Source organism: Engystomops pustulosus, chromosome 3 (assembly GCF_040894005.1).
Source record: "Engystomops pustulosus chromosome 3, aEngPut4.maternal, whole genome shotgun sequence".
NCBI lineage: Eukaryota > Metazoa > Chordata > Amphibia > Anura > Leptodactylidae > Engystomops > Engystomops pustulosus.
Window position 1 is genome coordinate 155,068,620 of NC_092413.1, and position 72,089 is coordinate 155,140,708.

General features: G+C 40.5%; 3 protein-coding genes across 4 annotated transcripts; 1 reads left to right on the plus strand and 2 right to left on the minus strand.

Moving 5' to 3' along the window:
- Positions 1 to 13,427: 13,427 nt before the first annotated feature.
- On the minus strand, positions 13,428 to 24,328 carry PPP1R2 (protein phosphatase 1 regulatory inhibitor subunit 2). Its single transcript, XM_072142653.1, has 6 exons — positions 24,075 to 24,328; positions 22,263 to 22,370; positions 19,379 to 19,465; positions 18,169 to 18,260; positions 17,558 to 17,710; positions 13,428 to 14,320 (listed from the first exon to the last, which is right to left on the minus strand). The coding sequence occupies exons 1-6, from the start codon at positions 24,191 to 24,193 to the stop codon at positions 14,280 to 14,282; spliced, it is 600 nt and encodes a 199-aa protein (XP_071998754.1). The 5' UTR covers positions 24,194 to 24,328; the 3' UTR covers positions 13,428 to 14,279.
- A 1,255-nt stretch (positions 24,329 to 25,583) lies between these two features.
- On the plus strand, positions 25,584 to 52,514 carry BDH1 (3-hydroxybutyrate dehydrogenase 1). 2 transcript variants are annotated; one of them, XM_072142656.1, is made up of 7 exons: positions 25,584 to 25,683; positions 43,107 to 43,210; positions 44,671 to 44,740; positions 44,948 to 45,055; positions 46,331 to 46,472; positions 47,734 to 47,886; positions 49,486 to 52,514. In XM_072142656.1, exons 2-7 carry the CDS (start codon positions 43,137 to 43,139, stop codon positions 49,953 to 49,955), a joined length of 1,017 nt encoding a protein of 338 aa, XP_071998757.1. In that variant the 5' UTR covers positions 25,584 to 25,683; positions 43,107 to 43,136; the 3' UTR covers positions 49,956 to 52,514. The 2 variants fall into 2 exon arrangements, with proteins under 2 accessions (XP_071998757.1, XP_071998756.1); XM_072142655.1 differs by lacking the exon at positions 25,584 to 25,683 and adding an exon at positions 39,575 to 39,715.
- LOC140122148 (D-beta-hydroxybutyrate dehydrogenase, mitochondrial-like) lies at positions 28,442 to 39,613 on the minus strand. Its single transcript, XM_072142654.1, has 5 exons — positions 39,324 to 39,613; positions 36,410 to 36,520; positions 34,167 to 34,308; positions 31,216 to 31,368; positions 28,442 to 29,892 (listed from the first exon to the last, which is right to left on the minus strand). The coding sequence occupies exons 1-5, from the start codon at positions 39,537 to 39,539 to the stop codon at positions 29,426 to 29,428; spliced, it is 1,089 nt and encodes a 362-aa protein (XP_071998755.1). The 5' UTR covers positions 39,540 to 39,613; the 3' UTR covers positions 28,442 to 29,425.
- Positions 52,515 to 72,089: the final 19,575 nt, after the last annotated feature.

Genomic DNA, 72,089 nt, shown 5'->3' on the forward strand with positions numbered 1-72,089 from the left:
ATAGAATTTAGCTTAACTGTGGGAACCATATATATGTGTATATATGTATATATTTTTTGCACCCCAGATTTAGTCTTCCAAAAAAGGTAAAACATAATTTATATAAATTAAAATATCCCTTTTGGTCGCACAATAGCACACACAGCTCTGCTACATCAATTCATTCATAGTATCATAGTTTATATGGTGGAAAAAAGTCACATGTCCATCAAGTTCAACCAAGGAAGGGAAGGGATTGGTTGAGGAAGGGATTTAGGGGAAACAATCCTAGATAACATAACTGTCAATGTTATTTAGGTGTAAAAAGGCATCTAGACCCTTCTTCATTCCCACACACAACTCTGCTATACACACACGAACAGTAATAGGAACACACTGGTCAGTGCTATACACACTGGGTCTGCTATGCACACACACAGTGACTGGACACTGCTATACACAATATGATTATTGCCGATCAATATTTGACTAAATGTGGTACTTCTTAGGGTGACCGAATACAGAGCCATATACCAGGCTCCGGTTTAATTTGGGGGCATGGTTTCAATCATCCCCATTACCCCACTACCTGTATCCATTTGTTTGTTTAAACTGCTATACACAAACATAAGGAACACACTGGGCACTACTATATACCGAAACACACACACAGTTTTGTTATACATACACACACACACACACAAGGAACACACTGGGCACTACTATTCACAGAAACACAGCCGCACCTCTTCTTCTTACTCTGTCCCATCCTGGCAGCATGAGGAGCTTGAGTGATGTAGGAAGAATGTGATCAGTTATATGCTTCTAACATCACTCCAGGTCCTGGAGTGATAACCTTGTCGGGACTCACGGGAGAGGGAGAGAGTAGTGCGGAGGTTCTCCTCTCTAGGAGATCGGGTGAAGAGCTATGTCAGCGCCTCACCCCATCTCCATTACAGCAGCCAAGAGGGTCTGGCAGTGCTGGATCCTCCTGACCTTCGGACTATAAGACGCAGGCAGTTTTTAGCAAGATTTTTTCTTTATATAAAGTGTGTCTCATATTCCAAAAAATATGGTATATATTGCGAAATAATATTTTCACGATAAAAAATAAGATAGAAAAGAACAGTTTTTTAAGGGCTACATCTATCTATACTTTCATTGTAACCCATTATATATTTCTCATACTGTTTAAAGTAAACGGGGGTGGCACTAAAATAGCACCGCAATAGAGTGACCATAAATCCCCACTGAACTAAACTGAAAAAGAATTGTTGATGCCCTGTTCACACAACGATACAATAATTATGTGTAAGAGTGTGCAGAAACAGCATGTATAGGAACAATACATTATACATATGGCACCTTATATTTGCATACATTCCAGTTATGTTTAATTTTAACTGCAAAAGCATGTACACTTCTCCTCATGCACTGCCTATATTTCATTAAAGTAGAGTCTGGAGGCTAAATATGTGTCTCAAAGGCCGCAAACATTAATGTTACCATTAAATACGTTTATTTCTAAATTTCAGTGATGTCCTTTTTTCATCTGTACATCTGTGCTAGGCACACACCAGAGAAAGACAACATTAGTTCACCACCTGTAGTTGTCTCCTCAAACTTTTCTACCACTACAAAAACTCATTTGGGGGAATTTATTTCTGAGCCAACAAGACCCCCTTCAAGCTCATTTGACGCAAGGGGGAAATAATCATAGTTCCTGGCAGTGCAGAGAAATTACAATTATTTCAGGTCTTGTACACCAGAAAACTGATGAATCAATTTAAGTAAATTGGTAAAAATTACGGTTCAGCCCAGGACAGTGAAAAATGTCCATATTTTTAATGGACAGCACCCTGCTTTTTCAGATTGTGGAGGCAGAGGGGATTATTGTGAAAATTTTCTGATGGGTTAATCCTCAAAGCTGTTTCACCAAACACAGGGATGCTAGATGTGAGCTTATGTAGCCTCCATAGACACATCCTAGAATACAGAACTCTATGGGAGGGAGTAGCTTGATTTTTTTTTTTTTTACAAACCAAGCAAAATTAGTTAATGAAGTATATTAGAAAAATGTTCACCACATAACCACACATACAATATAAAATATCTCAAATGACAGTTACACTTTGAGGAAGCAGGGGTGAGGAGGAGACAAGTGTAACAGCCTGATATTCCAGATCACAGAAAAGTTAGGGTAGCATCTCTGGCTCATTAGAATAAAATTTGATTTTAGAAGGAAGGAGGCCATGGTTAAGAAATATAAGAAGATTACCACAGACACGGTGCAAAAACAAACAACAAGGAGAAGGTGTTCAACTAAATGAAGAGAAACGTTTTTTTTTTTAAAACACCGACACACATACAGCCATCCCGATCGAGATATGCAGTACATATCCACGGCAGTGGTTGCAGTGTTTAGCCAAAGGTCCCAAACTAGCATGAAACGTTATGGTTTACCCCTGGAGGCATATGTTAACTTATAAAGTGCAAGTGTCCCTGGTTTATCATGCTTAATTTTGATGATAGATTTCCTTTAGAGGGAACCTGTCCTCAGCAATTGACCTAATAACCCACTTCCAGAATATTGTCAAGCAGTGTAACACCTTCTAGTTATTGTTTCTGTCATGTCTAAGTGTGGTGGCATCATCCAAAAAATCAACCTTGAAGTGAGATGTAAATTGGTTGTGTAAAGTTAAGGAGGAGGAGAGTTGCTTGATAACATACTGGTAGTGATTTATTAGGTTAATTTCTGCTGACAGATTCCCTTTAAGCCCCTTTTGATCTTTGTAACATTTTTTACAGTAAAAAAAATATATGAACAAATAAGTGTTCAGTCAGGCTTGGTGCACAAGATGTGTACTTTGCTATTCTTATATTTAATTATAATGGAAAAACTATTGAAGTTGGTGGAATAATTTTTACTGAGAGGGTTAATAGCCATAGCATATGGACTATAATTTATAATGGAAATGTTAATCGTCAAGCTTAGGCCACTGCCCAGTCAGCCCAAACCACAGCTAGTTTCTTCTAATCTTATAAACATTGCTTCATCTGATGTGAAATATAATGGCTGTTTCTGATAAACTCAGATGTTGTGTAACAAAGCTTAACAAAGGAAAATATGGGATATACTAACTAGGAGGTATAAAAAGAGTCATGAAATTAAGGCCCCATGAACAGGAAGGTGTGTGTGAGGCCTAAACCAAAGAGATCAATAAATGTGATAAGTAATAAAGTTTTCTATACAGGCAGTCCCCGGGTTACGTACAAGATAGATTCTGTAGGTTTGTTCTTAAATTGAATTTGTAAGTCGGAACTGTATATGTAAAAATTTTAGCTCCAGACAAAATTTTTTTAGTCTCTCTGTGACAGTTTGATTGTGATAAGAATCAGGATTAACAATAAAGCTTAATTACAGACACCTTTTATAACTCCTACAGCTGATCATTGTAGCCTATGGCTAAAGTACAGTAAATTACCAGAGGTCCATTTGTAACTAGGGGTTGTCTGTAAGTAGGGGACCGGCTGTATTTATTTGCACTGACAGCAGCCTGGCTGGCACATGTACATGATTTCACAATGTGTTTCTTCAGCAATTTCTTTTAGAAGATTTCTTTAAGTGTTACATAAAGCAGCCTTAACAGTTTTGACTGTCAGGAGAATATTCCTCAGATAAGGAAGCACATGTTTGTAAGGCTCTGCTGCCACCAACTGTTAGATTGAGGTCAATTTTCAGAAGATTTCAAGATAAGTTCTGCTATCACATCAATTACAGATTTTGTATTAAACCGGATGTATATTTGAGGATAAATAGCAGAAATCGGCACTCACAAGGGACTCTAAAGGTCTTAACCCCGCAAATAACTTTAATGAAATAAAAGATGCATTACATTCAACACAAGGTAAAACAATCGGGTCAATGCTGGTTTCGACGCTTAGCATCTTACTCATAATCCTAAGACGCCAAGCATCGAAACGCGTTGATCTGATTTTTTCACCTCGTGTCGCATTGCATGCTCCACTAAAGTTATTGCGTGGATAAGACCTTTGGAGATCCTAGTGAGTGCTGATTTATGCTATTTTTCATAGACTTGCCCGATGGCTGTGGCTTGTATAAGTTGTGCACCAGAGGAACCTCGAGTGATCTGCAATTTTAGGGGATCCATGTGTGTTAATGAGCTGCCTTCCATTGTCTTCGGGTGGTTGTTTTGGGAAAGTTTATTTAAGCATCTGTTACTGCTCCTGCTGTCAGACTGATCTTGGACATTGCTGCTCAGCAACCCCTCAAATTGTGTCCAGCTCCCCCTGATACGGTGGCCCCCTCATACTGTGCCCCTGCAGTTCCCCTTTGTTGCTGCCTAATTAAAAAAGAAAAACAAGTAGATATCTCTCTGCCTTCCCTTCCTGCTGTCATGTCATTGCGCCTTCTGGCCTCTGCACACAGCAGTAGGAGAGGCTCAGTGATAGTGATACTCACAGATCTCTGTACTCAACTCCATTGGCATCCAGAAGAAGTGCTGATATCCCGGGACCATGTCACTGAATCCAAGATGTTTGGGAGGTACGGACAGTCCATATACTCACCACACAATAACAAGTGGTTGTGCTTAGCATTTCAGCTTAGTCTCATTATCTTGACCCGATAACTAACAATTATAACATTATTATAGCATCTCTTTATAGGTCAAGCTGGTCTATGGTTATATATGTACTTATGGCCCTACTTATGCAATATAATATTGCATTCACAATAGGGTTGCACCGATATCAGAATTTTGAGTGCGATACGATACCCAGAAACGTATTGCAATACTCGATACCGATACTATACTTTTAAGAAAAGAAAAAGATATATTATCTGAATGGTTAGGGTGTGGCGACATGGGGCATTTACATTACGGCTCAGGCCTGATCGCATTTGCATTTCCATTGAAACCAATGCGATCAGTAATGGTCACCAGTGAGGTTGCGAGGAGGTTATCCTGGACATGATAATATAAAATACTATACTAAATAGTATAATTTAGGGCACTTGTAGACAGGTGCTTTTGATGCGCTATCACTTTTTTGTGGATGGCAAACGGACCCACTGTTTCCTATGGGTCCGTTTACATGTCCATTTTTTTCACGGATGTGCAAGCACTGAGAAATAAATTGCAGCATACATTATTGTGTCTCGCATGCGGACCACGTACATCCATGTACATCCATAGAAGGCAATGGATCCACAAAAAAAAAAAAAAAAGAAGATAGCACTTGCATGACCTCCGTATGTTGCTAGACAACCAACTGGACACAGCAAAAAGTAGAATAGAAACCCATCAGCTTTATTTGCACAAGTGAAATTAACGGATGGCGTACGGATACAATATGGACTAATCACAGACATCACGTCTGCATTTTTTGCAGATGAGCAGCGGAAACGCCTTAATGAGCCCTTATTTTTTGTCTTATACATTTTTATTCATTTAACTGTATTATATGCTTAAAATATTATAAATCGCCATAATAATAATAATTACCATAATAATAATAATCTCAGAGAAGATCTCCCTCTATATACCAGTGTAGGGAGCCTGTGTAACATTGTAACAGTGAAGCAATTAATTATTTAAATTCCTCCCATAGACAACCTCCAAGCCCATAGCCTTGTGCAGTGATGGAAAACCTTTTAGAGACCGAGTGCCCAAACTACAACAAAGACCCACTTATTTATTGCAAAGTGCCAACACAGAAACTTAATTTGTGATTTATACTCCCTTCTTTGTCACAGTTTTCATTGATACCTGCCCCTGAGGACCCCAATAATGCAGAAAATAGTCCCAGGTAGAGCTGTCACTTTAAAATAGCTCTGTGCACAGCAAGTCCTGGGCTGTATGGGACTGCAGGAAGATACCTGGAGTCATCTCTGGTGATGGCCTGAGTGCCCACAGAAAGGGCTCCGAATGCCACCTCTGGCACCAGTGCCATAGGTTAGCCATCACTGGCCTAGTGGATGGAGACTCTGTCCTGCATCTCCATGGCAGGTGGAGTGTGGAGGTTGTGGTTTCAAATCCCCGGTCGGTCAAAAATGTAATTTAGAGTCTTGTGTCTGGGGAAGCCCTGGGAGATGTAGACACCATATATGAACAGTTCTGATATCTCCCTGATGACGCGTTCCTTGCTCTGCCACTAACCCCACACATCTTTCAAAAGGATTCCCTGCCCGATGTCTGCCCTGCAGACAGATACAAGGAGTCTGTAGAGTCTGTGGAAGTCATTGAGTGCTGTAAGTAACAGAAACCTGGTATTGAACCGTTCTGTATCGTACAAATACCAAGATTTTGATGCATCGTGCAACCCCAATTCATAACAAAGTATTTAAAGTATATGCAGTGTCAAAAAATACATACCTGCAGAATTTGTGCTGTTACACCCAGTTGTGTTTTATGATTGGAAGACTCTGTTGCTCAATTGAAACCCACCGGATAAACCTAATAAATGCAGAGCTTCCACTTTATAAGGTAACAAATGCCTCCAATGTTTCATGCTAATTTGGAACCTTTGGGTAAACGCTGGAACCACTACCTATGATATGTAATGCATCTCAATCTGGATGGCTGTGCATTTGTGTTTTAAGACCAGAGCTTCTCTTCAAACACCTTCTCGTTGTTTGTTTTTGTTTTCTACCACAAATCAATGACTTTTGATTTCATGAAACCACATGCCTTGTGGACTGGCAGACTTGTGCACGTCTACTATTTGTTTCTGGATTGCCACCTGCTTCTTGCTTGGTCTCCCATCATGGATGCGTGAAGTTTATATCCCAGGATTCTAATAAGTTACAGTTGTTTTGCTCTCCGTGTGACTTATATGAAATTTTCTTTTTGTTTGAAAAAAATAAAAAAAAAACTGCTGTATTTACCATAATGTGTTGTGATTTAGTATAACATAACTGTAGGCTTTGTGTTGCACTTTGTGTGTACCTTAAGCATTGCACTAGCCTCAGGTTAGCTTTACACAGAACCTTGCAACAACTGTGTTACTAGAACAATGTATAGACTTGTTTTCTCAGGTACAATGCATCCTTATTCCCGTTGCCAGCAATGAGGCTTTGTCTTTTAAATCAAAAGATAGTTTTACAACATAGTCTATATCAGCATAATTCATGAAACATTTCTCTTATCAATAGTTTCCTGCAGGCAGGGTCGGCTCCAGATTTTAGTAGGCCCCTAGGCGACAGAGACACAGTTGGCCCCTATGCAGTGAACTCAAGTGGTGGCATTAAAAATTCAGAAACTAACAGTCTCCTGTTCCCTAAACTATTCCCTAGTTTATCATAACAAACAGCCCCCTTATAGTTATTTTATATAAAGCCTCTCTCCTCTCCTATGGATTCATTAGATACAGCCCCCTTTCCCCTCTATGGATTCCTTTTGTACAGACTTATGTGGGGACCCCCAGGTGCCCTGGGCCACAGGACTTGCCTGGGTATGCCCCCAGTGCTGGCACCGGCCCTGCCTGCAGTATTTCAAAGAAGAAACCAGAAATGGATTATAAACATGTAAGGGCCGCATATAATTTACTTATAGTTTTCCCCTCTGTTGTGCCTCTAGTATTTACTGGCAAATAGATGAAAAGAAAAAAAAAAAATTAAATGCGGTTTGAAAACCATCTCAAGGTAGCATTGATAAGTTCTTCATTATTATATTGGGCAGCTAAGATGAAAGTACTTTAAAAGGAAATCTACCATAAAAATCCATTATGATAAACCAAAGGACACTTTTTCATAAATGTTTAGCCATGGCCTTCTTCCAGCTAAAATCAACTTTTAAAATGAAGCTCGTGAGCCAGAAGGGCTCTGAGCGACCTGAAACAAACAGACCACAGCCTCAAAGATTACCATTAGTAACACACTATGCTGTCAAGGTCCCCCTGCTCACCCCAGAACGTCCAGGGCTGATTAAAGTTCACGAGTGACCATCTGGATAATCCAGAGGAGGGATGGGAGAAGGTCATGTGATTAGATAAAACCAAATTAGAACTTTTTAGTATCAATTTAGTTTGGAGGAAGAAGGAGTACACCCTCCCAACTGTGAATAATGGGGAGTGGAAGCATAGTACTTTGAGGGTATTTTTCTGCAAATGGGACAGGATGCTCGGTATTAAAGGTAGGATGATTGGGGCCATATAGAGAAAGATTTTGGTAAACAACCTCCTTCCCTCAGTAAGAGCATGGAAGATCGGTTGTGGCTGGGTCTTCCACTGCGACATTGACCTGAAGCAAACAGCAAGGGAAACGAAGGGGCAGCTCCAGAAAAGGCATTTTCCAGGAGTGGCTAAATCCAAAATCTTTGTAGAGAACAAAAGGTATGAAGAACATCTATATGGCAGAGTTGGCCAAAACCACGCGCACAGAGCCGTCACTGCTGGCCAAACTGGATCAAGTAGCGGAGTTGCGTGGGAGCATCGGAAAGGAGAGTACATGGTTTATTATTTTCAGACCGGCCCAACACCAGCCCCAGAGCAGGGAGAACATATAAACCTTGATGCGCCAAATGGTGCCAGAAATTATCCAGATTTTGATGCATTTTGTGCCAAGGTGTAGATACAAACACGTAAACTTTAGAACATTTGAGGACATACAAGCTGAATTCCAATTGCCACATGCGTGGTTCTATCAGTATTTGCAAATTCGACATGCTTTTGAGGTACAGTCCAGGATAGAACAAATAGAGGTGGGCTCCAATGGGGCATTGAATAGAATATTGAAGTCAGGTTCTACTAAGGGCCTGATCTCATATTCTTATACAGTGCTATTAAATGACTCTATTAAGGATATTCCATTAAAATGTCGGGAACATTGGAATAGAGAGGTGGGCCCCATTGAAGAGGAGCAGTGGACTGAGGCTTTGGAATTGGTGCCAACCCTTTCGCCCAGTGAAGCACGTAGGATGTCTCACTTATTTCTTTTACATCGAACATATAGGTCACCTCAACTACTATTTCGGATAGGAGTTAGGCCTAATTCAGAATGCCCGAGATGTGGAACTGAAGAAGCAGATATACTCCACATGATGTGGGGATGTAGGGAACTGGAGTCTTTTTGGAAATCTATATTAGAATTGACGCGTAAAGTTTTCTCTGTAACTATTGAAGAAAGTCCACTAGCGTGTCTATTGGGAGTTCTGAAGATAGACAACCTGACAGAACCTAATAATATTGCAATACAAAGATCCTTATATCAAGCTAGAAAAGTCATAGCTGCCCATTGAATTAGGCCTAGGCCACTGGACAAGAAAGAGTTTATAGACCGTTTGAATGCAGTAATACTATTGGAATATAGCACGTATGTGAAGAGGAATGGGGTCTCTAAATTCGAAAAGATTTGGGGCAAGTGGCTGGACACACCTGGTTTACCATCAAGCTCCCTAATAAGGCTAAGAACTAGCTTAGAATATCAACTATCACTAGTAAAATAAGTAAAGATAGGTTTAGCTCTTCTTTAACATGTGAATAATTATATGAGACCTGAAGGGTCTTGAAGAGCTGGCTCGCAGGGGTGGGTGGGGGGAGTTGGGAAGGGAGGGAGGGAGTATGCTACTAATAATAAGCATATATGATAAAACATACATTCTGTAAGAGAAAATGGATACAAATGTAATTATCTTGTAACGCTTTAATGAGCATAATTTGAGTTTGTATTATTGTACAAAGCCAGAGCTTATTGTAAAGATATGTACGTACTCCCCTCCAAGTTGTACTTGTTGGGTGTGTTGTTTTTTAAAAAATGTTCAATAAAAATATCTGATTAAAAAAAAAAAAAAAAAAAAAAAGATACAAACACGTAAGCAAAAGCAAATCTGCCTCTTGGTTTTCATGTATTTATTTTACTCAAACAACCGAATGCCTTAACTGCATAGGCAAAGGGTGAATAGAACACAAGTCCTACTTTATTTTAATGGAAAGTAACCTTTCAACCAGAAGTTATTAACCTACTTCCATTCTACCAAAAGTTATCAAAATAGTAAATATTTGCTTTACACAATAAATGAACTGGCAATAAGCCCTTTCTTATCTTTTATTGACACAAATATACAGGATCCAGTCTCTGGCTGTTTTAGTAGGTTATACTTCTTAGCTATGCAGCCTTACCCCAGTTGGGCTTCTCTACTAAGAGAGTCAACAGACTTTACAGAGGCAGTTATAGGGTCTAGGCCTCATGTTTAGGAACTAATCCAACAAAAACTCAGCGCTGACTTTAGCAAACAGATTCTAGCTATAACCATCACTGTGCTGGTTGGATACGATAAAGTACAAAAGTGAAGAAAGAAAAACTGGAGAAATGTGGAAAAATGAAAAAAAGGGTAATTAGGTGAGTGGGGAAAAAGTCTAACAAAACACATTTGTGAACAAAAAAAAAAAAAAACCTTCTGTATAAGGGATTAAAAAGAAAAAAAACTACCACAGTGAAGGGTTTATTCTCTTGCTTGTTACTAAGATACATGATGTAAATTGCAGTGAAGGTAATCTTCTTAGCAGTTGCTGTATGTGCAAGTTATGCACGACTTTCATGTCCTTGGCTGTGTGCGAGCATCAGAGAAATGAAAAGAGAATCATAGGAATGAAAATGACTTCCTGTTCACACAGAAGGCACTGAGGGGGGGGGGGGGCGATTTATCAAGCAGATAATTCACAAATACAGCAAATACAGCAACCCTTTGCATCATGTACCTTCCGAATAGGTCAGCAAATAAATACTTCTGTTGAAGTAGATACTGTGTGCTAAAACATAATTCATATTTTTATATTGGACAGTGAAGGAAGCTCTCATCTTTATAGGGGGTTTTCCCACTATAAATCTCTATTCCCCTACCCATGAGGGTGCTCCATATGAATATACATGCCCGATCAGCACTCTATTTAAGGGGCTACCGGAGACATCTGTCCGAGAAGGCCCGTAGAAGTGAACAGAGCACTTATCTAGAGCATTATAAATGTATATAGAGCATTTATAGACCCGTTTTTATAAATACTGAGTTCCCCAGAAGTTTATAGCTATAAGCATAGGCATGATTGTCCACTTTCAGAGAATAATTGATAGTTTGTGTAAGGTCAATGTATACAATTTTCCAATATACTTTCTATATCAATTTCTCACTGTTTTCTAGATCTCTGCTTGCTGTCCTGCTGCAGAAAGCTTCTATACTTTCTTCCAGTGGATAGAAATCTGTCCATGGTCTAGTGATGGACACTCAGGCGCATGAGCCGCTATTATCACTTAGAGCAGTGATGGGGAACCTTTTAGGCAATGGGTGCCCAAACTACAAAAAAAAAGAAAAAAAAACAAAAAGAAAAAAAAGCACAAGAAAATTCAAGTACAGGCAGTCCCCGGGTTACATACAAGATAGGGTCTGTAGGTTTGTTCTTAAAGGAAACCTACCACTTGAAGTGGCAGGTTTCAGAAAAAAACACCGAGCACCAGCTCAGGGTGAGCTGGTGCCGGAGCTTATTTTTGTTAGGCTACATTCACACGGACGTATGAAAACGGCCGTATCCGTACCGTACCGTTTTTTTACGGATTACATACGGCCACATTCATTTCAATGGACAATACGTCTGACCATTTATATTGCCGTTGTTAAATCCGTTCCGTACCGTATACTAGCCGTATAAAAATATAGAGCATGTCCTATTTTCTCCCGTATTTCAGTTCCGCATGCCCTAGAAGTCTATGGGGACATATAAAATACGGGTTACATACGTGCTGCATACGGATGAAAAACGTCACGTATATACGGCCCGTAAATACGGGACTGGAGAAATCATACGCCCGTGTGAATGTAGCCTTAGTGTTTTAAACCGCTGTATTGCAGTTTAAAACACTTTTTAAAAACTTTATAGCCGGCACAGGGAGGTACGCGATCGGCGCTTACCATGCGGGCGGCTCTCCTTCACTTCCTATGTAGCCGCGCGCACGGTCACACGCATGGTAAGCGCCGGCTATAAAGTTTAAAAAGTGTATTTCCATCTGAAACCTGCCACTTCAAGTGGTAGGTTTCCTTTAAGTTGAATTTGTATGTAAGTCGGAACTGTATACTTTAGAATTGTAGCCCCAGCCAGAATTTTTTTGGTCTCTGTCACAATTGTATTTAAAAATGTTGGGTTGTCATAAAAACCAGGATTAACACTAAAGCTTCTTTGCAGACATCAATTATAACTGTTGTTATAGCTGTTTATTGTAGCCTAGGCCTAAAGTACAGTAAATTACCAAAATCCAGAGGTCCGTTTGTAACTAGGGGTCGTCTGTAAGTCGGGTGTTCTTAAATAGGGGACCACCTGTAGTAATCTATTGCTACCTGTTCTACCACAACTTTCAATCATATCAGCCGGTTGAGGACAAACAGTTGAAAGAAGAAAGGCAAATCTGGATTAATGTTGTAGCATCTCGCTATGGTCCACCTGTACAGGAAGAAACGTGGGGTCTAGAGGAGCTCTGAAGATAATCTGCCCCTTTCCAGATGTTCTACCTCTTCCTGTAATCCCAAGCAATCAAGAATAGCACCGAATGCAGGATGATTAATTGAGTTCTATGTCGATGCCTTGAGTGCCCAAAAAGAGGGCTCCGAGTGCCACCTCTGGCCCCCCTGGAATAGGTTCGCCACCACTGACTTAGAGTAATCATAGCTGTGTGATAATAATGGCTCATGCACCTGCGTGTCCATCACAAGATCATGGGCAGATTTCTATCTACTGGAAGTAAACAATCTTTCTATAGCAGGACAGCAAGCAGAGATCTAGAAAACTGAAGAATTGATACAGAACGTATATAGTGGAAAATTGTATGTATCTTTTTCTTACATAAACCATATCAAGTATTTGCTCAAAGTGAATAACCCCTTTAACACTCTGTTTATTGGCTTTGGTGCTGTCTGGATGCTGCGAGTTGGAAATCCAATGTTGTGTCATAATTAGGTCACATGACAGCAAAGACATTGTGTACTTAGCCGTAAACATTTACAGCAACTCCGAGCTTATACCTCCCCTTCTCTCTGTATTGCAGCATTTCACAAGAACAGGATTCCAGAAGCAAAAACATTAAAGAGCTATTTGGCAGGATGTCTACATGAGACAGATGACGGCCTTGGCATGGTTTCCTCCTCTGTTTGGTATTGTAAGTATTACCATACATCCAATTTAGTGGAAAACTGCAGAACTTTTCTCCAATACTTATGTGTGGTTTCCTTTAGGAAACATAATGTAACAAATCCAAAGCGGTCTTGTAGCTTCCCCTACATGTATCCAAAGTAGCAAATCTATAAACACACCTAAAAAAAACATTTTAACTCTTTAACCTCCAGGCACTCAATGTGTAGCTAGGTCATCAGTAGTCACAGATGCAGTTCTACATACTATTACGTACACTAGCAACATTTTTGGCAAATGGCTTTCACATGGCTCCATTCCACATATCTGAATAATATTTATTTTAGGATATGTTGTATATAGTTTAACATGAAATGCCCACATTTCTCAAATCATCAGTGTATTTTGTATTCTCCTGTCTCAATTAACTTGTTGTTTGTACATTCGTTGAAATGCTGTGCAGTAACAGGATAAAGTACAGATCTCTGATGGACATACTAGAACAGCTTTGGACATAACAGATAATAACCTATTGGTTGCGCTTGTTGTATAAAACACATTTATAAGGGTAGGGCTCCTCATCCTGAAACATCGAGACTTGGTCACCGTTTCAGAAGTCTATTCACCTAAAGAAAAACTATTTTCTGGAAAAACGAATACTTTTGATTACTTTATGGATCAGTAAAATACAATCTCCACACAAAAGAATATACAGGATTGTTTCCAGCAAGTGCTGTATGGCTGCTAACACGCATCCATTAGAATATCCAAACATCTTTCCTGTTTGAATAGAATGAAAATGGAGGCTTTATTCCGTGCCTCTATGCTGCCTCCTTTACTAATGGGCCACAATAGAAGAACAGTTTCAAAACCTTAAACCAAGGCACCCACATGCAAAAAGCCAAACATGGATCTATCAAATGACAAACAAGTGGCATGTTATTGGCTGTGAGTGTAAACCAACACTTGCACTCTTCTGCCAGCCTGGAAAACAGACGAGCTGTAAATCATTAATCAGAGCTGGCGTATTAATTAAGGGCCCTCACAACATTACATGGGCAACAGAAAAGCATTCTCCTGCCCTTTAGTCCATAGGTCCACAGATCAGTGCTCGTGTAGTGGCGTGGCAATAAATAGACCTTCAGCAAGCGTTGCAACTGGCATTTCCACTATAGTACATGGTTATTACTCTGCAGCTGATCAGGAGGGGCTGGAAAAGAAAAAAATTATTATATTTATAATTATTTGTTTTTTTTTTATTATTTAAATCAGGTAATGTATAAAGCATATAGTGTTAACAGTATCAATATACAGTGGTAAAGAAAACTGTACAGTATAATTTCTCAACAGCATAATCTTTCCCCATAATTTTTTTTGTACAATATTGCCCCATTCAGTATTGATGAGACTTCTTAGATTCTTAGCTTGTACAACTCCCACCATGACACCAAAGGACGAGAATACAACCTCCTCAGGTTCAAACTGTACTCGCAAATTATGTCATAGTTGTAGGTACTGGTAGAACATAGATTTGGGCATCCCGAATTCCTCCTCCAAATGGGTACTTAAAATATAAGCTAGTAATAAGTTACTTAAAATTTTGCTCCCCTTTGCAGAAAAATGCTGTGGACATGCACTGTAATGAAGAATTAAAATGCTACTGGCCCTTTAATCAGTCATTGATTTTCTCTGCATGGAGCAGACACAGGACAAGCAATGGCTGTCCACATAACATGTGCTGCACCTGCCTGGGCAGGTCATGCGATCACCACAATGTTAGGCTGTAGTTGGTTGGTTGCAGTGCATTTACTATGGTCAGTGTGGTGAGAAGTCATCTCAGTGCGGCAATGTGCAGTGATGGTAGTTACACACATCATTACTATGGTAACAGAGCAAGAATCTCTGTTACATCATCACTGGGAGTAGAGCATAAGAGGTAAGAGGAGTTATTGAGAACTACAGGATCATGGGACTTGTATTTTCCAGTGGCCACCGTCTTGGTGATAACTCTGATTTTATGCTTCAAAAATGTTATGGCCTCTCTGAACTATGCAAACTATTTATGCAGAGACAAGACAGTCTTATGCTGCACCATATTAATTAAAGTGTCTAAAGCTGCATGATAAATCTAGGGTAGTTTACGATTGTTTTGTGCACCTATTGGAGGACTTCGTTTATGCCAAAAACACAGGCCCAAAATTCTGGCAGAATGACTTTTACCTGCAAATCCACTGCCCCCATTTTTCTAATTACGAAAGAATTGGCCGTATACAGATTGATAAATTTGCCCCATTAAGTTGAGCAAATTTGATGCCCGCCATTACTTAGTTGTGCAAAATTCCATCAGAAAGACATATAGTAATATGAACATTTCTCAGCCACAAGCATCAATTATCAAATTTGCTCAAGATCAGAAAAGAATAATGATGGGAAGAGGCACAGAAAATAAATGTCCCCTAGTATCATGCAGTTATTTACATTTTTTAAATACAAAAGTCAAAACTGGATTTAAAAAATAAAAATAAAAAATCTGTCATGAGTTTTGAACTTCCAAAAATACAGACTGTGTTGGATAACATCCTGGGAAACAATTTAATCACATGGATCTCCAGAGCTATTATCCAACATTGAGTGAAGTTTTGTACAGTCAAAACTAATGACAGATGCCCTTTAACCGGTTAAGGACCGGGCCCTTTCCTGTTTTTTCATGTCCATTTTTCACTCCCCACCTTAAAAAATCTATAACTTTTTTATTTTTACACGTAAAGAGTTGTGTGACGGCTTGTTTTTTGCGTAACAAATAGCACTTCATAGTGATGGTATTAAATATCCCATGCCATGTACTCGGAAGCAGGAAAAAAATTCCAAATGCAGTGAAAATGGTGAAAAAACACATTTGCGCCATTTTCTTGTGGGCTTGGATATCACGTTTTTCACTGAGCGCCCCAATGACATGTCTACTTTATTCTTTCGGTTGGTACGATTACGGGGATAACAAATTTGTATAGGTATTATAATGTTTTCATACATTTACAAAAATTAAAACCTCCTGTACAAAAATTTTTTTTTTGATTTTGCCAAATTCTGGCGCTAATAACTTTTTTATACTTTGTTGTACGGAGCTGTGGGTTGTGTCATTTTTTGCAAAATTTGATAATATTTTCAATGATATCATTTTTAGGACTGTACGACCTTTTAATCACTTTTTATAGATTTTTTTTTTTTATATTTTTCAAAATGGCAAAAAAGTGCCATTTTTTACTTTGAGCGCTATTTTCCGTTATGGGGTTAAACGCATTGAAAAACCGCTAATATATTTTGATAGATCGGGCATTTTCGGACGCGTCGATACCTACTGCGTTTATGATTTTTACTGTTTATTTATATTTATGTCAGTTCTAGGGAAAGGGGGGTGATTTGAAATTTTAGGTTTTTTTATTATAATTTTTTTTTAAAACTTTTTTTTATTTTTACTATATTTCAGACTCCCTAGGGTACTTTAACCCTAGGTCAGTGATGGCTAACCTATGGCACTGGTGCCAGAGGTGGCACTCAGAGCCCTTTTTGTGGGCACTCAGGCCATCACCAGAGATGACTGCAGGTATCTTCCTGCAGTCCCAGACAGCCCAGGACTTACTGTGCCCAGAGGTATTTTAAAGTGACAGCGCTACCTGGGACTATTTTCTGCTTTATTGGTGTCCTCAGGTGCTGGTATCAATAAAAGCTGTGACAGAGAAGGGAGTATAAATCACAAATTAAATTTCTGTGTTGGCACTTTGCGATAAATAAGCAGGTCTTTGTTGTAGTTTGGGCACTCGGCCTCTAAAAGGTTCGCCATCACTGCCCTAGGTTATCTGATCGATCCCATCATATACTGCCATACTACAGTATGGCAGTATATGGGGATTTTCCTCCTCATTCATTACAATGTGCTATCAGCACATTGTAATGAAGCGGTTAAAACGAAATAGCCTCGGGTCTTCGGAAGACCCGAGGCTACCATGGAGACGGTTCGCCGCTCCCCGATGATGTCATGGGGAGCAGCGATCCCAGGCAAGATGGTGGCGCCCATGCGCCGCTATCTTTTTGAGGCTGCCGGCAGCTTTGCTGTGATAACACCGATCGCGGGTGTTACCGGTAAGTCTTTGCTGCAATATGCTATGGAGAGGGCTCAGCCCGTGAGCCCTTTACACGGCGGGCCGTCGCAAACTAGTTAAAGAAACTTTATAACATGCTTTACTCACAGTAATAAATTTTGTATTTTTAACCCAAAACCAGTTTTGAATTCCCTATACCGATGGTAATGGTGAGCAGAACATTGCCATTACCTTATACTGACTGGTATCAAAGCCCATCAGTGGACAATCCAGCCCACCTTCAATAGGCAGAATCAGGATTCCATCAGCAAAATAGTTTTCAGGGTAACTAGTTTGTACATTAGAATTACCATCTGTGTCTGTTATATCTTGCATTTCTTCATCTTCTTCATCCTCGTCATCCTCCCCTGCCAGCTCTTTTGCTATTAACTGCCTGGCCAGTTTGATATTCATGCCCTCATTATAATGGTGCTTCCGTCTCATTTCAAACTCCTTCTTCTTTTCTAAAAGAGAAACAGAATAGTAAATCGAGCGGTCCCAAATAGTTTAGTTTGAATGTACAGACAAACATCCAATCAAAGAGGAAGATACCCAACACATGTAGGGTTTAGCGACAAAACTATCACTTCTTAATCTTTGTTGCTGCTGTAAATATTAAAACCAGAAACAGTTTAAGAAAGAAGCAAATTGAAAGTGATCTGGAATGATGCAGCATTGAAATGGCTCTCAAGGAATAATATCTTATTGACATGAGCAGTAAAGTTAATGAAGCATTCTGCTGCCACCCAGCAGGTATTATGCAGGTGTCTTATTCTAATATAGGGAATGAGTACACAATATTTGCTTGGCAAGATAACATTGTTGTTTAGGCAACCGTTTAGGATAGTGTGCCTATGGAATCCTATGCACCAGTATCAGGATCACTCGTGTAAAGACACTAGAAGCAATATCTCAGTAATACCCCTCTCCTCCGGCGTCAGCTCCTCCTCCTCTTCTTCACTGCTTTCTTCTTGAGCTAAGAATTTAGGATCTTGTCCTTCTGCTGCTTCCAACCTACAAAAAGACTATTTATTAACATACTTCCAAATGTAAAATCATAAAAATTGTAAGATCATAAAAAGAAAATGTGTCACACGAACAATCATTCACTATCTGTATAATTTACAACAAGAAATGTTGCACTTAGCATCTCCAAGTTATTCTAAAAGGTTACATTTATACTGTAAATAAGGTCAACAATAGTAGCTGTGTGTGTGTGTGTGTGTCAGTATTACATGAATAATAGGTGGTATTCCCAACTCCACTACGTTTTATTTTAACTCACTTGCAATCATGTGACACAATATGGATAGGATGACTGATAACAATGACCATCACTAATGGTGCTGTATTCACAAATTAATCTGTCTAGAGAGTGTAACAAGTAGAGTTTGAGCATCCAACCCCCAGGACATTACATATGTACTTGATGGTGGAAACACAAGCAGTAACAGTCTATGGCCAGGATACTATATACAGTATATACTCAAGTATAAGCAGCTTTTTTCAGCACAAAAAATGTGCTGAAAAGCCTCACCTCGGCTTATACACAAGTCTATTTAAAAAAAAAAATAAATAAACTTACATACTTACCTTGCGACGTCCCCGATGCTCTTCTTTGTTTTCTCTGCTGTAACAGCGGGCAGAAAAGTGTCCATGCGCTCTGCCCACTGGCGCACACTATAATGCGGCAGTGTTGCCGCAGATGATGTCATACTGTGCATGGACAAGTCTCTGCCCGCTGTTACAGCAAAGTGAAGAAAGAAAAGGAGCTGCAGGGACGGGAGCATCGGGAGCACCGCAAGGCGAGTATGCATGTTTATCTTATTTTTTATACAATGGGCTGCATGGGCCAAGTGATAACTAGGGCGGCGGGCTGCATGGGCCAAGTGATAACTAGGGCGGCGGGCTGCATGGGCCAAGTGATAACTAGGAGGTTTGCTGCATTGGGGCATTTCATGTATTGAAGGAGGTTGTGACCAATGCATTTCCCACCCTAGGCTTATTCTCGAGTCAAAAAGTTTTCCCAGTTATGTGGCAAAATAAGAGACCTGGGCTTATTCTCAGGACAACTTATGCTCGATTATTACAGTAATTTTGAAGAGATTGAACATCAAGCCAGTAATTCTTACTTTTGAGCCAAGACATCGGCTGTTAAAGCCTCATTGCATTCAGAATCACTCATGGCTCCTTCATCATCGTCATCATCTCCAACCATTCTGTAAAAAAAAAAAAAATATAAAAAATGGTTACATGTGCAATGCATTCACTCGTCAGTGTATGATAACACATGTGGACCTACTGGTTATAGTAAAACCCTTATGGGTCATGTAAAAATCATTGAAAAACATTTGAGGTTTTTTTTTTCCTTTTTAAAACATAACATTTATTTAGTACACTTAAAACCTTTCTTGTTTCGCATCCCTCATATGAGGGATAGTAACAGTTGAATAAATGGTCTGCCAGTGAAGTATGGGAAATAGTCAAATATATGTAATAATATAGTAGAGAGATCCTTGTCTCTCGCTTCCCACCACCTTCTCCTTCCCACCATCTGGATAGGCGGTACTAAGGGGGGGGGGGGGGGGGGGGTTTCACAATACTTTAAATAGCGTGATGGCGCCATGCAATAGTGCACACACCATAGTATTGCAGGACTAGCCACTGCGTCCTCCTGCCGTATAGTTAGTCCCACTGCCTTACTGATTCTTAAACCCCATTACTGCCACATTAGTTTTAATACTAGTGGACTAGAAGAGCCTATAAGGTAAACCATATTGTCGCCCAGAGGAATGGTACATAAAACGCATAGAGACTTCAGTTTTATAGCTAGGGTGAATTAGCCTAAGGAAAGCGTGGTACCGCCCTTGTCAGGGCGGCAGTCAAAACGTGGTCACTAGGGTACATTACAAGATAATGGATAGAGAAATGCATCATTCATCATTGAATGATACTGGTGATACCCCATCCTTTATCTCTCTACTATAATATTACGTATATCTGACTGTTTCCCATACTCCGTTGCTTTGCTACATGCAGGGGATGATTTGAGGAACGTGATTCAGGTCTGGCAGTCCGTTTAATCAACTGTTACGGACACGGTCATATGAGGGATGCAGAATAAAAAAATGGTTTTAAGTGTACTAAATAATGTTTTATTACTAATGTCCTGCTGAATTGTGCAAAAATATTTGATGATCAGTTGGTGGCTAGTTTGACACTGCATTACTGATAAGCATTTAGAGTGCCCCTAGGTGCTTACTGCTCTTTTTTTCTTTTTAAAGGGAACCCGTCACCACATTTTTAACAAACACAGCTAGTGAGTTGCAGGTTCCTATAGAGCCCTAGTAACTAACTGACACCCTTCTTTAAGCTAAAATTGTTCTCCTCAGATTCCCATATATTCAACTTTATAATATAAATAAAATTCTACCTGATATCAATATCTATAGCTGCATGCAGCAGTAAAGTCATGTGACCAGAGGGACATCATCTCAGGTCCTTTATCCTCCTAAACACTACCAAACTGTACACCAAGCATATATCTCATGAAATTACAGCATAACATATCTCGTTAAATACACAAAAACCATGTGTCACATAGCATACAAACAAATCTTTATTAATTACACTAATTGTACAAACAAAAATTAACAACATCCATGAGGAAGCCGCGTTTTGCAGCGATAAGCGTGGGGCGCATCAAGCCCCGATTCCCCACATTGTCCAGGATTGATGGTAATACTATTTTTACATAGCAGGTTAATTTCCTCACCCCCCCCCCCCACCCCCCGTTTTGGGGATTATTACCAGCGTTTGCTCTGTGGGCACATGAAGCGTTTTGTTTATACAGGATTTACAGATACTATTGGTTTAAGTACCGGTGTTTTCCTGGTTTAATATACATTGTTATGCTTATCTATACATCTCTTCATTTTCCCACCTACCTGCTTTATCTTTCATGCATGGTTTATTTCCACAGGACAGTGCCTGGGTCAGGGCTCTATAGGAGGACGCTTTTGTGGCATTATCAGGTGCCATAGTGCTTCCTGTGTTTCACCCGTGGGATGCAGTTGGGCCGTATTCCCTTATTAATTGTTTTACATTTTTGTTTGTCCGGTTAGTGTATTTTTGTATGTATGGTCTATTAACAATGATTTGTTTCTATGCAACATGACACATGGTTTTTGTGTATTTTTCATGAACTTGTTTTGATGTGTGTAGCTAATAATTAGCATTCATGATTATGTACTCTTTGGTAAGCATGACACATCTCATGAAATCACAGCAGCCTGCAAGGAGAGGAGTAGAAGTCCATGCAGGCTGCTGTTATCCTTTGTGTGGTCAGATAGGTGCATGGGGTACACTTTGCTAATGCCAGAGGCTAAAGGACCTGTGATGACGTCACCCTGGTCACATGACATTAGGCCAAGTGAATGTTCAGAAATGAAACCTACACAACCTCTGCAAAACTGAATATTATACAACTGCTACAAAAACTTTTTCTGAGGGCTTTTAAGGTCTACTGAAAACAGATTACTTGCTAAACTGCTAATCCTCACCCACTACTGTATTTCATAAACCTCACAGAAAACAGTGAAATAAGATTACCAAACGGTAAAGGACACTAGAAGGTCCCACTGAGCTACTGCCTAGCTACAAGGAGTTTATAAATGGCAATCTAAGTCAAGGCATAGTTTGATATGTCTTTTATTCCAATTTTCTATAGGTTTATTTTTGAAACATGAGAACAAGTATCATATGATATAAAATAAGGGAACATTTTTAGGCTTAATCCAATATAGAACAGATGTTCCATATGAGCAGCATAGAAAAAGAGTACAACTGCAATCTACTGGAAACCCCTAGTCATTGTCTATAATAGGCTGTGACCTCCATAACCTAGAAGTAGCTCATAACACAACTCAGGTGTGTTCTCCAGAAATTCCTGATCAAATACATTAACAGACCTTTAACCACACAAATCATTACCCAAGTCCTTTTTCATTTCTTTACCTGTGGTATGGTGTGCTCGGTTCATCTATTTTCATAAGGCCATAGTCCTTATCAGAAGGATGATATGTAGCAAGAATATTCATCTCATCCCATTTCTGTGACTTCTTACTACAAAAGAAGAAAGTACATTACAGCAATGTCACAACTTTCAAGCTAGTATTTTGTAACAAAAACAAACTTGGATAAAAAGCCATATTTATGGCACCAATAAATTCTTGGATTAAAGAGGACCTGTCACCCATAAATTGGTCACTAGGAGCGGCTTACTTAAGTAAGCAGCTACTAGTGCTTAAACAAACGTCGCAGTGTTAGAATGATAGCGTTACTGGAAATGTCCGGTAACGCTATCTAACACTGCGGTGGAGTACAATGAAAACGCCGGACCGCTTTCCAAACGGGGTTGGGGCGGGATTAGGAGCGGTGACTGCCAGTCACCGCCAGCCTTTGGAGCGAGCGGGGTGGTCCGGGGAAGAGGCAGCGCCTCAGACCACCCCCTCATGAATACTTTGCGAGCGGTCCGACGTTTACATTGTACCCCGCCGCAGTGTTTGATAGCTTTACCGGAGGTTTCCGGCAACGCTATCACTCCAACACTGCGACCTTTGTTTTTAGCGTCTAGCAGCTGCTTACTTTAGTGCCCAATTTATGGGTGAGAGGTCCTCTTTAAAGGATTTCTGGGATGAAATAAGAATGATGTCATATTAAATGAATATCATAACATGTTTTCTTAGTCATGACAAAGACTTGTTATCAATTATTTATGACCCTCTATATCATTACTAGGAAAGCTTTCTGTTTAAAGAGGTTACTTCCAGCATGGTACTTCCAGTCAATCACTACCAGGCTCTTCGCTGTGGTAATTGCACTGGCAAAGCTCATGCGCCCACATAATCATGACACGACTGCATGTGATGGTACCTCTTTAAAAAGAACAGTACTTTCAGCACTAAAGTTCACGTGGTAACTCAATCCATATCAGACTCTACATCCTTAAGTAATGGTGTAGTTAGGCCATGACAAATTAAAACCAGCATGGGAGAGGAAGGTACGGGGGCGTGCATAGTTAGCAGCCGGGAGCCATACTTTTTTTCTAGGTGATTCCCGGTGTGTCAAGCTTACAGGAGGCAAGCACCGGGATCAAGAAGAAGAAGAGCATAGGCGATTATATGTAGGAGATTTTTTTTAACTTTTTTAAAATTGTAGATTTCCTTTAAAGGGAACCTGTCACCACCACATTTTCTCTTACATCCCCATAAATCAACTTTTTTGTTAGGTTACCTGGCATAAGGCATCTACTCCTCCCCATGCATTGTGCCTCCTAAATATTCAGCACTTCATGTTGTGTGACCAGGGTAATGTCATCTAAGGTCCTATATGCTTTACATTTGCAAAACAGAGAATGGAGAATCCCACTAATGACAGCACTAAGGGGAATTTAAATTCCACCCACAATTTTGTTAAAAATCATAAATTTATGAGAAGTGGCTTTTAAAATCTCCATTGTTTACAAATGTGTTTTGGGCGTGTGATGCGATGCTCCAGTACACACAGTATGGTGGGGACTGTGTCCTGTGCCCAGCTGTCACATACTAACTACTGGAAGTAAATCGTGCAGTTGCCTCAATGACAGCAAGCAGTGATCTTGAAGACTGGTAAAAGCATATTGGGTATGTTGTAAGTTTTTAGAAGAGATGTAATGACTTAGTAACTCCTCACAAGCCAGTGACCCGATAATGGGATAGATGTAATGGGGCCGCACAGATATGTCAGCTACACTACAGTACAGCACCTGTCTCCCCCCGCAGTCCCCACCTCTGGTCGTCATCCCTGTCCAGGCTCAGCTCCTCCTTGCTGACCACTCGTATGCCGGTGGCGGCCGGGGCCTTGTTCTTCAGAATGCCTTTTATGGGTCTCTGTGTCTGCGCCTCCATTCTCTATGCCGAAGCCGAGTCCCGGTGAGTGACACGCCCGCCAGCACCGGCCGCGTCCCACCCTGCCACCTACGTCATCAGCAGCGGCGGCTGTGGTGACGTCACTTCCGATGTGACAGTGACGTGCTGTGAACCTTCACACGACCTTCCGCGTTGTTTAGTTTCCATGGAAACCGTACACGGTTCCCAGACTGCAACGCGTGAGAGTCGCGTCTTTCTAATAGTTTATTGTCAGAAGCTCAGTCTAAAAACTACACGAGGGAGAGTTGTGCGGTTTCTTCATCGCTCTCCTCCTTTCCCCTAATAAAAAGCCAAATTCTCAAGTTTTTAAAACTGACAGGAAAACTAACCCAAAGCAACGCCAACCAATCACTGTGAAGCTTTTATTTCTCTAGAGCAGTATATGGAATAAAAGCTTTGGATGTCCTGTCTGTAAAATCCCACTACCTGTGACATGAATGGGTAGTCCACCACTCAGTACTAGAATTGGTAGTCCATACTTCCCAACTTTTGATAGAGAGAAAGGGACAGAAGAAAGGGGTTTGGTACATAGCCATATGCCACGCCAGTTGCCCCACCACCAATTATAGTATACCATCAACCATGGTTCCCTATATAGTAAAATGCCCCCTTATTGTGGCCAATATAGACCAATAAAACACCCCCTCTTCATTGTATCCCTCCTGTCTGTGGCCCCACACAAAGTGCCCTAGCTTTCTGTACTCATACCCCCTCCCCTTCATACTGTGTCCTCTGTCCTCCATCCCATTCATATTGTGGCCTCTGTCCTCCCCCCTTTTATATTGTGGCCTCCTGTCCTCCATCCCCCTCATATTGTGGCCTCTGTCCTCCTTCTTTTTTATATGGTGGGTCCTCTCCTCCTTCTGTAACTCTATTAAAGGAAAACTACCACTTGAAGTGGCAGGTTTCAGATGGAAATACCGGGCACCAGCTCAGGGTGAGCTGGTGCCGGAGCTTATTTTTGTCAGTGTTTTAAACCGCGGTATCGCGGTTTAAAACACTTTTTAAACTTTATAGCCGGCGCAGGGAGGTACGCGCTCGGCGCTTACCATGCGCGCGACTGTGCGCGCGGCTACATAGGAAGTGAAGGAGAGCCGCGCGCATGGTAAGCGCCGAGCGCGTACCTCCCTGCGCCCGCTATAAAGTTTAAAAAGTGAGATCACGCTGTATTCCGTGTGCTGCCAGGGACAAGCGGCTGCAGACACATGATGCCGGGAGCGCACAGCCACTGCTCAGCGCGCCCTCACCAGAATGCAAAGGAGTCTCTTAGCTGACACCATCCGACGCTGATTGGATGGTGTCAGAATATTTTAGCATACTCACACCCCCCCACCTGTGCTGCAGCTCCTCCTTTCTGACGATACAGACCTCGGAATCGTCAGATCACGGGGGGCATATCTTGGGAATGGAGGGGGCTAGAAGGAAAATTCCAAGTGCCCCAGAATCAGGATACTAGCGCCTACATGTCGGTATGTTCAGTTTGGGAAGTCTGGGGTGGTGACAGGTCCTCTTTAACTTGGATGAGGGGGGCAGGGCGGGTCTAGTGGAGCAGCTACCTTCACACAAGTATGCTCAAGAGAAGCAGATGTGTATGTTGGTAACAGGAAGGTGGAGGAGGCGGGACAAGGCAGGGCAGTCCATGAAAATCTCCCAACCACCCAGAACAGCGATATAAAATCAGAACTGTCATGCTAAATCCAGGACAATTTTTAGGTATGGTGGTACTTACATTCTGAGTGCATACCAATGTACCATCCTGAGTTGAGCACAGCAGTTGCAGATTCTCAGGTTTGAGCTGCAGTCCCAGGGGGCGGGATGTATGTCCTGAGTTTTACATCTGCCTATTTAAAGGGAACCTACCACCACAAATCTACCTATAAAGGTAGATTGGGTGGTAGGTGGATCAATGGGACGCGAGGATAGCCCTTTAAGGGCATAGCTGCGCGCCCTCTTCCGGCGATCCTGCCGTCTGCGCATGTGCAGAAGAGCAGGCCCGCACCTGTTTCGGAGCAGTGACCGCGCAGGCGCAGGCCTGCTCTTCTGCGCATGCGCAGACGTCAGGATCGCCGGACGAGGGCGCGCAGCTACGCGGAGCTGCGCGCCGAAGATGGGTGAGTAGGAGGGGTAAAATGGCTACCGGGGCGTGGAGTAGCCGCCTCGTGTAATCTCAGATGCGGCTACTCCACGCCCCAGTAGCCGCATAAGTAAATTTGAATATATATCTAATAAAAGTTATCAAAAAAGTGCAGGGACGTGAGGATTAGCCCTTAAAAGGGCTATCCTCACGTCCCATTGATCCAGCTACCACCCAATCTACCTTTATAGGTAGATTTGTGGTGGTAGGTGCCCTTTAAGCATGTTTGATCAAGAAGAATATGCACATCTATTAATGTGTGAGGAAGTCGAAAGAGGTATAGATAACTACATTCAGCAACCTTTTTGCTTATTGTCAATCTTCTATTAGATAGTACACATCCAAGACAGGAATCTCTGTTCTGTAGAAATGTGTAAGATCCTATGAGTAAATTATTTATTGTTTATTAAACTGTAAGCTTTTAAATGTAGGAGAGCTTATTGCACTATAAACGCAGGAGCTTTAGTTCTATTGTATATCAGACTACAAGGTTTTAAGAGCAGTTTCCATCGAATTGTAGACTTTAAGCGCACGGACAGTCATGTAAAAAAATGTCACAAACCTGTCCCAAGCTCTTGCAGGGTGACAAGATAAAGTTAAATTAAATGGTAGGTCCTCTTTCAGTTATAATCAGTTTTCTCCTTGATGCTATACTCTCATTGCCTTTCTAATAGGCTGACAGCCCATCCTCTTCTTGATTCATGTAGTCCCATTGTCCCTCTTCCTTATAGTAGTATTCTCTGCCACCATACAGGTGGGGTATTGTGGGGAAGCCCAAGATTGGCACCTTATTATTTGTGGATTGAGAGCAGTAGGAGGAGTGAACCTAACTGGGGGAAGGAGAGGTGTGTGAAGACAGCAAAGACATAGGAGCACATTTACTTACAACTGTGCAGTTTGCCTGTGTAGTGTGCAGAGGGCGCCAGATTCAGGATTACTGGCGCCCGTTCTTCATGAATCCGGCACACCCTCTGACGCTCTGACAGAAAGCATCACTTTTTTTGGTGCACCTTTAACATAGGGCGGGCAACACATTTCTGTTGGACTTAGACTGTGAACCAGATTTAACATGTAGATTTTAATCCCCTAGCAATGTTAACACAATAAAGATAATAACCCTTTATTTCCAAATTTTACTTAGTTTAATTGCTTTTTTCGCTCCTATCACTCCCTAGGCTGGTTAGTGCAAAATTCTAGAGTGTAGGCAGGGACTCGCTAAGCCAAGACATCGGGGCACATTTACTAAGCCTGTCCCCGGAGTTCACCGAAAGTGCATTGTCCGACTCCAATGCACAGTGCCGCACTCAGGCCGAATCAGTAGTATTGTCCGATGACACTCCCCCCAATTCGTGTTGCATGGAACCCAGCGTGTACCTGTCCAAGCTGTGCAATGAAAGTACAGTGCATAACCTTTAGTAAACGAGACCCATTATGATCCATTTAGTTCTGTTTGCTGACAATGTGCTTAGATTATCAGGGTGCAGGCCTATATACACTTTTATCTGGCTTCTGAACATTGTACAAACACACTGACACATAGAAAGAGAGAGATGAGACAGATTAGAGATGAGATGAAGAGATCAATTAGATGCCTATTGCAAACAATGACAGTCAACTCTCCTACATCTCTGCTATTCCACAACACACTTGATATGCTATGGTATCCTCCCCTTCCCCAGATAAGGAACATATCTGTCTGTAGCTTGTAGTTCTTCCCATGCTGCTGCCACAGGAACTCAGTGATTGTGCTTCAGTGAGTGAGCTCCATCCTGGACTGCAGGGGGGCGGGGCTAGAGTGCAGGGCGCAGAGAGAAAGAGAAGCTCAGTGAAGATGGCTTTCCCAAACCTAAAGTCAGAGGTTACAGGGTCATGTCTAGGGTCAACTGAAATTGTATACACCATGCCTCAGAGTCAGGTTGGAATTATATCTGTGTGCTGTATTTTTGTTAATAATAGTGAATTAGAGAATGTGTTATTTTGTTATCCTGAGTACATTTAAGAAACTTGTCTTTGTGAAACACAGCCCTTCAATGAACACAGTGTTTTTCTTGATAGATTTATTTTTTAATAAAAGACATGAACATTTGTTAAAAATTTCAATAATATTATATATATATATTATAAATAATATGGCTTTAAAGTTTTGTGAGCTAAAAAAAAGTTTCAGCAGGTTCAACCTGCTGTGAAATCTACTCATGGTAGGAAAAAAATATACCTGTTCCATTTGGGGAAATACAGTATTACCTGGTAAATAATTAAGGGGACCCTTATTGATAATATGGATATTCTAAACACAGCTTCCCCCAACAAGTTAAACACATCAGCCTCAGAGATGAAAACCATTTACTGCTGACCACCATTCAATGGTATTCACCAGGGTTCACATTTTACTGTGTGGATAAATGCAGTAGGCTATATTTTTCCATAAAGAGGCCTGATTAAACAAATATTTCCCACGCAGTATTCTTTTTTCTTGTAGCAGTTTTCACAATTTAATAGTTTCCCTATCTAAAGGGTAAGCGGGATGACATGCTGATTGGCAGCATTCCATTAGGGGGAACAAGCCTCCCAATCTTGTGATTCCATCAATCAAACCACAACCAATCAGCATGAAACATTAAAATTTGGGATGGATCAGTCACAGGCATCTTTCTGGAAATATTCTGCTGCAGACAGTAAATTGAAATTGTTTCTTTAAACATTTTTGAGTTCCACAAAGGCTTGCTTCACCTTTCATATATTCCACATACCTAGATGGAGAACGTAAGTGATGGTATCGTAGATACACATATTACCAAGTAGCTACTTTAGCTGGAGGACGTTACACTTTTTCAATTAAATATTTCTACAATGATACGTTGTGTTGTATATGTTAGTGTTTACATTCGTATCTCTCTCTGGTTAACAGAGACATTTGAAATCAATTGGCACAGTATCTACATTTATACCATGAGATCACAGACAAACGTCATACCAGTAGTACCTCCAGAGGATCGAGTTCCTGCTTGTTACAGCAGACTGCATTTCATTTGATACCTGGCCACTATTTGCTTCAGTAAGTTTCAACAGCCTCTTCATTAAGAATAAATGGTGTCTGCAATGGCAGCCGGTAGGTGAGACATAATCTGAAGCTTTATCCAATGGTAGGTGTCTATTGGATTGTATCGTGTGTATGGGTATTTAGAGGTTAGAGCATCTGTTACTACACTGATAACAGGAGTCATTTCCTTCACACCAGTGCTCACGTAAGCTTTCATTTTGGCTACCTGATTAAAGAAATTGACCTTTCCATAATCGGCTCGTACAGTTTCTGACGCTTGCTCCCACATTTCTTGTCCTCTTCTTTCCACTACCTCTTTGGTCAATATGCCAGTAGCAGCTACAAAATTCCCAGGCTCAATGATAATAACCTTCACTCCCCACTTGTACATCTCTTGTCTCAGACAGTCTGAGAAAGCTTCTACTCCGTATTTAGAAACACAGTAGCTAGATCGAGATGAATTACCCATTCTTCCAAACATGCTTGCCATACATACCACGCGACCTAAAGGGGGAATATACAGAAATATGTAATGTCACAAATGAAGAAATATTATGGACACTTAAAACCACAAAATTTTCTGTTAAGCAATGCATTCACATTTCTGCAGACAGATAGAATGAACCATTTTCCTATGTATGCATATATATATATGTATGTGTATATATATATATATATATATATATATATATATATATATATAATGCTGCAGTCTTTTCCTGTTTTTGGGTGTGTATTTATGTGTATTTATTACTTGCTACATTTAGCATTTTATGCAGGAGGGCTTTTTTTGGTAGGGCACATTGGGTAAGATTTATTATGATACCAAAAGAGAGGGGGAGTGAGCTCACCTTCCAAACACATTGCCTAGTGTGGTGGAGTAGGCACGGACCACCTCGCTGCTGAGGTAATTAAAGCTCTAAATTGTAATGCAATCACGGTCCAGATGGTTTCCAGTGCACACTTCTTTATTTCATAAATCACCATTGAGAGTACAAGATCTACGCGTTTCTAGCGGATTAACCGCTCTTAGGCTACATTCACACTACCGAATGGAGGACGTATATACGGGCGATATACGTCCTCCATAGACGGCAATGGGTGCACGGTGCCCTACGGGAGCGGTTCGGTGCAGCACACGTGCGGCACCGTACCGCTCCGTACCCGGGAAAAAGATAGGACATGTCCTATCTTAGTCCGTAGTACGGCGCCGTGCGCCATTACTTCCTATGGAGAGGGGCCTGGGTGAGCTGCGCTCACCTCCTCCTCCTCTCCCCGTGCACTGCCGTTGCCCGCTACGGTAAAATCTACCACATCACAGAAGTATGAATACTCTCTACCAGTATTACAAGTGCAGCTACAGTCCTAAAATATAAATGAATTTTCACAGTCCTGAGGCTACTAAAACACACATGTTTACTACATGTAAGCATGTACATTAAATGAGTGTCAGAAGAAGACTGTGCAGTTTTAACAGTCTGAACAGCTAATGGTTTTTCTCACTCTCCCCTGATGGCATATGGTCAATCTTTTGTTTTTAATGGAGATAAGCAGCTGAGTGAGACATTTGGCAAAAGTCTGTTCCACTTTCATACAAGGCTAAAATGTATTTTGGGGGATAGCTGTTAGCCAGGCTTTCTGCTATCTTAGGCATTTGCCCACATTTACACTTCTAGTCTTACTAGACTCTCACAGAATGATTGGTTAAAGGCACACAGTAGCAAAGTGATCATGACCGACCAGTTATATGCCTAATAAGTTTTCTCCAGTGCACTGAATATTACCATGTTCTTTTTCTCTTCCTGTTGACATTTTGCTTGAACTTACCTTTCTTTTGCCGTACTAATGGTAAAAATGCTTTTGTGATTCTTATCAATCCCCACAGGTTCACTTCTGCTATTTCTTTGTATGTGTCTAGGCTTGTGAATTCCACTTCTCCGAATGTACTGATGCCAGCATTATTCACTAGACCCCACAAACCTGCCATAAAACATGAAACATAATCATTATCGCATCGATAAATGAATATATAGAATAAACTAAATAAATAAACTGCCCTCCTATTATTTGAGTGTGAATTGGTTACTGAACAGATGTTCCATCATACCAAAGCTGTTAATGAGATATTAAGAAAGAGAGGTGTAAGTGGGGTACAACTCACAGTATGTCTAAGTTGTTGTTATTACAGTATTTAACAGTAAAAGGAAAGAATGGGTTAAAGGGGTTTTGCCATGACAGAAAGTTCTCCAATTTATATCCCCTAGTGATGTCTACACAATAAAGATCATTGTAACCCTTTACTTTAGAATCCTACTCAGTTTTATTGCTGTTTTAGCTCCTGTAACTCAGTGATGATCAGTGTAAGATTCCAGAGTGTGGACGGGGACTCTCTAAGCAGACACTTCATGATCTCTCTTTGCTATGAGATGATGCGTGCTTTTACAATGTGCTAACATTATCAGGGTCCAGGTTTATCTACACTTTCATTTAGCTTCTGAATATTCTACTAGTATCTGACACGCAGAAAAAGAGAGAGGAGACAGATCCGAGATGAGAGATGATGAGTTCCATGAGATGGATATAATACACAATGACACACTTCAGCTCTGCTATAACTCCTTCCGTGCTATGAAGATCTTGTCTGATCTGTAGCTTGTAGAGCAGGTCTCCAAACACTGCTGATTTCTGGCAAGAAGTTTCTGTAATGGTCTGTGGTGTGAGCTTGTGTTGGAATGCAGTGGGGAGGGGCAGGAGGCAGAGAGATACTGCCGCGTGCAGATAGAGAAGCTATTTATGCGAAGAATATATCATGCCTGACCCTAGTTAGAAGAAGATTTACAGTCGGATTCTAGGGCAACCGAAATTGTATGCACCAGAACTGATTTGAATTATATCTGTGAAATGCTGTATTTTTGTTAATAACAGTAAATTAGAGAATTAGAGTGTTATTTTGCTATCCTGAGTAAATATAAGAATTTTGTCTTTGTGGAAATATCCATTTAAAAAGAAAAGAACTATTGAGATTAATAATAATAATTCCTTTATATAGCGCACACAGATACTGCAGCGCTGCACAGAGCTTCCCAAACCGCTCACTGTCCCCAATGGGGCTCACACTCTAATCAATTTACCAGTATGTTTTGGAGTGTGGGAGGAAACTGGAGGACCCGGAGGAAACCCACACAAACACGGGGAGAACATACAAACTCTTTGCAGATGTTGACCCTGGGACTTGAACCCAGGTCCCCAGCGCTGCAAGGCTGTATTGCTAACAATAAGCCTCCATGCTGCCCCAGATTATTGACTGTATAGAGCGGGTGTGATACATGCAGAACTAACATTCCCAGCATGCCAAGCATGAGTTTATTGACTTGAATAGAAGATCACAAGGAGGATAGTGTAAAAGAAGAGAGCATCAGCTCCCAGCACTTACAATACAGCAATAGTCGGCCTCTGTATGGTTCTGTGCTGTAATGAGACTAATCACAAGGTGGTAGCATCTTCAAAGGTACTGCAGCCACTACTTCTCCTCTCACTACTGAGGTTCCCCTCTTATATACTGGTCACATGGTGGGACATACTCACAGGCTGTACAGCCACCACTCTGCACACCATACAACACTACCACTTGGTTGTGCAAGGCTCCCATTCATATTTGTTCACACTGCACTACTTGGCTCCCCCCAGAGCAGGACAGAATTCATGATTCTGCCAAGTGTTAGATTATTCACAAGCCTCATCCTTTACTAGGTGTTCTATGCACTGCAACTGCAAACAAATAGTTTCTTTACAAATTCTACAGTGTCAGAACTGCTGTTAAGCCAGCAGACAGGGACTCCTTGCTTAGTATTTCTGTATCATGCAGGGACTCCCCATCCACTGCACTGTGCTGGGTCCGAGGGATGTGCCCAACACACAGGTCCGATTCCAAAGACCGAAACGTTTGTTAGCTGGGGGTCTCACTCTAATGCGTGGGAGTTATATGCTGCTACAAGTGTAAGTGCAGCTTAGTGTCAAAATGATAAAACCCTGGTATTGAACCATTTTGAATCTGAAAATTCAAAAATATAGGACACTATACAGGGAAGAGGAGGGTATGAAATGTACTTTCTAGAATTTTATGTGAATACTCACACTTCCACCAAAGTCATGTGAAAATGAGCATAGAATAGGCAGATTATACCAGTGATGGCACAATTAATACAGTGTTGTAGTGATGTTTGGCCGGCAGACGGAGTCTTGCATCATATTTTTGTATGATGCAAGGACTCCTGCCCTGTGCAAGGCGTGGAGTCTGTGGAATCGGGCAAATATATGTGCCAGTTTGCATGGGTGTACAGACAGCCTTAATATGATACGGGAACCATGATTCTGCCATAGAGCCCAAGATAAAGGCATCCAAAGCCTCTTAACTTGACTCAACTGTGTCAAAGTCTCTTTGATTATTTTCACATGACATTATAAGTCAACAAGTGAGATTTCACATAATTGATACAAGACCTAAATGGCAATGGTATAGAGCCATAGACATAGGGGCTTATTTACAAAGGTCCCGAGGCCGCATTTCCGTCGGGTTTTCTGTTGTTTTCGGGGATCGCACCGGGGATTGTGTCACACGTGATCGGATTTTGGCGCATCGGCGCCATCGGCCCCCAAATGTGCCCCACAATGTTGTAGATCATTACTCTTGTTCAGTTTTTGTCCCTTGTTCATATAGCCTCAATGACATCAATATGATACTATTTCCAAAAATATCTTGTGGAAGCATTTAAAAGTACCTTCATCACTGTCGTCAAGGTTTTTCTTTACATACTCTACAGCTTTTGTAACTTCTTCCTCTTTGGTGACATTCAGCTGAAGCACTTTCATACGATTACAATGGAAGCTTTCCAGTTCCTGAGCACCTTCGCCATTTTGGTTCTGGATACACACATTGGAAAGACCATCATACATCACAATACAATAACAGAAGTAAATATAATAAAAAAATTGCTACAAAGTATTTCTACAGACAAAAATGCTTGAAGTTACACATGGATGAGGGCACGTGGTCGAGCTACAGCACTTGCTGTGAGGCTCCTGTGTGAGAATACAGAAGATATAGGTATAGAGAAGGACCCTCTAAATCTTACAGATTTTATTGAGCTGTGTATAGTCATCCATGATACCTACCTGGCACAAAGGGTAGGAATTTTTGACACATTCCTACTGGAAATTTGATTTTGGATTATTCTGCCTTCTTACTTGTTATCCTGGGATTGTACACACCAGGATGTCAGACTCTTGCCGACATTATAGTGTTTGCGCCGCCATCGACACACACTATGATGTCAGCAAGCGGCTGAGGTCATGGTATATTTTGGTATGGTATTTTTTTTTCAATAGGCTGAGCATACTGGGCGCAGAGGGCTGCTGGCTATATACAAGGGGGCAGGCACTGGCTATATACAAGAGGGAGGCTGGCTATATACTAGGAATAGAATAGAATACTTTATTGTCCCCATAGGAGGAAATGAATTTGTCACGACAACAGTAGCAACACCTCCATCCATGATCACAGTTATACATATATGAGCAATAAGGGATAATAACATACCTAATACAATATACAAATAGAGCACCAACACAGGTTTAAAAGTTTAGAAAAAAAGTAAAAAAAACCATAGATTGAGAGAATAATAAAAGTGTACACCTTGGTTAAAATAGCCTTAGTCACTTACTTAGGTTAACCAGCCCAATTATCCTAGGAATAAAAGTGTTTTTAAATCAATTTGTTCTACATTTGATATGAAGAATGTACACTGAATGTACAGCGTTGTCCGATTAGTGTATTGTGCAATGGGTTTGCCTCATTACTCAAAATTGACCTGAATTTGGAAAGCATGCGTACACGCAGGACCGACTCTCAGTCCTCCGTCTTAGAGCCAACGATTGAGCTTACCTTTTTGACCAGTTTCTTAAATTTGTTTGAGTTAGACACACGAACGTTATTTCCCCAGCACACTACCACATAGAATAGGACACTCCCAATTACAGACTGGTAAAAGGACATCAACATCCTACGGTCCACATTGAGAGACCTAAGCGATCTTAAAAAATACAGTCTCCCAGATGCCTTCTTGTACAATTTCTCAGAGTTTATATGCCACAACAGCTTGTCATCCAGATAGACACCCAGGTACTTATAACTTGTGACCCGCTCTACTGTAGCTCCCCTAATCTGGATTGACTCACAATCAGTATTCCATTCCTTTCGGAAACTAATTACCATTTCCTTCCTCTTTGAAAGATTCAATTTCAATCTGTTTAAATCACACCACTCCGAGAACAAATCAATGGTCGCCCTATACTCTGACAAGTATCCCTTTTTTATGCATCCTATTATCACAGTGTCATCCGAGTATTTCTGCAGGAAACATTGACTTGCATTTTTTTTGGAAGTCAGCAGTGTAAATATTAAATAAAAACGAGGCAAGAACAGGGGGAAAGAGGTTGGATATATACTAGGGGGCAGGGGCTGGCAATATACTGGGTGCTGGGGGGATTCCAGCTATATACTGGGGGCAGGAGGCTACTGGCTATAACCTATAGGGGGCAGGGACTGGAAATATACTGGGGGGCTGCCGGCTATATACTAGGGGGGGGGGGGGGGCAGGGGGCTGGCTAGTTATATACTGGCTGGCGGCTGTGACCAATGCATTTCCCACCCTGGGCTTATACTAGAGTCAATAGGTTTTCTCACTTTTATGTGGTAAAATGAGGTACCTTGGCTTATACTCGGGTCTGCTTTTATTCGAGTATACACAGTAATTGGCTTAGAGATTAACAATACAATTATTATTATTTTTGTACAATGTTGTATGTACTAACAAATCTGCCAGCGTACGTAGTATTTAAATATGTAGCTAGAGACATGAACCAATTGGTGTCCAAATATACAAATGCTACAAAGGACAAAGAACTGCACTGTTTCATAAGAAATAATTTTCTACATTGTATGTCTAAGATGCTAGACACTTACCTTTAATAAACAACCTGCAAATACTGTAAATCCTATTTTATGTAAATGTTTCGCCAAGGCCAGTCCAAACCCTGAGTCACAGCCTGTGATCAGTACCACCTTGCCTTGAACCTGGGAGACAGATAACATACAATCAATGTTACTAGTGTTATAGCAGTAAGCACACAAGTTATAGAGGACCTTTAACCAAATCCATTAACCCATCTCTTGGTGTCCTTTGAGAGCCGTTTTCTCACAGTCTGGGGTAATTGGATTTTCTTTTATAGCCTTCACAGTCTCAGAGCAATCAATGTCCTTGTTTTCAACCCTCTACTGTCAGCTGGGCAGTAACAGATTCTCTTTTGCTGTAAAGGACTACCCAAGACAGCAGTGAGTCGAAATTGTAATAGGTACCAAAACTTCCAAAAACAATTCTAATTGGCTCTCTACTGTCAAATGGAAAAGTCCTGGGAAAGACAGTAACTTCTAACTGGTCAGTGTAAAAGTTTATGTATAATCACCCCTGCTGCTAGACAATGCTATTTTGCAGGCAATGCTTCATAAGAAAATCATGCAATCTCTAGTAAGAGTTTGCTCTGCTTTCTTGGAAATGCACATTTCTATTATGTTATATCTTTGGAGGACAAAGGGGGGAATTTATTAAGGCTTGCACATTGTGTATTCCAAAGCCTCCAATCATATGCAGCCCTCCACCTCTGTCCGCAGGTGGAGGAGACAAGATCGGTAGCAGATACTGCTGATGTTCATGGTGTCTCCATGAAACTTCCATGTATTGACAATTACATCAGTGAGGGATGGATTTAGCATGTTCCGGCCGGACCCGACAACCTTCCGGCCCCCATACACAATGCTGTGTATAGGGACGGATAGACGTACCCGGCCACGGCCGGCCGGAAGCTGAATCCAGCGCTGCTCCGGCGGCCATGTTTGTTTACATGGCGCCCGGACCGGAGTGACAGCAGCGCTGGATACCGGAGGGCACCGGAAGGTAAGTACATCTTTATTTTTTTTAAGCAGCCCTGTCCTGGCCACTTTTAGCTTTTTTTCAAGAACTCGGACAACCCCTTTAATATAAAAATAAAATACATTTACATAATATTTTATAGTTCACCAAATATGCATCAGCAAATACTTGCAATAAACAGTCTCTTGTATGTTTCATCCTTTATCCAAAGTAAGACTTTTAGAGACTTTGTCCATTGCAAAATCAGTTACACATGGTCTAATGTGTAGTCTGGGCTCCCTTTACACAATAACAGTGTTAATCTGCTAAAGTGATGTATTATTTTTTTACCAATGTTGTTAATACCTGCTATGTATAAGTAAATGATTCATCTTTCTATCTGAACTTTACTAACTATTTTTGGCACTGTGACCATTAGTGTAAAGTCTAAATCCACATGTAACATTAAGTTACAATTAGTATATACAATTAGTATATTACAATATGGTTCAGTCATACATTAGACTTCTTGCTGACAGAATAAGGTAGGATAAATGAAGAAGCAGCAGCAATCCAAAACTATCTAAAAGGAAGTACCCTAATTCTTTATTCACCAAATGGCATAGCAGCAACATTTTGACTCTCAATGGGGGACATGTATAACTCCTATTGCTTCCTTTTTATTTTTTTTGTGCAAATTTTTGTGCGACTTTTTGCAGTTTGCAAATTTTTAAACGTAAAATCAAGCACCAAAGCTTGCCGCCTGAAGGATTTAATGCAGTGTGCCGGATTTATCTTTGTAGCCCAGATGTTTGTGCAACTTGTGAGACTTTTGGGCATTCTTGTGCCTAAATAAGTCGCAAAACAGTGCATGCTAGACCCAGACTAACCTTTGGTAAACTACTATTTGGGACTAAAAAGTCGCACACAACAAAAAGTCCTAAAAGTGAGACTAAATGGGCAACTCATCACATGTATCACAAAGTAAAAAAAACCTGAAGATACATTGCAATGATTAAGTAGGACGACTTCAGGAAACTTGAAAAAGTGGCAGCCGCAAAACTATGATACATGTGTGTTTTTCAAGCAAGACTGGAGGACATCTATCTTTATTTTGATCTGTGTTTTATCTGTTCTTTTTGCAGGTTTTTTGAGTTTTTGGGACTTTTTTGTTGCATTTTTGTGACTATGCCAGGGTCTTAAGTAGTTAGCTGGTGGTTGTGTCTGTTGCAGTGTTTCTTTCCAAGACAGATGTTTTCTTTGTTTTGCGATTTTTTAGGTACAAATAAGAGACTTTTTTGGTGCAAAATGAAGTACAATTAACCCATGCTTAGTTCCATACATGCACCATAGTCGCAAAAAAGAAAAAAACAACTGCAAATCAGAAACAAAGGGAAAAAAACAGACATGTATCAATACTGCAAATTTAGAAAGATATTAGAACTGCTGAAGTATCCAGCCTTCACCCAAAAAGTAGCAAAGGAAAACAAATGATACATGTGCTCCACTGAGAGTCGAAATGTTACTGCTATGTTTGCATAGTTGCATAATGCATAGTTTATCCTGCTGACTATGGATTCCTGGATGGCGCACACCCACCATAACTAGTTGGCAGTTTGAGGCATTATAAAATGGTACTGAGAACAGCGACCAAACTGCAGCTAACTCCAACACATTTCCAGATTGCAATGATCTTGCGCCAGTTTTATCCATGTTCATATGAATGAGTCTGATGATTTATGGCACCTACAAGATATAAAGATCTGAGCAGTCTGGTTACAATGGGATGTAAAATGGGATTCTATAACATAGGACACAGCAATAGAGGAATATACTCATGTACTTCTATAGAGTGTCATATGTCCATGTACTGTGCCTTCTGTAACCTAAGACCCTGCTACATAACAGAGCATCATCTACACACTAGCTGTTTGTATAGGAGACAACAATATGAAGGATGGCATTACTCACTGGTACAGAGCCCCTTGGTATGGATGGCATGGCCAAAAACAGCATGAACACAAAGTACATCAAGACAATGGCATGTGAGGCATTATCACAGGGTAACCCCAAAAATGTCAAAAACAGCTTGAGAGCCTCTGGGAGCAGCAGACCCAGAGCCAGGGTAAGCCCCAGGGAAAGCAGCACCAGCAGGGTAGTCCTCAGACTGGACACTGGCAGTGCCATCTCTCCTCTCACATCCAGTAGCTGTACTGTAGCTGTTTCCTGAGCTTATTATACGGAAAGGAGGAGCTGGAGACTGAGCAGATCACTTCCGAGGGAGAGCACTACTACTACACCCCTCCTCCTCCTCCACTGTGCAAGTCAAGGGCAGGTTCAAGTAGCAGTTTGGGCAAGCTCAGGTTTGTATGAAAAGAGCCCTATATAAAGTTTATGTGGCATTGTAAAGCTTGTTGTATGTGTAGCTAAAATGTCTGCGGCACCTCTGTGTGTATACAGTATTGTCCTGTACTGGTGCTGCAGCCTCCATTACTGAGCCTCCTGGTGCTTCTAGCATTCCTGCACATGCTCTCTAACATGACGTGGCCCCACAGAAATACAGTCATTTATTATTAGGACTTCATTATTATTAGGTGATATGTGTAGAATTGCAGCATGTGATACATGTGTGCCTGTAAAAGACCTAATAACTAATTGATAATACTGACAGGCTTTTTAGGATGAGGGTGTTGAGAAGAAGAAAGTAGCAAAGGGATCTAATGAGATGAGATATTTGAAAGAATAGAGGCAGGATTTGTTAGTTTGATACATTTAAAGGATTAAAGTGAACCTGTCTTCAGGATCAGACATTGTCAACTGAACTGCTATTAAAAAGCATATGGGAACCTGTCATTAGGTGAAAAGGTGTAATCCTGATGACAGGTTTGCTTTAGACAGCTATCCAATATATTGCTGCACTCTCACCTCTCCCTGTACTCCAGATGTCTGCAGATCTGTGCATTGTGTGAATTCTCATCATTGTGGGTTGTGGGCTCCTTCAGCTTACACTACGCTGCTCTATTCCCTTATCAAACTAGAAGGCCCACACTCCAACACATTATCACTACCAGTGATCAGCAGATAGAGAGCTAAACCACCACTCCCTGGGTATACACTGTAGTCAGAATGTGCCTCAATCTTGTTATGTTCCCTATTCCTTCTCCCACTGCTCTCACCCTACAGCAGGTGCACTGAGATGCTGTAGATGCTTCTTCTGGTGGCAGGGACACTGAGCCTCAGGGCTGTGGAGTCACAGTTGCTGACCATTTTAGTGGAAATAGAGTTCTGATAAAATGGACCAAACTCAACTCTAACATTATATAATAAATTTGTACAGTTTGATTAATGCACTGAATATTTTTTATTTAAATTTGGAAAATGATGAGATGTCCTTTAAATGTTTGTACTATTCCTGCTGTAAGGATTTAGGCAAGGGATTAACAATCTGTATTGGTCCATGGGCGATATTGTCATACTGCTCAAATTTAAGGGGCCGCACCAGTAACCTACGCCCTAGATGTACCAACAACTACAGTACAGACCAAAATGCCACCTCAGAAATTATGAATACAACAGTACATCAATAAATACCACCCCAGCAACCAAATACTGCATTCAGAGCAGATAATAATAATGGAGACCTTAAATCAGACAATGATAATAGTAATACTGGAGACCTTGGAGTAGGAATGCACAATGCATGCAAATTTTCGATACCTTTTTGTTTTCAAAAAGCTAAAATGTTTTGAGACTGCACATAATTACTGCTCCACCAATCTGTGGGAAATTACATCCTGAGGGAGGGCAAAGGAAACAGCAGGGAGATCCTGTGCTGTGGCGCTTAGGGTATTTAACCCCTCCTTTAACCCCTTCCCGTCGTCTTCATCATTGAACCTGTCCCGCTATCTCCCTTCACGGTCATCGATGGATATAGCTGATGCTGAGCTGATGCCGGCAGTGTAACACCTGCAGCATTTAAAGGGAACCTACCACCACATATCTACCTATAAAGGTAGATCGGGTGGTAAGTACATCTATAGGACGTGACAATAGCCCTTTTAAGGGTTAATCCTCACGTCCCCACAATCTTTTGCTAACTTTTATTTGGCAAATATGTAAATTTTCTAAAGCGGCTACTGGAGCGTGGAGTAGCTGAAGCTGTGGCTTCTCGGACGAGGGCGCGTAGCTACGAGGAGCTGCACGCCGAAGATTTTTGGTGTAGCCTCAGCTCTTGCTACTTCACACCCCAGTAGATGCTTCAGAAAATTTAGCAAAAGATTGTGGGGACGTGAGGATTAACCCTTAAAAAGGGCTATCCTCATATCCTTTAGATGTACCTACCACCCGGTCTACCTTTATAGGTAGACATGTAGTGGTAGGTTCCATTCAAATACCTTTGGACCACCCCATGATTGGCACCTTCTCACTCAGTGGCAGATAAAGCCACCACTGAGCTAATGCTGGCAGTGTAGCACCTTTTGCACTTAAATTCCTTCTGCCCCCCCCCCCCAGAAAAAAAGGGAAAATTGTCACACAAACCTAGACATATGGTATTGCTGTATCTGTAACGACCCATACAGTATAATACTGTATATTTATTGAACCTGCACAAGGAAAAAGAAAATAAAAAATGTTTACCTATTTCGTTTTATATAAATGTAAAAATAGAAAGTGATAAAAAACTTACTGTATCTATTCCACAGTGTACTGGTATAAAGAACAGCATTTCCCACAAAAAATAATCCCTCAATCAAAAGTGTTATTCCTCTTGGAAGACGGCGACGCAAAAACTATACATTTTTCACCACATTAGGTTTTATTTTGCAAAATGTATAAAAAGTAAGAAAAAAGATAGAAATATGGTATGGCTGAAATCCTACTGACCGATTGAATGAAGGTAAAATTAGGCTATATGGTGAACACCAAGAGAAAAAAAAAGTCAAAAATCTACAATAGTATTGATATATTTCCTAACCCCCCTCCCCAAAAAATTAGTTAATTAATTTTGATCATTAGTGCATAGCCACTCCAAACCTTAAAATGTATCTCATCCTGCAAAAAATAAGTCCTTACATGGTCACATTGACACTAAAAACTGTTACATCTTATAGAGCCAACGTGGCTACTGCATAGCTCTCCTTTCCTTGTGTACTACGAATGTGGAGCAGTGCTGCTTTGCACTATAATGACGCTTTTTTCTTTTTGTGAAAAGTATTGAGTACAAATTCTGATATCAGTGCCAACCTACCTTAGAGCAGAGAACTACAATAATGGAAAGACCCCAGAATAGACAAATACTGCAGAAAAAAATACTCCTCTTTCCTGCCTTTTCTTCTGCCACCCATCCCCTCTGTGATCTGGCTTTCTAGCCTGTTACACTGTCTTCCCCCATGCTTCCTCAGCAACAGAAATGCTGCAGAAGGAGAAAGCCTATTCTTCACCTCCTGCTATGACCATTGTGGACAATAATACTCAGGAGTCACCTGCTAGAAAGGCAGAAGATACTCTGGAGTAGACGAAAGCAAAAGGCTATGAACTTATTACCTAATTATTAATACTAACGGACTGTGTAAATATTACAGGCTGGAGAGGCTATTATGTAATTGATAACCATTAGTACATTTATCTCATAGATAAGCATAACAGACTGAATTATCACTTTATTAGGAGCTACTTACTGAAGACCTATGTGCTACTGAGCAGTAACTGTATCTAGATCAGATAAATAAGAGACAGGTTTATTTCTTTTTATAGGACTCAAGGTGAAAGTAACTGATAGAGAGAATGCTGGCTGCCAGGACCTGCTTCAATCTCCCCACAAGGACACAGTACTTCAGGGACCATACTAGTTATACAAGGTATGTGGCAGGTGCAGACTACATTTCTGCCCAGAATATAACCTGGTCATACACAGCAAGGCTGTCTGCAAACATACACACAGTTTTCTTCAGATGTGTTCTTCTTAAAATGCTATTATTAACCCCTTAGAGGTATATTTCCAACTGGTGTTACTTGGAACTTGTTTAGATTTTCCATGGAAGACAGTAGCAGCAAGAGCTCTCAGTTTACAGCAGGCATGGCCAGCTCACTTCATCATGCCTTTGCAGTCTAGTGGACATAAAGAAAGATCTATCTCCACTTTTACAAGTCAAGTTTTTGGTAAAGAATTGTATTATTAAATTCTGTAGGACCTTTTCTCAGAACTCAATGGGGTTATGTTCCTCTGTAATTCCTCTTAAATATTTATGAATATATTGACAATAGGCTGTTACCATTCATCTTTAGTCTATACACAGGCTAGTATAGCAAGAAACACCCTAAATCAGTGATGCCAAACCTTTTAGAGACTGTGTGCCCAAACTACAACCAAAATCCACTTATTTACCGTGAAGTGCCAACATGGCATTTTAAGCTGTGACTTATTACTACCTGTTCTTCAACATCTTTCAATTGTATCATCCCCCTGAGGCCACCAATACAATTGAAAGAAGGAGGGAAAATTCAGACTATAATTGTAGCTTCTCTCCAGGACCTCTCTGTACATGAAGAATGGTGGGTCCAGCAGGAAGACCTCCAAAGATAATGCAGTTCTGTCAACACCTTCTCACCTCTCCTGCAGCTCCAAACAGCCAATGAGGCGACACTTTAAAATAGTGCCAAGAGCAGCATCTCTTAAGTAGCCTGGGAACGGAGGAAGATTCACTGTTTGGTGAACTCCACCCTGGGGCAATGGCCTGAGTGCCCACAGAAAGGGCTCCGAGTGCCACCTCTGGCCCCCGTGTCATAGGTTTGCCACCACTGGTAATGTCCATTTATTTATACATGCGCATATTTCAGCAGTTTCATATCCTGTGTACATATTTGGGATATTTCCCATGAAAAAAATTTGGCCCTATCCACAGGATTGGGCCTAAGTTTGTGATTGTTGGGGGTCTCGGTGATGAGACTCCCACAGATCACGAAAACGGGGGTCCGATGGGGTCTTATGTACCTCCGTCAGACCCCTCGTCGCTCCCCGAGATGAGCGGGCTGCCACATTCATCCCTATGGAGCTGACCAAGATTGAACCGTACCCGACAATCTCCATCATGAACGGAGAAACCCAGACACGAGATCATCCTGGGGGAGCAAAGAGGGGTCTGACAGGGGTACATCGGATCCCCCGCTCTCTTGATCTGTGAGGGTCTGGTCTCACCACTGAGACCCCTATCGATCAGCAAGTTAGGCCCTATTCTGTGGATAGGGCCTAACTTGTTCTATGGGAAAACCAATTTAAATACTTGTTGTAAATATTACTGTGTTTTCAAACTTCCCTTAGATTTCTGCAAAAGTTGTCTTCAGCTGTGACCTCACCTACAAACCGTTCCTATGCAAGTCAACCAGAAGGGGTATGTAGTATTACATTTTACCACAACTATCCTTTTATCTGTTACTTACATTTTCCAGATATATTGCTTGGCTTACATTCTGTTTATTCCTAATACATTTTCATCTGATTTTTTTTTCTAAAAATCAGCAAACCTCTTTTAACTGCTGATTTATAAAATGGATAATTTGTCAAATAGCAAACACAGGCCTCTGTTTAATCATTGTAGGGCAACAAAGCAGTTCTTGTCACAGGATGCGACTCAGGATTTGGATTTTCATTGGCTAAGCACCTCCATGGAAAAGGATTTACTGTGTTTGCAGGATGTCTTTTAAAGGTATGTCACTTTATTTGGTGTCTCTATGTCGCAGATTTATCCCTCTCCATGCAAATTGAATATTGGGACACATTTACTTACCCGGTCCTGCGAAGTTCACGAAAGTGCATTGTCTGACGATAATGCACTGTGCCGCGATTCACTAAGATCGTGCGCCCGATATTCTGCATGTGTCGCTTCCCTGCTCAGGTTCGACGGAGCTCACCTTCTTCTTCCTGGTGCATGTAAGTGCAATGTCTTGCGACACAATTTGAAAGTTAAATCCCGCACTCCGTCTGAGTCAGTCAGATCGTCCGATTTCACCCCCCCCCATTTCTGTGGCATGAAAGCCAGCGCAGCTGCCCCACAATCCGATCACGTGAGACACAGTTAAAGTGCAAACCCCTGTTAAATACCTGTCAAAGCTGCACAAATGCCGAAAACCGGGAACCGTCTTATGAAAGTGTGATCCGCGACCCTTAGTAAATAAGCCCAATTGTTTTCAAATCATAGGAACTAGAACTCCCTGGGAAAGATCCAGCTAGGAGATCCTTAAGCAGTCCCAGAAACCAAAAACATAGCATCTCGGAGACCATAACAGAACTTTGTAAGGATAACGATCAAAAGCTCCAGTCCCTTTCTTGTTGTGTTACAGAGCTTTGCTTATGATTGATTTATACATGTGGGAACTTATATTTTGAACAGGTTTTTAAAAATAGACAGCTAAATAAAATAACATTTTATTTTTTTTCCAAGAAAATTAACAGGAAAGAATAGACTCATATAGCACGATGATGCACAGATAAACGTCCTCTGAGCTGTGGTCAGTCTGTGAAATCTGGTCATCACACGGGTCTTTTTTTTTTTACACTAAAATCACAAAAATCCTCATTGCCACTTTTTTACACCAAAAACTAGAAACTCTCCCTTTGTATACGTTCCCTGCGATGGAGGAGTAACCCCTCCCCTTTCCATAGCGATGCACGGCGCCGTGACATTGGGAAAGAAAAGACAGTCGTGCGAATATAGCCTTATGCTACACTGTTTTTTTCTGTTTTAGTTTTCCTTCCCCAGTTTAGTTTTTTTTTTTTTTTTACTTTTGAAGGTATTTTACTTCTGTATGGAAAGAAAACCAAACACAAATAAATGTACAGCAAGACACAAAATACACAAGTACAAAAATGCTTGTAATGCCTGCATACATTTCATGTCAAATTAAAAACTTTTGTAAAACTTCTTTGTATGGGAGACATTAATACATATAATTTGAAATGGCTTTATAATATTGAATCATAGGACAAGGGAGATGCTGGTGTGAAGGAACTTGACAACATGAAAAGTGATAGGATGAAGACCATACAGTTAAATGTTGTAAAGCAGGAAGAAATTGACAAAGCTGTGGAAATTATAAAAGAAAACTTGAAAGACCCAGAAAAGGGTAGGTGCAAGTATTAGCCAAATGAAATTGCAATGTAATTGCTATATTAAGAAGAGCTGTCACATGTGGAACCTCCCACTCTAGGGCCCCATTTGCACGACCGTTGTGGGGACGATATATACGTCTTTGTAGATCACTGTGGCCATCCAACATCGGTACACGGAGAAAAGATAGAGCATGCTCTATCTTGACCCATGTTTACGGCCATGCGGCGCTGTTTTCTATGAAGAGGGGAGGGGTCAGCAGCTCTGGAGCCGGGCGACCATACATTTGTGTGAATGCAGCCTGAAGCTATATGCACACAAGCATTGTTTTTGGTCGTGTTCACCAACTACAACATGACCTTGTGGAAGTCAATGGACACATACACACAAATGTTGTTTCTACAGCCCCATGTATGAGTCAACAACCTGAAATGCTAATTATAGAACATTCCTATTCTAGCTTGTGCTTGTGGCTCGTGCAGGCAATATTTTTTGTATTTTCATTGGTTAGTGATGGATATCTGACCATGGGCCAGTTGTTTGCGGCCCACAATTGCTCACTTCCATTTGCCAGTAGCCTATAAGATTGAAGATATTTGATTTTTGCTTTATATTTTGTTTAGCTCTTTAATAATATCGAGACTCTAAGGTAGTCTTGAAAGTACTCCTGATGCAACACCTTTCTACGGCGCTGCATCATAAGAATATTTCACATCCTGCTGGTGTGGAGGCTGAGCTATGTTATCACAGCCCAGCCGGAAACTGACATCTGGGATCGCAGGTGTCTATGCGGGTGCAGAGGGAGCCACCCATCGGCACCATGCGGCTGCAATTGCAGGGTACCAACGGTGTTGCAGGACAGTCCAAGGTCTAGTGAAGTTCCCCAGGGCTGCTTGTAACAGGCACCTATTTGGCCTGCCACATTGACAAAAAAATTGGCGTTTGGAAGGTGGCAATGCAAAAAGTTTTTCATTATACAAAGAAAGGTCATTTTTGATTTTTCTTTTCAGATTTGCGTTTTTTTTTTTTTTTTTAATTTACTGCACATAAAGAGTTACAGTAATAAAAGTTCACCAGTAGGGCCATACAGCTAGTGGCCGAAAAATATAAAAGTTTTATATCTTGTAGAAGGAAATGATGAAAATAAACGAAAAATGGCCTGGGCATTAAGGTGGAAAATGTGTTTTCTATTTTATGTAATTTATTTACTTTCTAGTTCTTCAAAGCATGTTGCATTATACATAATTCAGGATTATTTTTTATCTGTTTCTGTTCAGGACTATGGGGTGTTGTAAACAATGCTGGAATATCTACATTTGGAGAAGTGGAGTTCACCAGTATGGATACCTACAAAGAAGTTGCTGAAGTGAATCTATGGGGCACAGTCCGGACTACCAAGGCCTGTCTCCCTCTCATTCGCAGAGCTAAAGGTAACAAGGTTTTTCTTGGTCTGTGTATTAAAGGAGCCTTCTTGAAGTTTTGGCCAAACAGTGTAAGGTTATAGCCCTAGAAAGCTGTGTAATTATCTTTATGTGTGTTTTCAGTATTAGTAGGACTGTGCACAAATTGAAGACAAATTCATATTTCAGGACTGTAGCTGGACTTGGAGCACCAGGGGCCTCTTCTCAAACTGATATGTTCTTTGATCCCCACATTCAAACTGCAGCACAGCCTCTTACCTATTCTGTAATATTCAGCAGGAATTATGCTACAGCAATGAAGGGTAGGAGTTGTGCTGTGAGATCTCACATAGGAGTACAGCTACAATACTGGAATATAAATGCATTTTTTATTCTGCTACCAACAGTACACACAAATGTATGATTAGACATTATCTCTAGGGCTGCTACCTAACACTGTCTACAGATTTATATGGTCAAAAATGCTGGTAGACTGCCGTCTTTAGAAGAATGTAACGTAAATGTAGAATGGAATGTCTGTCATTCACTTTCCGTTCCCTATAGACATGTATGGAAGATTACCATCTTTTAAAGTGTAGAATTTAACATGGGCTGCTGCAATATTTACTCTGCTATAAGTTCATTATGATACCTGCTAAATGTATGTGTGAAAATACCCTCAGCTTTAACATCTGGTTTACCGTATATACTCAAGTATAAGCCGAGACCCTTAATTTTACCACCAAAAACTGGGAAAACCTATTGACTCGAGTATAAGCCGAGGGTGGGAAATGCATTGGTCACAGACCCCCCCCCCAGTATATAGCCAACCAGCCTCCTATAGTATACAGCCAGCCCAGCTTGCCCCCAGCAGTATACAGCCAGCATAGTCTGCCCCAGCAATATACAGCCAGCCCAGCTTGCCCCCAGCAGTATACAGCCAGCCCAGCTTGCCCCCAGCAGTATACAGCCAGCCCAGTCTGCCCCAGCAATATACAGCCAGCCCAGCCTGCCCCCAGCAGTATACAGCCTGCCCGCAGTAGTATACAGCCTGCCCCCAGTAGTTTACAGCCTGCCCCCAGTAGTATACAGCCTGCCCCCAGTAGTATACAGCTTGACCCCAGTAGAATACAGCCTGCCCCCTGTAGTATACAGCTTGACCCCAGTAGAATACAGCCTGCCTCATGTTGTATACAGCTTGCCACCAGTAGTATACAGCCCAGCCCAGCATAAAAAAAAAAACGTATATACTCACCCTCCAGTGGCCCCGATGTGCAGCGCTGCTCCCCGCTGCTCCATGCGGCTTGTCTTCAGGCTTCCGCGCCGTCTTCTTTCTTCTGCTGGGCGCCGCCATTGATCTTCCCGGCAGGCGCCTAGTATGACGCGCCGCTGCTGACATTATACTAGGCGCCGCCCCGGGGAAAAACATGGTGGCGGAGGGTGAGTAAACAAGTTTATTATTTTTTAAGTATTTTTTATTTTTATATTGACTCGTGTATAAGCCGCGGGGACGTTTTTCAGCACATTTTTTGTGCTGAAAAACTCGGCTTATACACGAGTATATACGGTATATATAATAATGAGACTGCAGGTTAAAATGTAAATGAATGTGATTTGCTGTTTTCATAGGCCGTGTAGTGAATATCAGCAGTATGATGGGTCGCATGGCAAACACTGCCCGCTCTCCTTATTGTATCACCAAGTTTGGGGTTGAAGCTTTCTCTGATTGCTTGCGTTATGAGATGCACCCCTTTGGAGTGAAGGTGAGTGTGGTGGAACCAGGGAATTTCATTGCAGCCACCAGCTTATACAGTCCAGAAAGAATAAAAGCAATTGCTGAAAAAATGTGGAACGAATTACCAGAAAGTGTGAAGAATGATTATGGAAGAAAGTACTTTGAAGAGAAGTTAGCCGTGATGAACACATATTGTAATAGTGGTTCAACTGACACAACGCCTGTCATTGATTCCGTCACCCACGCTCTCACCTCCTCAACTCCATATACACGCTACCACCCCATGGACTACTACTGGTGGATCAGGATGCAGATTATGACACATCTGCCCGCAGCAATATCTGATAGGATTTATATTTATTAGATATTTCACCGGATTCATGGTTAATTACAAGTAAATAATGACACCATATCAGCAGCTTTACTACCTCTTATCATGTTATCACATAACAACCAGAATGTTGTATTCTCTAAGGCTCTGATCATGTTTGCATTACCCTGTTGATCTGTAGTACAGCACTCAGTACCTTGGCATCTGTTATAAAGAGAAGCCTCTTGGCACGTGTATACAGAGCCTTAAATGTATGTGCCTTATGTTTCACTCCACTAGTTTTAAGCTCTAAAGTGATGTGAATAGCAACCATCTAAGATACCTGTTACCTAGAGGCTTATGGCCAATTCATATAGTTTTGTGCAGTCCCAGAAACGTGGTGTAAGATCCCTGCACACAAACTGCAGCACAGACACTGCAATAACTGTTACATTGCTTACACTGTGGTTTGACCAACAGACAAAGAGTCCCTGCATCATAGAGATCTATGATGCAAGGACTCCCGTCTACTGCACTCTGCTTGGTCCATAGGTATCGACCACCAAACCAGTTTTTTTCCATTGGCTGAGCGCGTTCATCTACACCCTGCCTGAAGGTTACATTTCCTAGAATGATAACTGTGGTTTATGATGCCATTATTTCCAGACAGACAATGACTCTACTGACACCATACTCATAGTAGTATTTCAGAAAGGGTTTCTGGGATTGCACGCAGCCATTTCACTACATTGGTTGACTCCATTTTTGCTTTATTATTATGTGCCATAAATGTAGACATTTTGTTAACAATAAATGTGTTCTAATTCTAAAGGAAGATGGTAATAAGGTTCAGCTTAGTGCCCTGCACAATAAAAAAAAAGATTTGGATGTTTTGGCTACAGAAAGTGCTGGGCTACTTCATGGACGTGTTCTTGTATTTTTTTTTTAAATTTCCTTACAGAAAAAAAAGGAAAACATTGGGGCAGATTTGTCAACCTGTTTTTGACAGAATTTTGTTGTAATTAGCACCACCAAAACTTGTTTTAAGGTTTTTACACAGTTTTTAGACACTATTACAACAAAATCAGTGTGGCTTCCGAAAAGGGGACATGGTCCCTCTATTAAAAGGTCAGTGGCCAACAAATTATGGTATTTTGCCAGAATTTTTGTGCAGCTTTCTGGCGTAAACTAAGCCAACAATTAAAGTATGACAAGGCAGTGATAAACCTGGTAGCATAAGACTGTCTGGTCTTACCTTATGACACTTTTGATAAATCTACCCCATTGTGTTAAAAGGGACTAACTGATTGTTTTTTTTTTAATTTTGTCTTCTGCATACTTTGACTGGTATCTACCTCATTCATTTGTCTGTTTTTCTTCAGAAAAATGTCAAAGTGTCATATATTTAATGTATATTGTATTTAAAAAGAACAGGAAAGGGCAAATGTAGAAGTTATATATACTCTTCCTGATATTCCTGGGATAATGTATGGGACTCCAGTAGAAGTTACATATACTCTTCCTGATATTCCTGGGATAATGTATGGCACTCTAGTAGAAGTTACATATACTCTTCCTGATATTCCTGGGATAATGTATGGCACTCTAGTAGAAGTTACATATACTCTTCCTGATATTCCTGGGATAATGTATGGCACTCCAGTAGAAGTTATATATACTCTTCCTGATATTCCTGGGATAATGTATGGCACTCCAGTAGAAGTTATATATACTCTTCCTGATATTCCTGGGATAATGTATGGCACTCCAGTAGAAGTTACATATACTGTTCTTGATATTCCTGGGATAATGTTTGGCACTCTAGTAGAAGTTACATATACTCTTCCTGATATTCCTGGGATAATGTATGGCACTCCAGTAGAAGTTATATATACTCTTCCTGATATTCCTGGGATAATGTATGGCACTCCAGTAGAAGTTATATATACTCTTCCTGATATTCCTGGGATAATGTATGGCACTCCAGTAGAAGTTATATATACTCTTCCTGATATTCCTGGGATAATGTATGGCACTCCAGTAGAAGTTACATATACTCTTCCTGATATTCCTGGGATAATGCATGGTTGTCCAGTAGAAGTTACATATACTGTTATTGATATTCCTGGGATAATGTATGGCACTCCAGTAAAGTTACATATAGTCTCATTGATATTCCTGGGACAATGTATGGAAGTTCAGTAGAGGTAAATTGTTTTCCTGATATTCCTGGGATAAAGTATGGCAGTCCAGTTGAGGTTACTCTTCCTGATATTCTTGATGTTATGGTACTTGATTCTATTTTAGTACAAAAAGGAGTACTGCTACCATAACCATGAGGTGGTGGTAGAGGTTTCATGGCTGCCGGCTATACATTAAATATGGCTACATATCTTATTTTATCTAAATGATTTTGAAACCATATGTGTAATATTTGGTTCAGGTAATAATACATTGACATTGTCTTATGAAGACCCTACTAATAAGTTACAAGAAATCTCACATGTTTTGTAGCACCTTTATACATTTATTTTACCTTTATTCAGTAGCTGTTTTATATTGGTGTAAGATTTGGAACTGTTATTACAAAATTAAAATATTTTAGCAGCCATATATTGCTGTTGTATTTATTTTACTTAATTATACTATGCTTACATTACAATCTACATATACATACTGATCTAAAATATATACATATATGTGAAAAAGGTATAAAATTTTACTTTTACTTAATAATTGTTAAAAAACTAAATTTGACTATTAATTTAAATATTATAAAAGCAACAACAAGTGAACAATTGATACTGAATGCAAAGGTGGACCAATTGATCCAAGGTAAAGGTAGCTTCCAATTTGTAATGCAGAAATACACGTCAACAACTGTGTAGGAGCAGCAGACAGAGGATCCCTTGGGTGGAACAAAGTTACAGTTAGAAACCCACCAGGTTGCGCTGCTGCGCTGAAAAGCATCGGAACGCGCTGGAGTTCACTGGCTCGGGCTGAGTGAAGGTAAGTGCAAGCTCCGTGACAGATTTTTTGTTTTCTCAACAAAAAGATTGGGCACTGCACTGGTATGAACTTGAGCCAAAGTGCAAAAATATTAAGCAAATGGAAGAAAAGAAAAAGGGATGCACCTATATGGCAAAAAAGTATCAACTTTATTAAGTATGAAGGAGGATATACATACAAACAGACACAGAACAATAAAAGCAATTAAAAGTTGTGCTACACAGAGCACAATCAACCCCCCTTTTTTAAGGGTATGGGATAGAAATCCCAACCCCGGGGAAACCCACAGCTGTCCAAAAACACCCCACCCAAAAATGAACCCCAATGGTAGACAATGAAAAACAATGTGTATAAGGTCAGGAGAGCCTGACTGTGACAGAATACAATACCTCCTACCAGCAGGTAAGCATGGAGCGGAGTAGGCAGATGCAACGGGGGAGGGAGGGGTGGGTTTTTAAATTGTTTTAAATGCGGCGGTTTTTCTAAATCCGTCGGGTTTTTGTTCGGCCACGCCCCCGATTTCCGTCGCGTGCATGCCAGCGTCGATGCGCCACAAACCGATTGCGTGCGCCAAAACCCCGGGGCAATTCAGGGAAAATCGGCGCAAATCGGAAATATTCGGGTAACACGTTGGGAAAACTCGAATCGGGCCCTTAGTAAATGACCCCCAATGTTATCAGAACAATGGTCACTAAGTCTCCTTTAATAACCTTGTAAAGCTTGAGCCTGAGATTTGTGGATTATGCAACAGACTTCTCACAACTGACTCAGGAGGAAAAAAGTAGAATTAAGTAAAATTAAATATATTCAGTCCTTTTACTGATTCAGTCTCTAATTTTCACAATCAATATATCTTTTTAGTAACTGTGCCTCCATTTTGTGCAGCACATACCCAGAATTGGGTGTAGTGTAGAGTCAGAGAGAATATGCCATATTTTTGGGACAATAAGATACTTCTTCTACAAGATGCACACCACATATAGGTCAGTTTAACACTTGAATACATTTTTCCATCAGTATTTGGAAGCCAAAATCAGAAAAGGAACCTAAACACATATGATGTACAAATTATATTATATATATAGTCTCTGTAAGCCCTCCTTAACTTTTAATCCCTTTGTAAAGCATGCTTGATTGGAGAGAGCTCATGGACAGAGCCCTTTCCATTCAGGTTCAGTTACTGCTGTATTAGACAGTAGATCCCTGCCGCTAACATCCATGATCCATTGTAATTCTAAGGCAGGGAGAGCTTGACTTCAGTTAAAAACTGTCCACCTACATAACAACCAATTTACATCTCACTTTAAAGTCAATTTTCTGGATGATACAACTATGAAAGTTATCTTCTGACCTGGAAGCTTTTAATCTTCTTCCCAACCAACTGGTAAGGGTTTATTGCTTCCATTTCTGCTGGTAAGTTCTGATATGATGATCTGATCTGTCCGCCTGACAGGATTACAAGACTGCTGCCTCTCTTAGTGGTCCCTGTACTGGTGGCAGCTGGCCTGGGTCATTAGACACTGGTTAAGGTCCAACCTAGATAATTCACAAACATCTACCTCCACAAGGAATTGTCATGGGCAATGGAGACCCCAACAGATGATTTTACTGGAAGAAGAGGAAGTGACACACATGGTAAGTATGCACAGATTAATCCAGGATTCTGGGACATTCATCTTGGCTAAACTTCCCCATTTTTCTCTTTTTTTACCTTAGGCTGGGTTATCAGCCTATCTTCACGTTATCAGGATGTGCCTTGTGGGTTGTAAATTTTGCTACAGACTGATCATGACACAACTGTTTGGGTAGCACTGAAGTCCAGCACTGAAAGGACTGGATACAGCTATGCATTTCTTTTTGAAGGACATCCCAAAATATACAGCATTCAGTCACTGTAAGCAAAATAATCCATACATTTGTACGATGGAAATAAATACCAGTGCTGGTATCCTTTTTCCTTTAGGCTGATCATATTTCTCATAAGTTTGTATGAGGTTAAGCTGTCACTTCTCACTTCACAAGTTTTGATATGGTGGTTTGGCTGAAAGGAGAAACCTGGTATGGAAATGCAAGATAAGTCCTATTTAGATTTCAATGACATTGCAGTGCTAATGTATTCATGTCATACTCACAGTCCTGGCACAGCTGAACTTCTGCAGCACGTCCCTTCTAATAATTAAAAACCATTTCAGGAATTCCAGTAAAACATGATGAGAATAATTACTTGAAGGTGACAGGATGTTGTATTTTCAACTTTATTGGGACCTTAACCAATTATTGGAAGGAACTTCCCTATATATGTGTGTTTGATAAGCAGAAGGAGAGTAGGTGGCTCAAAGTGAATGAGGCAGACATATAAATGAGCAATGCAACCGAATGCACTCCAGATCTTAAGACAATATGTAAGATGATTGCAGCGCACTTCAGAATCTGAGAAATGGCAGATATAAATCTGTCCTAAATATCATTTTTCTGTTACAATGGTCTGGCTGTCCTGTTACCATCTTCTTTCTATAAAGATTGCAGGAGCTTAGGGAAAACATCAATGACACGAAATTGCTTTTCATTGTTCCTTGTCTAGTCGCAGGATAATCCTCAGTGTTATAATCAGGATTTAATAAAACCTCATGAATTACACTGCTGTTCTGAGATATCTTCTTAAACTGGACAGTGGTTTTTGCCACAGAAACTAAAGCTTATTGGCGTCACTCCATAGATTCCATTCATCTGCCTTAGAGACTGATACAATAAATACTTTGGAGGGAATCTATCATACACGTGCGGGCAGGGGGCTGATTAAGACTGCCATGGGCCCTAGGCTGTATGAATCTTATAGCCCCTACAAGTCTGGAATTCAATTCCTACATATGTCACTAGAATCAAGCTTCTTGAGAAATGGAGGATGCGATCATCCTGTCTGCTTTCAATCTGTGGTTTCTGGACCCTTGTAGGACCCTTGTAGGACCTGAAATGGCTATTGTGTACATTTGTATAGAGAGCAGGAACAGATGCACAAGGATTTCATGGGGGAAGTTCCTCCTCAGTATAAAATTTGGTGGGGGATTTGGATGGCAGTGAGCCCCCTAGAGTGTTTGGGCCCTGGCCTACCGCCCAAACCACCTATATTATAATCCACTACTGGGGCGCTACTAGGTGCATCAGCATAATTTATTTCCAAAAATGAAAGTGACTGTATATAACTGCTATGTTCCCTTACTTTGTGTCTCCATCTACCCTCCCATATATGTAGATTGTGAGCCCTCATGCTTCCACATGTTTTAGATTTCTGTAGTTTTTGTGTTTTGTATGTGCATTTGCTCTCTTCTTAATGTAATATATGTGAACCACTTATTGTTATTACAGAACAATGTAATTAATTATGCTTTGTAAAAAAATAAATAATAATAATAATTGAGTACACATAAATATTACAACACACCTGCATCTGCCTCCTGTGTTTCCTGTGTGCCGAAGGCGGCTGCATGCAAGGAAAGTCTCTGAGATTTGCTGACTGTCGGCTGCCGTCAACGCAAGTCTTACAGATTCAAGGGTGGGACTCAGATAAACCCACAGTTATGGGGCGTGAATAAATTATCAGCCCCCGAGTCAGGAAGAGTTCAGGTGACGCAAGCCTGAGCACCTCTGGCTCATTTCCATATTTTATATGTCTTTCACACATGCCTGCTGTTTCAATAAAAATGTTTTAAGAAAGAAGACACGTCAATGAGTAGGTAGGTTATAGGAGTCTACCATCAGTATTTGTGATAGTAAATGTTCTTTAAGTGAAAAAGTAGTATGGATGGATGGAAAGGCTCCTCTACTTGTCTATGGGAAAAAGAGGAGTGATTTGGCTCGGGAAAATGTATGCAATCAATCCAGGGTTGAGGGGTTTTGTATGAAAAGTCAATTGAATCTGCATAGATTGCTGAAATTTTTCTACAACTATTTTTATATTGCACAGTGGGTTTTGGCCCAAGGTTTCATCCCAAAGTCCCTGTTGTTTTGGACCCTTTAACCCAAAATCACAACGCAAGAGCATCACAGGGTCCTTCATATAAACTGAAAGTGACAAAGGTGGATAAGTGAGTCATTGGGGGGCATTCATTATTGACTTTCAGTCGGAAAACTGGAGTTTTTTCCCCTCTTGTTGCATCTGTTGCATCATATTTATTAAGTGTTGTCGGCACAATATATTTTTTTTTTTTCATTTGGGTGCTGCTTTGGGATCCAACACTTTTCCTGCACATCAAGTTTTCAGACACATTTTTTGGTGCACACTGAGAGCTACAAAATGCGGGTCTACCACAATGTTACATCCCATTGAAAATTATAACAGGATTTGTGCATAAAAACACAGGCTCTGCGCCCAAATTGATAAATGCCTACCATAGTATTTAGTAGAAGGGGGATGGGCAATGGAGTTCATAGTAAGAAAGGGTCAGAAGCCTGAGCTAACTGGTCTTTAGGAATGGGGCCAGATGTTTAGGAGTGGAGGTATAAGGGATTCATGTAGGAAGTGAAGATCAATTTTCTGTAGGAAAGATGGTATAGGGCAGTGATGGCAAACCTTTTAGAGGCCGAGTGCCCAAACTACAACAAAGACCCGCTTATTTAACGCAAAGTGCCAACACAAAAATTTAATTTGTGATTTATACTTCCTTCTCTGTCACAGTTTTCATTGATACCAGCACCCTGAGGACACCAATAAAGCAGAAAATAGTCCCATGTACAGCTGTCACTTTAAAATAGCTCTGTGCACAGCAAGTCATGGGCTGTCTGGGACTGCAGGAAGATACCTGGAGTCATCTCTGGTGCCCACAGAAAGGGCTCTGAGTGCCACCTCTGGCACCAGTGCCATAGGTTAGCCATCACTGGTATAGGGTGTCATGGTATTTAAGAGTGGTACGTCTATAAAAGCAGGTGTAGAGGGGCTTATGTTATACTGGATAGGACCAAAGGTGTCATAGTCTATAGTAATGTGGATAGAATAGTCTTTAGAAGGATTGCTTTTGATAGATTTACATCTGGTGATTATTACTTTATCTCCTTAACTAACACTAATATCATTCTAATAAATTAGTAATTCCTGATGATTGTTGGGTATAAATAAGCCCTTAATGGGGGTGTGTCCAGACTTCGTTCCTAGGGCTGTGAAAGGTGTATAAATTGTTGATCCAGCTCACAGATGTAAAATCCATGTATAATAAAAACAATATTTATTGCCATCTTCTCCAATACATACAATTGGTTGAATGTCAACACGAGGTAATGGCAAGAGTCGAGGCAATAGTCAAAAGTCAATAGCAAGAGTCAAGATTCTAACAGAATGAACAATGACTTAACCCCTTAAGGACGCAGCCATTTTGTAGCTTAAGGCTCAGCCCGATTTTTGGGATTCGGACTTGCTTCGCTTTATATGGTTATAACTTTTGAACACTGTTACTTATCAAAACGATTCTGAGATTGTTTTTTCCCCACATGTTGTACTTCATTTTAGTGGTAAATTTTGGCAGATAAGTTTTGCGTTTATTTCCAAAAAAAAAGAAAATATGCTAAATTTTTTGAAAAATTTGCCATTTTCGAAATTCTAAATCATTGCGTTTTCAGGCAGATAGATTTACCACCTAAATAAGTTGCTGAATAACATTTCCCATTTGTCTACTTTACATTTTCATAATTTCTGAAATGTCTGGATAATATATTTTGATGTCACGCGGCTTACAAATAGAATATCGCTTTTCCGGATTTTCAGAATTGACTATTTTGGGGATAAATACAGTTTTGAATGAAATTTTACATATTTAGCATCAAAACCCCCTATATAACCAACCCATTTTCAAATCTGCACCCCTCAAGCTATCAGAAACAGCTTTTACGAAGATTGTTAACCCCTTGAGATCTTCATAGTAATTGAATCAAAATGGAGGTGAAATTTAGAATGGTCATATTGTTCCCTTATACGTTCATTTAGCACTAAAATTTACACATTTCCAAAATATAAAAAGAGAAAACCCACCATACAATTTGTTCTGCAATTTCTCCTGAGTACAAAGACCCCCCACATGTGGCCGTTACTTGTTTTATGGGGGCACAGCGAGGTGCAGAAGGGAAGGAGGGCGCTGCAGCTGCCAGGATTTTAGTTTCCTCATTGGCCCCTTTTGAAGGCTATAAAATTTTCGCTTTTTCGTTATTGGGGCCATGTGACGGCATTTTTTTTGCGCGATGAGATGCTTTTTCCATTGTTACCATTTTGGGGTTGGTATCACCTATTGTTGAAAATTTAGGAACTTTTTTTGAGGGCAGGAGTAGAAAAGCATCAATTCTGTACTGGATTTTTAACTTTTTTTTTTGGTGTTCACCGTATAGACTAATAATCATGTTATCTTTATTCTATGGGTTGATACGATTACGGGGATACCAGACATGAATATATTTTCTTACGTTTTACTAAATTTGTCAAACAAAACCCTAATGTGGGGAAAAATCTATCATTTCTGTATTGCCGTCTTCCAAGTGGCATAACATTGTTACTTTTTTGGCTACGGAGCTGGTTGATGGCTTGTTTTTTGCGGGACATGTTGTACTTTGCACCAGTATCATGTCTGAGTACATATGGTTTTTTGATCGCATTTTATAGCATTTTTTGTGGGATTGAAAAGGTAAAAATCATAATTTTTGGAGGGTTTATAACAGTTTTTTTTACGGCGTTTATCGTGGGGGTTCAATAATGATTTACTTTTATTCTACGGGTTGTTACGGACGCGGTGATACTATATATGTGGGGTTTGTGTTATGATTTAGACTTTTTTTGAGTTATATGTCTCTTTATATGTTTTGGGAGTTTGGGGCATTTTTAGTGATCTATACTTTTTCACTTTTATACCATGGGACATGAACAAGCAATCTTCTGATTGCTTCTTCATGATAATATTCTGCAATACTGATGTATTGCAGAGTATTATCAGTGTCAGCCTATACACTTGCATAGGCTGGCACTGTGCCAGTAAGATGACGTCACAGATGCTATCTTACCGGCAATTCTTGCAAGTAACTCTGGGGTCCAGATCGGACCCCAGAGTTGCTATAGCAACGAACGGCGCCCCCCGAAAACGGTTTGGGGGGCCGATCGTGAGGGAAAGACTCCCCAGATGCATGTTAGATGCCGCGGTCGCGCTGACCGCGGCATTTAACGGGTTAAGCACCCGCGATCGGAGACAACTCCGATCGCGGGTGTTACACTGGGGTGCCGGCTATTAGTTACAGCCGGCACCCCGTGTTTCCCGATGCCGTGGCGGATATATCTGCCACTGAGCGCTAAGTCACAGTGTGAAGGGGTTAAAGATTATGTAACCCTGGCATAACATCACATGACTTGCTTAGTGAAAGATGTAAGTATGACTTACTGTCAGAACTCGCAAATTGTACTGATGGGATTAGGTTTCAGGCTTCTTGCTGGAAACCACACCCAGAGCTGCCTGTGATTGAAAGCTCCATTTCTGATCCTGGGAAAGCTGGGTGTGTCCATGCAATTGTTTTGCCTGCAGCTGTGGTTTGAGTGATGGACGGCTGAGCCAGTCAGTGCTGGAGGTAGTGTCCATTCCTGCCTTATATTCTGCCCAGCCGCTTCATTTGGTGCAGGTTATTGCAGTCTGTGTATCTAGTGCTCTTGCCATTGCGGTTCTTGCTATTCTGTGTATTGACTTCTGCTTTGCCGCCATCTTGGTTTTAATCCGGTTTGTTTGACTCCGCTAGTCTGTCTGTATCTGTTGTTTGTCCCTCAGTACCGTTTATCTCCTAGTGTGACCCCACCTTCCTGTCTTGTGTCGGTTGCTGTTGCAGTGTGGATACTGACCTATATCTGTTTCCGGTTACCTGTCCGCTCCACCATCCAGCAGCTGCCAGACTAAGTAGGTTTTCCCTGTCATCTTGTAGGGTCACTCAGAGACCATCAGTTAGGTTCCTGATAGTGGGTTCGCCCTTACCAGGGCGGTTTATCTGCTTTAGGCAAGGCCTTAGCCCACAGGGACGTAGCAGGGTAAGTTCGCCACCACCTACCTAGTCTGACAGCTAGCTCCAAGCCTGGGTTTTGGTTGCGTGGTTGCTGGATAGGTGCTGACACTTACATCAACATAGTTACATGTTACATTTGTGCTTCCCAGTTATATAAACATTCTTTAATTTTAACAATTAGTTTGATGGATCATGGAAGAACCGACCGGTTAAGTAGATTTTTTATATTTTTATATTGAATTTTACTATATTATGAAAGTGTTTGCTATAGGTCAGTATTCATATAAGCTATTATTTAAGTTAACTGCAAGAACAAGACTTTAACAATATGTATTTATCACTTGTTTTATTTGAAGCTGTCTGATTACTACCCACACTTAGACCAGTCCACTCTTTACCCCTTACAGTTACAGGTGGTAACAAGGTAGAAGAGTGCCTGCAAGATACAAGAACAGAATCACAGCAGGAAACATTCAAAAGAGAGATCAATTCTTCTTGAAGAGCAGAGATAGGGATTATCAGCGTCTTAGGTAGCATTCAATTCACACCTGAATGCCAGCTAACAATAAACTTGCAACCTTGTAAAGATGATGAACCTTTTCATGACTTCAGAATATCATATTCCTTCTTGTATTTTGTAAACTGTTGATACATTTTGAATCCATATTTACCTATAGAGCTAAGTGCACATAGTCGCATTAAAGCTTCATTTCAATGCTAATGAAGCTATAAGTAAACACCCACTGACTTGAGTGGGGTCTCCTTTATGCTTCAGTAGGACTCAAAAAGTTCAAATATTTTTCAACAAATCAAAAAGAATAGAAAATGTGGCATTCCCTCGAAGTCTCATCATGTTATTTTCTCCTACAGGAATTGGAATGTCATATACAGGTCTCTTCAGCTTTTTGCATTTACTTCTACTCATTAGACATTGTTAGGCCCATATCCCATACAAGTCCATAATACACATTCACCTGTCTGGCATCTTCTTATCAAATCCCCCACCCAATAAAAATAGTTTTTAAATACATGTGGTGCGTAATCCTTATATCTCCCATGTACCATGGAACTAAATATACAAGCAGTCCCCTACTTAAGGGCACCCGACTTACAGACGAACCAATGTTAAAGACAGACCCCCTCTGCCCACTGTGACCTCTGGTGAAGCTCTCTGGATGCTTTATTATAGTACCAGACTGCAATGATCAGATGTAAAGTGTCTGTAATGAAGCTTTATTGATAATCCTTGGTCCAATTACAGCAAGAAATTTTGAAACTCCAATTGTCACTGGGCAAAATTTTTTTTTGTCTGGATCTACCATTATAAAATATACAGTTCCGACTTACATACAAATTCAACTTAAGAACAAACCTACGGACCCTATCTTGTATGTAACCCGGGGACTGCCTGTATTTATTTTATATTTTATATTTTATAGAAAATATGTTTTGTAATATAATACTGTCGTGATGTTGTTACATAAAAGTTAAGATTGAAGCCAACATATATAGTATATCCATAATACAGTATGTATACATAGTATAGTATATCATTGTATAAACTATATACTGTATACAGGCGGTCCCCTACTTAAGAACACTCGACTTACATACGACCCCTAGTTACAAATGGACCTCTGGATATGGGTAATTTATTGTACTTTAGTCCTAGGCTACAATAAACAACTGTAACAGTTATCAAATGTGTCTGTAATGAAGCTTTAGTGTTAATATTGATTCTTATGACAACCCAACATTTTTAAACTCCAGTTGTCAAAGAGACCAAAAAAGTTCTGGCTGGGATTACAAAGATAAAATATACAGTACATACAAATTCAACTTAAGAACAAACCTACAGTCCCTATCTTGTACGTAACCCGGGGACTGCCTGTATACAGTACAGGGTATAATTTGTTTTGAGTTCCTTGCCATATATTTTATTAGTACAGCAGAGGGCGCCATTGTGTTCTACATTTCTATTGACACTGTTCTTATGTGTGGTATGCAGATTCTGTTATAAAAGTCAAAAGTGCTTCTTTTATAGAATGTGGGCTTAATAATGAAAGGCGAAGGTGTGGGATTTCTTGCTGTTCATGTTAGATTTCTGACTAATGAATCCATCTCACAAACATCTGTGATAATCTGCAGCCTAGTTACATAGTAACACAGAGAATCTAATGCATGAATGGTTCTCTTGATGGATACGTGGGTTTAAAAGTCAAATATATTTCTGAGTTAAAAACAGAGACCTCTTGAGAAAAACTCCCACCATATTTTGTCTTCTCTTTTGATCCAACATAAAAACCTGTTAACTCGTTGTTTACTTGTTCCATACCTTTATCAATGACAAGGCTGCCAACAGTGAACAGAAAACCATTCCATGGATTGTGTTGGGATATCACTGGGAAGCATTAAGGGTTATTTCAATGAATCTATTTTCTGGTAAACACAGAGTGAATGGAGACATTAACAGCATGTGTCCTCTGGACAGGCAGGACAGTGTAGGAGACCAGCGTTAGTCTGGTACACTGTGGCACTGACTTACTGTCACAAAGCATTCATTCTCTTCATGGCAGATGAAAAGAACCTTTGTTCTGCCTCTTTGTGACACAGTTTGTCATAACTCCTTCACTTGACTTGACTCACCATAAATTGTACATTTTCTTTCCTCTGTTGTTTTAATTCCTCTTGTATGACATTCATTAAATATCTCAATAGCATATTGAGCTAAATCAGTAGGAACTCTGGTGGCTCATACTGTATATTGTCTGCATATGAAAGAAATTAACACAAATCACTAAAGCTCAATAGAAAATGTAGAATAACTTACTAAAAATATATACATGAATGGATACAGACCAAGATAGAAATCTGACTGGGATCACTAAGATCCATTCTTTGAGCCCATCAGTGTACATCTAGAGTATGTACATGCAAATATTACTTTACATCCATTTGTAATCCATTTTTGCTTCTTATATATTATCTCGGGTTGTTTATGTCCTGGGAACCAAGCAGTAACCTACTATCTGGGCTGTCTTAGTTCCCTGAGCCAGTAATACATGCCCATACGTTAGCAGGTCTAAGGCAGCAACAAAATGCTGCAAGGTGATGAAGATAATGATGGATATTAAATGGATTGATTATGTAACAAACTATACATGTAGCTGTACAGTAGTAAGCCTCTATATTATATAAACTGTATAGGGAGATGCATAGATGATGTATGCTGAATATCTGTATGAAGCAGAAGGAGTACAACGATATACCACTCATACAGGGATTGGGTACACATCCAGCTTAGCTGGGTTTAACTATTGCCCAGTCTAGGTACCGTCCCATACTTCTATCTTACTAAATATATGGAGAAAAGTATGACATTTGTTTGTAGTCTGTAATCATAGTGACAAATATGTCAGTATATAGAGTATGCATGCAAAAAAGTGAAGTAATTTGCCAAAGTTGTTTTTTATTTACCAATAAAATATGGTTACAAAGGTTGACATACTATAAAAAAAATAATACAGATTTGAGCAAACTGCCAATTGAATATTTTGAGACAGATTGGTTGCTAGAAATGTAGGAAATGTCAAAAAGTCACTCTTATAAAGCTAGCGAGTTTCAAGTATGTTTTTGTTGGCTCTCATGCTATGTTTAATGGTGTTGGCCACTCTTTTACATAAATTTCCCATGTGCCTTTACTGCCTTAATAATAATAATCCCTGAATGTTCAACAATTGATTAATCATCCCTAATGCTTCCTTTATTGCTGTGTGCAGACTCTCTTTGCAAACTGCAAAGACATGTAATCAAAGATCCTACACTGATAAATAGGAGGGACGTGCAGCAGGAGATTATGACTCATCCTGCTCCCCCCCCCCCACCTCCCTGTGTATGTCATTAAGACTGACATACCGAACTCAGAGTAAAAAACACACTGGAGGCTGCCAATAGGACAGACTACTTATAGTATAGGATCCACGATGAGACCCAAAAAGTGTTTTTGGGCGTTTACCTGGCACTTATCTTCTTATTTCTGGCACTTAACGTCAGAGGACGTTTGGAGCTCATGATAAAGACACTTGTGAAGATAATGAGCAATAACCCTGCTGATTATCTTCACAAGTTTCTTTCTCATGCGCTCCAAACCTTAGCGTCCTCTGATGTACCAATAGAACAAATAAGATAAGCACCAGGTAAACATCCCAAACCACTTTTTTTTAGGTCTCATTGTGTTTCCTATACTCCAAGCATCCCACTATCTCTGGAAGGTGTTCCCAGCCAGACTGGACGAGGCTGCTATCTTCTAACAATGAATAGCGATGAACAGAGTTGTGTCTGCCTGCACAACAAAACCAGGTGATCACAGATCATAATTCTGTCTTATTACTCTAATTTGCTCTAGGAAGTGCACCTTCTCCTCTTTTATACTCAATTTACGACCCCATAAGGACTGACTGAAGCAGTGAGAAACAGGAAGTTGTGTAGAGATGCAAAGTGCAGCATGTGGATAACAGCGAAAGGCTGGGGCTCTTACAGGCGGCAAAGGTACAGGTACATATACATGCAGAGACATGTCTAATGGAAGATTTATTGAAAAGTGACCAAGCCCTTTATTTAGGTTTTAGTAACTTGCCAAAACTCTGTTAAGAAGGTAGTATTTTTATTGCTGGTACCGCTATTTAATGTTAAAAAATATTCAAAACCATACTTCAACGCTGGAGGACAAGCAGCATACAAAATGCAGGTGAAGAAGCCTATATTGATATTGGCAATTAGACTTTGAGTTATGTTTAGTTGCTGACTTTGCTGACTATCCATATTGGAGGCTGCTGAAACAGCATTAGAAGCATTTGCCATTACAGTAGGTAGCCCCTTGGAGATCTTTCACCACTAAATGTGTTTTTTAAGAATCATTTGTTAGGGAATATGGCGGACTTCCTTATCAGTGCTTGACAAAAACCGAGTGTTGAAACGTTGCATGTATTTCTGATGAATAAAGAGAACACCTGATTCCTGGATTACAATGGAGTGCTTCTGCTTTTTCCTCAATTGTATCTCTTTATAAGGGATGTAAATGGGAAGTTGCTGTTTGAAATATTATAAATGCTGTGAAAAATGTCACAAATTTTACAAATGTCTGACATTTGTCGCCTTTTATTACAAAAATAAACAATTTTAAAAGGTACTTTATCTACATGCTGTTTTAAAGCAAAATGACAAATATGTGTAATATTAGTCAGTATGTTATCTTGAGCAAGACAAATAGTCTTTTAGGTTGCAAATGTGAGTCATTGGTTCTATAACGCATGCCAAAGAGTTGTAATGTGGATATTTAGAAGCAATTCTATTTGAAGAATGCCATCCACACCCCTTGTAAATGTGTTCACTTAAATTAAGTGGGTTAAGTTGATATTGCTTACGAAAAAAAAATTAATATTTTCTATTCTTCTATTCTTAAAATAACTTGCTGGATATTATTTCCCTGCTGTGGGCACAGTACAGGCAGTCCCCGGGTAACGTACAAGATAGGTTCCATACATTTACCCCTGCATGATACCAATAAAAAGTACAACTCGTCCCACAAAGAATAAGCCCTAAAACAAACAACAAAATCAAGGGATTTTTCTCTCCAAATGAGTTTTTATTCTGTGGAACAAATCAAACATAAAAACGCTATATAAATGGGATATCGCTGTAACCGTACTGACCCACACAACATAAGTAATATGTTATCTATGCTATCTGGTGTTTAAACACAAATTACAGAATAGTTTTTTTTGCATTAATAAAGGTTAAAGAACGGGGTATTGTGCCTTCAAATATAGAGTTACAGCATTCCTTAAGGGGTCTAGTTTTAAAATAGGTCTACTCTTTGGAGGTTTTTACTGCCTTACCATCTTAGATAAAATGACTGAGCTGCAGATATCTCTATAGAACTCCATAGATGGCAACCCAAAATGAAAGTGTACTGATTTGAAGGTGGAAATTCCTTCAAGATATAGGGGATGATATATATTCTGCAGTCCATTGTCCATCTAAATTTTCAAGGACCCAAAGGATGTCACAGTATATAAGGCCAGAAAAAGAAGCAAGTCCATCAAGCCCAACCTTTAAGAATTAAATAAATGTTTTATCTCCATAGTCTGTGAGTTCCACAGTCTCACTGCTCTTACAGTAAAGAATAGAGATGAGCGAGTATACTCGTCTGAGCTTGATGCTCGTTCGAGTATTAAGGTACTCGAAACGGCTCGTTGCTCGGACGAGTATTTCCCCTGCTCGAGATCGAGCATTTAATTAAAAAAACACAGTGAAGAACAATGAAAAATAGAATAGAAACAGTGAACACAGGATCATTTAAGTGAAAAACACAGTGAAGAATAGATTACAGATGTTCAGCACATCTGCTTACTTGTCGGAAGATACGCGCGGAACGGTGCGAACAAAATTGTATGTGAAGAACAATATATATGTGTGAAGAAAACATTGAAGAACACGGTGAGCAGGACAGAGACACCGGGGAGCAGCACAGAGACACCAGGGAAGCGGCAGCACGGAGACATCGGGCAGCACGGAGACATCGGGGAGACTTCAGTGGAAGAAGAGCGACAGCACGAGGAGATCGGGCAGCAGGGAGACATCGGGCAGCAGGGAGACATCGGGCAGCACGGAGAGATTGGGGAGACTTTAGTGGAAGAAGAGCGGCAGCACGAGGAGATCGGGCAGCACGAGGAGATCGGGCAGCAGGGAGACATGGGGCAACAGGGAGACATCGGGCAGCAGGGAGACATCGGGCAGCAGGGAGACATCGGGCAGCACGGAGACATCGGGCAGCACGGAGACATCGGGCAGCACGGAGACATCGGGAAGCACGGAGACATCGGGCAGCACGCAGACATCGGGTAGCACTGAAACATCGGGCAGCATGGAGACATTGGGCAGCACGGAGAGATCGGGGAGACTTCAGTGGAAGAAGAGCAGCGGATCCCGGGACAGCGTATCTCCCGACAAGTAAGCAGATGTGCTGAACATCTGCAATCTATTCTTCACTGTGTTTTTCACTTAAATGATCCTGTGGTCACTGTTTTTATTCTATTCTTCACTGTTCTTCACATCTGCTAACTTATCAGGAGATAATATACGCGCGGAACAGTGAAGAATAGATTGCAGATGTTTGTATACATCTGCTAACTTATCAGAAGACATTCTTTTTCAATTAATTAACACATTTTATTCCCGAACCATGGTCCCTTTGAAAAATGCTCGTGTCTCCCATTGACTTCAATGGGGCTCGTTATTCGAGACGAGCACTCGAGCATCTGGAAAAGTTTGTCTCGAATAACGAGCACTCGAGCATTTTACGAGCACTTACTAAAGAACCATTGTCTATGTTGATGGTAAAATCGCCTCTCTTCTAGGCGTAGAGGACCCCCCTTGTCCTGGTCACAGGCCTAGGTATAAAAAGATCTTTGGAGAGATCCTTGTACTGTCTGTTCAGGTATTTGTACATTGTAATGAGGTCTCCCCTCAGTCGTCTTTTTTCTATACTGAATAATCCCAAATTTTGTAATCTGTCATTGTATTCTAGTCCCCCCATTCCCCTAATAATCTTGGCTGCTGTTCTCTGCATTCGTTCCAGCTCTACTATATCCTTTTTATACACTGGTGCCCAAAACTGTACACAATATTCCATGTGTGGTCTGACCAGGGATTTGTATAAGGGCAAAACTATGTCTTTATCATGAGAATCAATTCCTCTCTTGATACATCCCATAATTTTATTTGCTTCAGCAGCATCCACCTGGCTCTGGTCACTAAAATTAAGTTTACCATCCACCAATACCCCCAAGTCCTTTTCAGCTCCAGTTTTACCAAGTAATTGATTGTTTAGAACATAATTATACTTTTTGTTTCCATGGCCCAAGTGCATAACTTTACATTTATCTACATTAAACCTCATCAACCATTTCTCTGCCCACTCCTCAAGCTTCCACAAATCCCTCTGTAATGCTAAACTATCGACCTCAGTATTTATTACTTTACACAGCTTAGTATCATCTGCAAATATTGAAACTTGACTGTGTAAACCCACTACAAGGTCATTAATAAAAATATTAAAAAGAAGTGGCCCCAATACTGACCCCTGTGGCACTCCACTGGTAACATCAACCCAATCTGAGAATGTGCCATTAATGACGACCCTCTGTTTTCTATCACTAAGCCAATTACTTACCCAAATACACAGATTTTCCCCTAGTCCCAGCAGTCTCATTTTATGTACCAACCTTTTATGCGGCACAGTGTCAAGTGCCTTTGAAAAGTCCAGATATACAACATCCACGGCTAGAGTCGTGTAAATTCCAAAGGGTTGTTTGGATCTTGCGTGGATTGGATACTGATGAATCTGACTTTTCCAAGAAAAAAATATCTGTAATACAGCAGCATAACTCCTATACAGTGCAAGGAGCCTTCTACTTCTAGTTCTTTCCACTGTAGAGTTCTGGAGCAGCTGATTGTTAAGGCCGGTGGCACACGTGGCGTTTTGGGCCGTTTTTAAGCAGTTGGTTAATAAATACATGCGTTTTTTGAAAACACATCAGTTTTTTTCCATTTTTGTCTGTTTTCCCCTAATTATGATAATTATGGTAATTGGGAAAAACAGACAAAAACTGAAAAAACTGATGCATTTTCAAAAAACAGACTGCTTAAAAACAGCCAAAAAATGGGTTCAAAACGCTGTGTGTGCCACCGGCCTAAGTGTCCCGGGTGCCTGACTTTACAATTTTATCCATGGGCATGACTTGTTATTTTCTTCCTTCCAAGAAAAGCTTGCAAAAGATCCATAACACATTGAACATGTGAATGGGCTTCTGATCACAGTGCATGAAGGTCAGATAAGAGTACTAGTTCCAAATTTTAATGTTATTTTTGTGCAATTAGGGGGTTTATACTGTATCAAAATATATAAAATGCAACAAATTCAAACACAATCATGGGTGAAAAAGAACAGGGTAGCACTAAGTTGCTATTTAATTTGTTCAGGAGGGCCAACAATAGCTGTTCATGGTGTGTAAACATGCATCGTTACAACTCAGGGAAAACACAAGTGAGAAATAAAGTCTTAATTAGCTAATGGATGCACGTGAAATGGACCAATAGTAGCCCTATTTATATCCCTTAACAAAACTCATGTAACGTTACTCTACTTTGTACCTGCATGAGCAGAATAGAAGCCAGACTTATGTTCCAGGGAAAGACAGATGACTATCTTTGTGGCTTCTATTCTGAGCAGAGCCTGTACGATGACATTCCTAAGGAAACATCAGCCAAGTGAATTTTCAAAGGCGAGAAACAAAGAATCTGCCTTCTTGTAGAAAACACTCTTCGCACATTGGAATGTGGGTGTTGAATGGAAACCAGCCTGGAACTGTGAGAATTCTCTTTATGGGGAGGTGGAAAACGAATCTATTATTGAAACTTAACTCCTTGTCTACAGGACCTTTCAATTCACAAACAGGAGGATCAAATTCAATATACTCATAAAGACTCACACAAAAAGTTATAAGGGAAACTCACACACAGGGCCTAGTTTACTTCTCAACTTAAAGGGGTATTCTCGTCTGGGCATTCACATTCAGTTTGATAAATCTGCCATATATAAACATTTCTTTAATTGGATGTTATTAAAAAATATGTTTCTGTGTGAAGATAATTTCTCATAAATATAGTCATGTTGTCCCTTAGAAATGAGATGGCTTCCTCGGATACGGCCACGTCTGCTGGAGGGATTGCACAAAGAAACAAAAGGTTTTTGTATATGAAATGTCCAGGATTTACTACATGACCCACAGCCGTCCTGTGGTAATGATAGCTGAATCCAGGAGGTCAGACAGGACTCAATAGCGCATGTCTGGCCACCGCTGCCAGAGTGTGACGTGGTCGTAACCGAGGAAGCCATCTCGTTTCTAAGGGACAGAATGACTACATTTATGAGAAATTATCTTCACACAGGAACATTTTTTTTAATAACATCCAATTGAAGAAATGTTTATATATGGAAGATTAGTGAAACTGAATGTGACTGCCCAGGCGAGAAAACCCCTTTAAGCAATACTTTAAAATTGTAATCTCAGTGCACACTTATCTAAGAAATAGGAAATATGAGTGGTCAACAAAGATAGAATAGTGCCAGTAGTAACATTACCGTTAATTTTAAATTTATCTTCCCGTCCAAAGGTTAAGGTTCTTTCACTTTAAATTTACCATGCTTACCTTCTCCTTCTTGTTCCTTTAAGCAAGCCTGCTCCTGGGTGAAGTAAAATCTTCCTGTCTGCTATTGTGTGTGGCTTATTTCTTAGATCTCTTTGGAACCATGCTTCTGTTGTTTGGATATCCTGACCAACTGACTTTTTAACCTTTGCCATGTTTTAAGATTAACTTCTGCCGCCAAAATCAATTTACCTGTTCTAGTCTCCCTTGACCGACTGCCTGTTTATTTACTTTGCTAGTAGGCCACCTACCCTGACCCTTGATGGACCTGACCATTTTTTGCCTGACCATTGAGTGCTTCACATCTGCATCTCCTGGTCCTCTGAAGTAGCAGTTATTTATACAGTGATAACCTACAATGGTAGATGTCTTTCAGTCTCCTTGTAGGAAAGACCCTGTATAGGTGTGGAAGGATAAAGACGAGTGAGGTTCAGGAACAGCGGGGTTAAGTCAAACCACTAGAACAGCACAATGGGTCAATGCCAGCAGTTGTTGTTATTAACAATTTATTTAATTATAGCAAGCTTGTTTTTATTGTGGGTAATCTTCCTTGTATTGCAGTTTCCTGCACTTTTTAGAAAAATAGTTTAAAGGACATATACTACCAGAATGGCACACCAAGCACAATGGCAATTGTACAAGGATTGTAAATCAAGCACAATGACATACTGGTGTGTGCCCCCTCTAGCAGAATCTTTTCTTCTTTTATCTTCTTTTTAAAATGACACAAATTAGTCTAAGGCTCATTTGCATAATTTTTAAACCCTTTTTTTTCTTAAAAAGACCATAGGAAGTTTAAAGAAGAGCAGATCCCGCTAGAGGGGGCACACACCTGCAAGTCTGTGTGTGTGTGGTTTACAATCTTTGATCTTGGTGGTAGATGTCCTTTAAAGGACTTTA

Excerpts from the sequence above, each read along its gene's own strand:
- PPP1R2 (XM_072142653.1), bottom strand. The coding sequence starts at position 24,193 with ATGGAGGCGCAGACACAGAGACCCATAAAAGGCATTCTGAAGAACAAG. Across the intron at positions 19,466-22,262 it reads CCGAGCACACCATACCACAG|AATGGTTGGAGATGATGACG; the intron begins GTAAAGAAATGA and ends TTTTTTTTACAG. Across the intron at positions 18,261-19,378 it reads GCCGATGTCTTGGCTCAAAA|GTTGGAAGCAGCAGAAGGAC; the intron begins GTAAGAATTACT and ends GTCTTTTTGTAG.
- LOC140122148 (XM_072142654.1), bottom strand. The coding sequence starts at position 39,539 with ATGGCACTGCCAGTGTCCAGTCTGAGGACTACCCTGCTGGTGCTGCTT. Across the intron at positions 31,369-34,166 it reads CCTTGACGACAGTGATGAAG|GTTTGTGGGGTCTAGTGAAT; the intron begins GTACTTTTAAAT and ends GTTTTATGGCAG. Across the intron at positions 29,893-31,215 it reads ATTAGTACGGCAAAAGAAAG|GTCGCGTGGTATGTATGGCA; the intron begins GTAAGTTCAAGC and ends TTCCCCCTTTAG.
- BDH1 (XM_072142656.1), top strand. The coding sequence starts at position 43,137 with ATGCTGGCTGCCAGGACCTGCTTCAATCTCCCCACAAGGACACAGTAC. Across the intron at positions 44,741-44,947 it reads ATGCAAGTCAACCAGAAGGG|GGCAACAAAGCAGTTCTTGT; the intron begins GTATGTAGTATT and ends TAATCATTGTAG. Across the intron at positions 46,473-47,733 it reads CTTGAAAGACCCAGAAAAGG|GACTATGGGGTGTTGTAAAC; the intron begins GTAGGTGCAAGT and ends GTTTCTGTTCAG.